This window comes from Ixodes scapularis, unplaced genomic scaffold, assembly GCF_016920785.2.
Source record: "Ixodes scapularis isolate PalLabHiFi unplaced genomic scaffold, ASM1692078v2 PGA_scaffold1__304_contigs__length_218370807, whole genome shotgun sequence".
NCBI lineage: Eukaryota > Metazoa > Arthropoda > Arachnida > Ixodida > Ixodidae > Ixodes > Ixodes scapularis.
The window spans coordinates 122,940,354-123,012,132 of record NW_024609846.1 but is presented as its reverse complement, the minus strand read 5'-3'; the positions used below and the strand labels follow the sequence as shown (position 1 = coordinate 123,012,132).

Here is a 71,779-nt window from a genome sequence, read left to right as displayed (position 1 = left end):
GAAACATTCTACAAGCTGAGGTCCTTCTGTATAAGGACGTTAGTCGGGACCGGCGGCCGAGACGACCTTCTATACATGAATGGGGAACACACAGGTCTCACTCCACAGTAAATAAACCTCATCATCAAAATGCTTCGATTCCCGAATGAAACGAATTCACTAACTTGAAAAAATTGTCATACGGCATTTTGTACACTGCCTGCTTTTATTCGTGATCTATAAATTGTATTTCATTCTGCTTCGGTATTCTTTGCACCTTCTATTTCAGGGCCTTCCCAAGGAACTTGTAGAACTTCAGACAACATATTAGGTACCATCGGGCCCACTATTCATTTTTTAAACCAACTTTATGCGAAAAAGAAAACCACTCAGTATTTTTTTGAGCAGTGCCGTTTGATCGGTGCCACCATTAGAATACTGATAATAAGTTACTATAAAACCTGTAATCTACTGGCCGACAGGTCAAAACGATGTAGGCTGCCTTGACAGTGATAAATAAGTTTAAGGCTGTACATTCGGCCGCAAAAAAATATTAGCACAAGGGATTGGTGGCCAGTGCGGTGAAACCGCCACATGCAGCGTTGTATTTTGCGACTACACGGGGAGCGAGAGTGACCGGGACGTTCCCACCTTTGAATCGCGGGGGTGCTTGGAGAGATATCGTTCGTAGCAATATTTTTATCTTGCGGTCGATCTTTTTTCGAGGGTGACGGGTCACGTGTGAGACGACGTTTTTTTTTCCTAGTTTTTTTTTTTTTTGTTGTTGTAATATTGTTACATTATAAGCACACCGCGTTTCATATATGAGCTGTGCGTAGAGCGTGCAAAACCAGAGTACATGTGCGCAGTCACGCTGTGTCGTTTCGAAAGCGCGCTTGGGGAACGGCTCTGGTGTGCCGACGTCCCCGGTTCATCCAAGAGTGGACTAATCCAGCAATCGCGGCCCCAGCGTGCTTACGCTACCAAAGCGCCACGTGTCGCCTTAACGCCGGACGGGCAATCACTCTCTTGTGCCATTTTTTTTACGGCCGATTATACGTAAGCACTACTTGTTTAATGTATCTTTTATAAAGAGTGGAGCGTCAATATTGCATTAATGTTTCTAAACTAAAACTGTTCCAGGAGCTTTAGATTAAAAATATGCGACTATTGAGTATAAACTTCGGTAAAAAGAAAAATAGAATTAGTCGAGTATATTTGTCGGCTGCGTACACTTTTTTCTTGAGAAAAATAAAATAAACGTAATATAGTAATAAATAAGAAAGTATTGTAATTCAAATGCACCAAAGGAGGTCAACTAAACTGGTTTATTATTATTACTATTCAAGCTAATTCGAGAGAGCATTTTGATATACGTAATTCACTTCAAACAGTTTTAACGAGCAAAAGCAAATGTGAAACAAAAGTTCTCGGGGATGTTTGGACGATGAAAGTTAAGTTCTTCGTACCCCCTCCTTTCCTGTCTTATATTGTCACGAATGACAAATGACGAGGCGAAGAATAACTGAAGAAACTAAACGTTTAATGGGGCGAACTTCTGCCCAAAACAAAACATTCTGCCTAGAACGTTCGGCGCGTCGAATAATAGGTCAAACAGGGTTCTCGAATTGACTAGAAATTTAAATTGAAAGAATAATTAAAAGACGAGTCGCTCCCAAGAATCGAACCCTGAGCTTCCGCACGACAGTCAAGCGCGGTAACAACTCGACCGCGCACGGCTCGCTCGCCGAGGTGCGTGGCAATACATATGTGTTTTGAAAACTCCGACAACCCTCTCTAGTGCGTTCTCTGCATATATATATATATATATGTATGTATATATATATATATATATATATATATATATATATATATATATATTTTTTACAGATGGTGTTTCCGGTGTCACCGAATGATGGTGTTTCCAGTGTCACCCATGTGCCATATGTCCTGCTAAAATTTATTCTTCATTGGCGTATGAACGCATTTTAATACCCAGGTCTCTGGAAACTGCTTAATAAATTGCTGCAATACGGTCTGCTTACATATCGTTCGTATATTCAGTAAAACTATGTTGTCAAGTTTTCTACAGAATGTGGACAGCACACTTAGGACACAGCATGCTGTTGCAGAAAACGACATGGCTATTTTTCAATTAAACAAAAGGAGTCTTTTTTTAAACTAATTATCTTTATACATTAATTTCTTAATTGTAAACCCTTCAAGTATTCTGTATACAGAGCTGTGGTGTTTTGCAAATAATATAAAAGGCGTTAAAAGTTATTTGGAACAGATTTTTTTTAAGGGGCTTAGGTTAGACTTGCTTTCTTTCCCATTGATTTATGAGGCTCGGCGGATACTAGACGAGGAAGTAATCGTCATGGAAAGATAGTTAACTAGCTAAAACCCGTTCCTTAACCTTTTTAGTTATTAATTTTAGGGGTCATGTTGCCATTGCAGTATTGACAACAATTACAACAAGAGGACAGACAATAAAAACCTTTTGCGAAAATGTAATCGTTTTCTAGATATTAATTGATAAATTCTATATTTCCTTGCTCGGTCTTAAGAATTGCACGCAAAAAGAGCGCAGCAAGTATTGTCCACAATGACGCTTGGAAGAGTGGCGTAGTCGTTTCAAGCATGCCGTCCCTATCTTGGCAGCGTGTCCATGGTAGGTGTGCCGATGACACAAGTGACGATGTGACTGAAACAACTACTTCACTCTTGTAAGCGAGATCGGGAGCAAGGCCTGTAGCGCAGCGCCATGTTTCCGCGCAACTTTTAAACTGGGCTAAGAACGTAAATATTTATCAATTTATATCTGAATAACTATTAAATTTTCGCAAAATATTTTATGTGAACTGCGAACTAGGCGACTCCCGAGAACTTCGAAATAGGCGACTCCCGAGAAACTGTGAACTAGGCGACTTCCGAGAACAATATAGAAATCGTATGTATGATTACAATTCACTGGCTCATTTAGAAGCAAAGTTCGGAGCCTGTTGTTGTAAGTTGTCATTCATCATTATTATCTGGGGGGGGGGGGGGGGGGGGGGGGGGAGTTGAAAGCTGTCAAAAAAACAGGACTGTAATCTTGACTTAATCTGACGTAATAGTATCGAGGACTTTATTATAAACGCAATAAGCTTTGGACTGTTCCTAAGGTTACTAAGCAAGGGGCTATGACACGCCAAAAATAAAATATGAGATAACAATACTCCTAGGACCCATTGTATGATCCTATAATCCTGCTAGATTTGTTTTGAAAATGGCGCGATAGTTTCGTGCCATTTCGCACCAAAATGGTGCGATAGTTTCGAATCCGCCCCAATCAAAAACGCCACGGCTGGTGTCGTAGACTGGTGACGTAGCCAGCCTCCCGCGCGGCGTCCCCTTGCACGCACTCACGGACTTGGCTCTCATGGCGTCTCGAGCTTCAGTTTCCTCGTTTACCTTCCATGTTTCGAGCATACGGTCCGTGATGATTACGTCTACGGCATCACTCGTTTTATCAAAGTGTCCGACATTGATCGCAGCAGCGATGAAGGTAGTTGCTATCAAGATATGTTGGAAGCTGTTGATTTTGACTGCGACACGCTGGCGACCAGCTCTAGTGACAGCGAGTTACGGACGAACTCGCCATGGTCACCGTCGTCCGGGAATATCTCGCAGGCGCATGCAGGGTGGAAGGTCAACGGGCCGGGGGCGAGAGCGAGAATAGGGTTCGGGTTACCGAGTTGCGAAAGCGGTTCTGATCGTACCGCGGCGAGGAGAGCTTGGGCGATAACGGGGGCGCCTAGAATGAGAGAGCGTTAGTCACACCATTGTGTCCGTAAACCACGTCATCATACGTACCTTATGGACACCATTGTGTGACTAACTTGGGCAGTGTTGCCTGGTCGCCAGACGAAAATGATGAAAATTCGTAAATTGATTATTGCAATTACCAGAGCTCTAAAAATCGCGTAACTTGGTGTATATACTAAGTAGCCTATAAAAATTTCATTTCAAGAATATTATATTCGTTTCATTTTCGTGTCAATCCCTTTAAAACAACACTTAAGTCACTGTAACGCTCCTAGACAAGCCTTTCTTGTTTATCGAAAGATTGTCTAATACACTTTGTCTTTATGTTCAAAACTTTTCTCTTCATTTATGTCCTTCTTGGTAAAGCATATTTATCCGTACATTTAGTCAACATAGTATTGTAGCGGTTTCAGGAGGAGGAAGGGCGAGCAGCATCGAATCTCCGACAGAACTGCACAAAATGCTCAATCATCTACTCCTGTGTGGACTACTTAGTATATATATTTCGGAGTGAGTCATGCTTTCAGAAATAGTGTCAGTTGTAAGCGAAATACTTTTTAAAAAGCAGGAAATACATGTGACCAGAAGACATTCCCATGTGTGTGTCTGATTCAACATGATTCTAACTCTTGCATTTCTGAGTCAGTTCCTTAGTATGCTCCTCGTATACGTCATCGCTCACGCATTGCCCTTATTTTGTTCCTCACAAGTGCCAATAATTCAGTAGTGTCGTCTGTACAAAATCGCGATTACCTAACTACGCCCAATGGCTTCGTGTATGCAGCGAAACATCTTAACTTTACATATCATGGATCACAAACTCTTTTTACTTTAAGGTATAAAACAATTTGCTTACCCTTGGGCAAAGAGAGGATAAGAAGACCTGAGGCGTTTATTAAAAGATCATATTTGACATCTTCGTCATCTTTAAACTTTGGTAGCGTAGCCTGCAAATTCTCGAAATTCACTTTGCAGGTTACTCTTGATTCGATGCTCTTATATCGAACAGAGCAAGGCGCGGAGCGATGAAATGAAGTTCCAAGGCCAGAGAAAGTTCCAAGAGAAAAACTGCTGAAAGTGGTGGGCGTCATAGAATTGCTGAGAAATAGTTGCACGTTCGAAACGGTTACGGGGTCAGTATCTGGAATCATCTCCTGAACTGCAGAGTATAAGCTGTAGGTTACATTATCGATATATTGGTCGAGATTACTTGTTGCGGGTCCGCTGTCTGGAAAATAAGGTTACAGTAGGTCGTCAATACATGGCGTAATCTGCTGTAATGTACAAAAAACGAAGACATCACAAATAAAACCATGAATGTATCAACAGTGTTGCTATGCTTTGTGACAACTATATTTTGAAATGTTCTTACGGCGGTGGCGTTTTTCAATTTTATTTGAGACAATTATACGCAGTGCATAAAAGCGCCCTTTTTTTTTAAATATGTAGTGAATAATATAAAAATTAATTACGGCGCATATACCTTCTACTCGAGACGAGTGATAAAACATTATTCCTATCAATTACGTACTCGGTTTTGACATATTACAAAGACGGAAAAGGCCGAGCACGAATGTTTCTCGCACTTTCTACCCCTTACCTTAGAACAATATTGTTCAGAATATACTGGGTGTTTGATTTTAATTAAGCAAAACGTGAATGCTACATTTATACATTTTGTACGTGTGAGCTGTTCGGCCGGGGGGAGAGAATATAGGAGGCTAACCGTTACGATAAGTCGTATAATTACCTAAAATTGGTCATTAACTTTTAATTAGTAAAAATTAAACATCGCTCAAATTTAGAACTATCTGAGCGTAATCTAAATCAGTACGTTTTAGACATGCTTGCAGCCCATAAAAAGCGCGGGTTTCGTTAAGCAAGGCATGTAGTTGGGCTAGTTGGTGGTACATACTGTTTGGAGGGAACAGCGCAAAAAGAACGAAGGACGAGGTCGAAGAAACACACAGACAGGGCGCTGGGTTTCGTTAAATTTACCACCTGTGCAACATGCGGAAGGCTGGGAGTGCGAAATGCAGAGGATAAAATCATCTTCCACGTTCGCAGATTATAACGCTCCTGAATCAGGTAATACATAATTTCGTATATTTTTTTCCGTAAGACTAGTATAATAAAGTTAGCAGACAACAGCTGCTCGCTATTTATAAGACCATATATGCGTCTGAAGCTTGCATCACTCGATTCATAACTTTGAGGAGGGTCAGGATGGTATGAATTTGGGCGAGTTGGTGATTCATTGTAGAAAATTAAAAGAGCTAAAAACGCAAAGGGCTAGTAGAACAGCATACACCACAGAGCGCTTTGAAGGCTTTGTTGGCAAAATCTGATAATGAGGGCCAATTTGACTAAATAAAGTATCGAAAACTGCCTGATGATTAAACATGACAGACTTACACTCATCGCTCGTCACGAAAAAGACTTGAAATGAAATCCACAAAATCCTTTTGGCATCCATGTGGTTTGAGATTTCAATCTATCAGGGGACAATGCAGTTCAATAAAAAAACAATATTCTAAAGGAAAACGATGCTTAAAGCATTAACAACGGCGTTTAAATCGGTTACTCTCTTTTTAGCAGAAAATACACAAAATATTATTTCTTACCTATCACCCGCACACAGTGGAATGTATTACGGCTGAGTACGTCTATACCCTTCTGGAATGTATCATGAGCAGGAGCAAAAGCGAAAGCGTTGTGGATATTAATACGTAATATATGAACTTCAATCCCCCTAACCTTTCCTTACAAAACATTTGGTGGAGTTTAACAATCATGACGTGACGAGATCGGTTCAGCCCATTTGGAGCAGGAAACAAACGAACAGGAAGCTTGTACAATCTGAATATGTATACATTTCTTTATGCTTTAACGTCATTTCACAGTTACGGCAGTAAACACGGAAGAAGGAAGTATAATCTCTAGCTAGAAACAATTTTTCAAAAGCAAAATGTGTGAAGTTAGAAAGTACCTATAGCTCAAACGCTAAGATGACCTTTTGAAGAAAAAAGCAACATGTCCACTGAGTAAATGTATACATGCTTTACTATTAATACTAATAATAAACTTTGTTTCCCATTCGAGATTTACGAATTAAGGCAACAAGGAGAAAAGGCTGTAGAACAGCGCAACGAGGCTCCTGCTTTCCGATCCTTTTTATTTTTTACACCACCAGATTTGTTGGAGTTTTTGCGACCGCCAGTTTACATTTATTTATGAAAGGGACATATTAGAAAAACTTTTACATGAGCGATGCAAACATTTTTCTACTACTAATAATTACAACTTAGCATTTTTTCCTTGAAATTTATGATCTATGAAACACACAAGGCTTTTTTTTTTTTCTCTACGTAATGGCAGTCGCAGAAACAAAATCGGGGGAAAACGAACACAGTTTACCATCTCAACTCGAACCCTCTCAAATTGGCGCGCCCTAAATTCCACGCATTATTAAAGGGACCATGAAATGATTTTAAAATCGAGTTTCATTCACCGCACGTCGTAAAAGGTGTGAAAAGAAACACAAAAACACAAAAATAGGGAGCCAAAAAAATTTATTTGCTATAGAACTTTTAAAAGAAAACTGGACTCTTTTGCGCCTTCCTTCCTTCGCCTGTTCACTACGATGCAACCGCGGAAATGGAGCACGTCAGCCAAATCCAGGTCGCCTATTGGGTAAGAGCCTACCTCACCAGCTCCGCGATCGTAAACAATAAATAGCCGGCGAATGTTTCCTAAAAGTTTTGTTAAATAATATTCAGATCCACACTTTGTAGCATAATTAGAGATATGTGGCGAAAATTGCCAAATTTGATAATGCTGAGAGCCAAGCGCCATCTATCGTGTGGTAAACGAAGCAACTACTGCGCGTGCGCAGTAGGGCAGGGCCGACAGTTACTTGGGTGGCGGCGGCCGACGAACGTTTATTTTCTTTGTTTTCCTTCCTCTCAAAACTCTGACTGACTGAACGTTTATTTTTCTACGTGTTCTTCCCGCGCGTGCCGACTTCAAGCAGCAAGAAAACAGTACTTAAAACAGACCACGACGAACAAGAACGCTGGATCCACCGACTCCGACGAAGCGAGCTGCTCAGAATATAGGCCTAGCAGGCATTCCGACTCGGCGCTGCGTTGCTTCGTCGCAAGACCGTCTGCCTACGACCGGCTGGCGTGCTAAATGGAATATGCCCGCGCGACCCTTGTGGACCCTTCCGGTATTATAGTTTGATCACTGACCTCAATTCTAGATTAAGAGGTGAGGTCAATCTCTTCCCCTTGTTTTCCGAGGCAGTGTTGACGAACACTCGTCGAAAAGGGACTCTCGTCGATTCTATCTTCTTGTTTTGTGTGATATAGAGCTGTAATAAACGCCGTATGGATTACCTTGGTAACACGGTATGTACACTTTGTTATTGGTATGCCATTTTTATTCTGACAGACTGCACGTCACTGTCGAGCTATAACAGTTCGTGGGAGGTATACGTACAACCCCGGTCCAACCTTTCTTTGCCGAGTGTCGCGTCAGTATCGAGTTGCAATTGAAAAGAACGGTCCCGAAGCGCTTACAAACAGCGCGAATACAGCACTTCCATCGAACGCGCGCGTCCGCTTCGAGTGTAAACAGGTATTTACGTGGCTCTTGCTGACACTCGTAGTTCAAACGTATCTTTTTTACCGTCGGCTCGCTCCTGCATCTCCGAGGCCGCGAAAAACGCCATCTACGTCGCTTTGCAAACGACTGACACGGGCCGGCCCTTCTGCCAACAATGACAGGGTGGTTGACTTCTGGAGTCTTCACCGGAAGACTCGCTGCACTTCCCAAAAGGCATACCGGCGTATGGGACTAGTCCCATGCTGTCGCTGTAGCGCAACATATCTCATTGAATTTCGCTCAGCTGCGATGTGGCGATGAGAGGCGCCGATTCAGGGAATACGTCGGTGGCATCAGCGCAGTAAAACCTACCGGCGCACCCCAACTCGTTGCCGCTAACACTCCCATTCTCCTATTGCCGAGATAACTTCCGGTTCCGGAAACGGTTTACGTCACGGCTTGTTTTGCGGTCAGTTAGAGAAAAAGAAAAAGTCGATATTTCAATAATTTTTTGTGTAGAAGTTAATAAACCGAGACGAAAACGGATGCCTGTTCGGCATTCAGTGAACATTGACGGTTTAATGTAAAAGTTATCTGGAAAAAGTAAAAAGGTCATTTCATGGTCCCTTTAATGTACCGCTTATTCCCGTAAACCCAGCGATTGGGCACGAGCCACGATCCGAATGCATTTCGAAGTACCTGGATTGTCACGAGCCAAAATCGAATGCCTACGCAGTCGTCGTGTCCACTCTATGAGCGGCATTTAACGCAGCTGGGATCGCAAAACTTCATGACGCACTCCTCTGGATCGCATTGTTCGCATCGTCCCCACATGTTCCGATACCATGTTTTGAGCAGAGAATAAAAGAAAAGGTCAGATTTTATCCTTAGAATTCCACCACGACGAAGACGCGTCTTGGTCAGTGGCGTTGCGTTGGAGTATACTTGTGTCCCACCGGTGCCAGTAAGCTGGTGTATATATATATATATATGTATATAGGTGGTTTCATCTCAAATCGTGCAGGCAAAAAGGGTCGAAATTTTAATTTCGATGAAAAAAATATATGTTATGGCGCCGTTTCTAAAACCGCAGTCGACACAAACCGCAAATTCGTCGGATTTTTTTGTTCTCGACTTATGAATTTTTAAAGAGGCCGCGGCGAAAAGCAGTGTTTTTCACACTCGCCGTGGGTCGGATGTCTCGCTTGATCTCCCGCCATAGATTTTCAGTCCACATTATATTATGTTTTTTTCAAGCACTCTGTGGACACATTTAAAAGGCTCCAATACCATGAAATAATTTTAGGCGTTTTGCTTTTTTTCTGTAAAAATGTCAAAAACGCCTCCTCGGTCAATTGTTGACGAACTTTGACAATTAATTACTGGCGATCTACTTGGGTTACACCGATTTTTTTATATCCACGGAGAGCCCAAAACACGCTCTTAATATTTATTATAAAATGACTCGGCTGTATAAAATATCCTTTGCGGTACGTTTACGTTAATATTAAGCAAAAACCACAAGGTACCATTTTTGAAATCGATTTTCTCAAAAGTACCATTTTTTATTTTTTTTATTTTTTGTTCAAATGTAGATATTATAGTTCTCTACACGAAAATCAATCCTAGAAAGTGTATATTTTGTTTGTATGTTTTATATTTAGGCCTCAATATCGGAAACAAAACGTCTTTGTTTTGCAAGACATAAGTCAGACATTGCGACCCATGCGTCTCTATGAATTGTGAAAAAGTTTTCTTGAACTTTCTTCTGCATTTGGTAATAAATTATAAACGAATTTTGTGGTATTGAATATTCATGTATGTTTTGATAAGAGCGGGAACCACGAGATACATATCTAACCAAATCAGCAGGCCTAGTAGACTTTCAATAACTAAAAGGCACAGACGTTGTATTGTTTCGATTTATAAACCTTTCACAGTAAACTAGCACGACTAGTTATTAGCTGTCATATTACTAAGACAAAGAAAGTCACCACATCCGTCGATATGTTATATACAATTCTTTCCGAAACCAAACACTGGGGGTTTGTTCACCGCACATCGCACAAGTCACCAGGGAATGTCCTTTCACTTCCGTAATACACAAAAGTGGTGACACAGAAACGGTCCGAAACACACAGAGAGTGTGTCATAGAGAGGGGTAAGAAATAAAAATAAATAAATAGGAATTAAATTGCCCCACTCCGATCTTAAAGGAGTGATGCAACAATTTTTGTACTTTGCGCAAATACCGCTTAAAACGGATCCCTAACGTTAATGACCTATGAAACACGCGTTCATTTTTCACCCCACGTAATAGAAGTCCCAGAAAAAAAATTAAAGAAAAATGAGCAGCGTTCACCCCCTCAACTCGCAGCCATAACAAGCGGCCACGTGATCTGGAGCCGATTATATGCCGCCAGGGTTGATCATAGCCACGCGCTGGGGTTGGCAAAGCTCAGGACACGCGCTGAGTTCCAGACATTGTTATGGCTCGGCTGTTGTCGTCGCTGCAGCGATTGGACACGGGTTACTACCCGGATGCTTCTCGAGCTAGCAATTATCACGAGCCCAAGTCGAGTGCCCACGCAATGCTCGGGTCTAATCTATGAACCGCATTCAAATATCGTCACTTGGGTGTACTGCGATCCCCGAGTTACGTCATCAAATTTTGCAAAGGAGAGATTGAATGAAAATCATCGCTTTTGTCCTTGAAATTACACCGCAACAAAGGAGTTTCTTGGCCAGTGGCGCTGCGTGTGAGTATCCTTAAGTCCCAGGTGTGCCAGTAAGCTCGTAAAGAGTGAAAAACATTCCAATTAAATATAGTTGCACCGCTCCTTTAACGAAAATTGCGTTAAAAAAATATAAAGTATTTAGGTTCGAGTGGTGGCAAGGCGATAGGTCCACGCCTGGTGAAGAGTCAGACAAAGAAGTCGACGGCACGTAAAGGTAAAACAAAAAAATATCAATAATTTAATAAAGACGGGAAAACTCAGCCGCACATGGCAAGAACAAAAACCAACTCCTCCGGGCATTCCCTAAACGGGACGCAAACAAATGCGTGCAAACACGCTCTCTACATCACCGCCTAGGCCGCTACGCCATGACAAAATAAACCCAACAACTGAATAGTGCTAACAAACAATTAGTAAAAAAACATTAAAAAAAAAAACGTTCAAAAACGCATTCGAGAAACTAAGTTCAGCGGGGCGAAAAAACACACACGAGTCGGTCCCACGACATTGAAGTCTGGCAGGATGACGGCGTCCAGATGATGCTCGAATCTGTTCCTCCCTCTATTACGCACATCCACGACGGCTGTGCGGAACAGTGGCTTTACGAAAGAAAGTGAAGAATAGATTCGAGCAGGCGATGCGCGAGAAGGTAACCGAGACTATGCTTCAAGCTTCATATCGGGAGAGGAGCTTTCGAGGTAGTTTCTGCAGTTACTCAAACTTTCTCTTTCCCCTTCCCTTTTTCAAAAGAACACGTCAGCCGGCGCTGACTTTTCATCTCGGAAGAAGCCCACTCTTCACAAACGGTTATAGTTGACAAGGAGGCTGACTTCAACCCAACTAGTCTCCGGGCAAAATACAAACACAAGTATATTTACCAACACGCTCGTTTTAATGTCAGTCTCCGGGCTTTGCTGTTTCCAAAAGAGATAACACTTTATAAGGACAGAATGAGCGGGTTGGTGGGGATAATTAAACTTAAACAGCCCCTTCTCGTTTTCTTCCTCAAGTTTAATAGATAACCCTTCGGTGCTATCGGATCTCCCCGGAGAGAGAGAGAGAGAGAGAGCACGGCCGTTTCAAGGTAAGGATAGGGCGCTCGAAGCTGGGGCAAACAGGCGGTATCGTTTCACGCATGCACGGATGGCTGGTTTCAAATTTCCCCACATCCCTAACGAAACCGGCCCATCTTCGTGTGTGCGTCTGTGGGGTTTCTGTCCCGCGCCGCCGGTTTTAGCGCGCACGCGGCGTTGTTTTGGCTGGCAGAACAGTTGTTGACCGTCGATATTGTAAGGCCGTGGTGTCCTCATCCTTTCAGGCAACGATTCCTTTGCTTTCCCTTGTGCAATACTCTGACTGACTCCTCCTGGGTGGCTGTCACTGTTCGCCGCGTAAACGACACAATCGTACCATTTCACTCCTCGTGACACAGGGTGCGCTGCTCGCTTTACTGTCACGCGCCGTCCTATCTAACACAACGAGCGCGAAAGGTCGTGGTCATCTGCTGGCTCCGAAAGGGCGGGACGTTCATGCAGGCCAACGAGGGCCCCGAATCAATACGACGTCTGCCGACTCCTACACGTTAAAACTTTACGACACCTGCTGGTCTGTTAAGAAGTGTTGCTTGCTCTTTTTGAAACTCCTCCGATGTAGCATGCCGCCTATAATAAAATTTAAATAATCAATAAATATAACAGGGTGGAAATACTGTATTCCATTTTTATGTGGGAACGTTGAAAAAAACAAAAAAAAAAAACATTTCCAACCTTGTGAAGACGCGCAATTCGTAAGTCCATTTCGTGTCGTAAAAACACGTTTTTGTACGATATTGATCCGTAAATATAAAACATGCAAACAAAATATACACTTTCTAGACTTGATTTTCGCGTAGAAAACTGTCACATCTACATTTTAACAAAAAATAGAAAAAAATAAAAGATGGTTTTTGAGAAAATCAATTTCAAAAATGGTACTTTTTGGTTTTCACATAACATTAACCTAAACGTACCGTAAAGAATATTTTATACAGCCAAGTCATTTTATAATTCATATAAAGAACGTGGTTTGGGCTCTCCGTGGACATAAAAAGTAGTGATGTTACCCAAGTAGATCGCCAGTAATTAATTGTCAAAGTTCGTCAACAATTGACCGAGGAGGCGTTTTTGACATTTTTACAGAAAAAAAGAAAAACGCCTAAAATTATTTTATGGTATTGGAGCCTTTTAAATGTGTCCACAGAGTGCTTTAAAAAATATAATATAATGTGGACTGAAAATCCACGGCGGGAGATCAAGCGAAACATCCAACCCACGACGGGTGTGAAAAACACTGCTTTTCGCCGCGGCCTCTTTAATAATTCATAAGTCGCGAACAAAAAATCCGACGAACTTGCGGTCTGCGGCGACTGCGTTTTTAGAAACGGCGCCATAACATATATTTTTTTCATTGAAATTAAAAGTTCGACCCTTTTTGCCTGCACGATTTGAGATGAAACCAACCATATATATATATATATATATATATATATATATATATATATATATATATATATATATATATATATATATATATATATATATATATATATATATATATATATATATATACCGATTCATATTTAATTTTGAGGTTTCTAACATTTCAATTAAAGCAGACGTGGCAGCGCAGGTCTCAGCCGCTAACCGCGCAGTTAGTTCAAATGTTCCCGGCGCCCCCAAGCTCCGACAACTCGAGTTCGTTGCAAATTCACATGCCGTAATTCGTGCCATCCTGGTTTCGTTCAATCCTCAATTACACTAGCGATCCTCAATTTCACTAGCGATCCCCAATTTCCCTAGCGATCAAAACGCCGAGTTCGGTTTGGGAGCGACGACTGCCCTAGAACCGCGCTAAACATTTACCAACAAAAAGATGCCAGGAAAGCAGGATGCACTTTTCCCCACGCCTGACATACCAATTAGGATAGTGGTTTCCTCCATGGACGAAGACGATGAGCCGAGGGCGCCGAATACGGCAGCCGCGCAGGCGGAAGCAGCTGCGATCGGTGTGACTCGGTGAGCAGGGTAACAGTCCAGTAATGACGGTCGGTCATTCGGTTGTTGTTGTTTACGGTTTTAATGGCGCAAGACCAACAGTGGCCATACTGCGCCAAAGAAGGTAATAACAAGGGCGAGTTGAATTAAACTATGGGGGGATAGTTCTATAATTTGTTTAAAAATCCAATATTTTCAAGAAAATCAAAAAGACATTTGAATGAAATCACTGGTCGCTCACCAAGTAGCAAGGCAGGGTGAAATGGAATGTGATATTTGAAAAGATCAGAAAAAAAAAATTGTGCTGCTGCCGAAGACCAAGACAAAGAAATAAAATACGAAGAACAGTCAAAGGTTCACCACAGCGCTCACAGGATGGAGGTTCTCCACCAGTAAGTAGGTAGCTATGTGTAAGGTAGGTGTGGCAAATTCTCAGGCGGCATAAGAGGACCTCGTGGAATCTATTTTTGTCAAAAGATGTTTCCCAAATACCAAGATCTGGCTGAATGGTGTGAAGCTTATTGCTAACCTCTGCATCTCACTCGGACTGCCACGATCGCAAGACTGCAAGTGATGAAGGCATTTTTAAGTCTTGGTAAGGGATACGTACATGTGACACCGGAAGATTTTGCGAAGAGACGGCCAGTTTATCTGCAGCCTCGTTGCCAGCAATGCCCACGTGGCTAGCAATCCAGCAAAACCTAATATTATGCCCATCCTGTAGGCCCTGCTGCACCTTGTGGGTCGCTACCTAATCGACGCCCGATCGGGACGTGCCTCGCTCGCTCCCCAAGAAGTCACTCACGCAGTGTGCGTTTTGAGAACGCTTTACTAAACTCACGCGTCGGTGGTCAGCGTCCTTTCCTCGTCCTCCTCGTCGTCGTCCTCGTCGTGGTCGTCACGCACACACTCGCACCGTACGGTCCGCAGGTTCCGAAGAGGACCCCCCTTGTCCCGCTTCCCTTTTTGTATCCTCGCCCCCACCGATCACGTGCCCCCCCACGACCCGTCCACGTGAACACCCACGCACCTGCCACGGGCCGCGCACGATCCCCGAGTGGAGATTACACGCCGTACGGTGACGCGCCCCCGTCCAGGGATCCAGGTGAACAGGGAGCGGGCGGCTCGGCCTTGGCAGGGCGCGGGAAGAACGGGCGAAGGGGCAGGGAGATGCGGGACAGACGGGACTCCAGGGTGGCGCGGCCAGACGGATTCCCACACCTCCCCTCCCTCAAGGCTCGGACCCCGGGGGGACCGAGTCGGCGGAGGGCGGGCGGTCCCCGGCCAAAAACTCCTCCAACTCCGCCATAACAGTGTCCTCGGCGGGCGGAGGTGGCAACGGGGCGGCGAGGGGCTCGGCCAAGCAGGGCCGTGGCACCAGCGGGGGCGGCAGCGTGTCCGAGCAATACCTCCTAGACAGCTTTCAAGCCTGCGCCCATAATTTTGACGTCACATCCGCCCGGCCGACACCGGAGCCCGGAGGAGGACGCCGCAGTGACAGCGACCCAACGTCAGCTAGCCCTAATCGCTCCTGGGAAACGGCGTGGTCGCGTCATCGCGTATCGTTTGCCGTCGTTGTTTTTGCGGCAATTTCGTTCTTGTGCGTGATGCAGAGCTGAAATTACGATGCCAAACAAGTGTTGTGTGCCAAGGTGCACCAGTAACTACAAAACAGGGAAGAAGGAGCAAGTGTTCTCTTTTCCGAAAGACGACGACACTTTGAAGAAATGGATTCGTGCTATTCCCAGGAAGGACTTCTTACCAACTTCATACACCAAGGTAATGCTTCCTCTATGCTGATATTCTTATGCTGCTAGTTATTATATTTGTGCCGCGCCTTTCTTTTTATGCTTCCGAAGCGTAGCAGTGTTTATCGTATACGAACGCGTATGGTAACTATGGCTGTACAAAAGGGAGTGCATTGCATTTTTCCAGCGAACTAGGTGCTCAGCCGTTTACGAACGTTTTCCACATTTGTGCAGGTGTGCGCGGTTCACTTCGACCCGTCGTGCATCGAGCGGACCACATCGTACACGGATCCGAGGACAGGAAAAGTACTTGAGGCGGCATTGCCAGTGCCTCGCTTGCGTCCTGGATCTGTACCGAAAATATTTCCCGCCTGTCCTTCGTATCTTTCGAAGCCCGTAACCAACACGAGAGATGCGCCCGATACCAAAAAGAGCCGACAAGAAGCATCCCAACTCGCTCGTGCTCTTGAAGAATCAGCGGCGTCCTTTGAAGTGGAACAGGAGAGACACCGCTTTTCGACGCTCGAAGAACTAAAGGCGTGCCTGCAAGTAGCATCGGTGTCGGTGAAGTGGACTGTTATACATCAAGAAAAGTGCACAATGTTTTTGAACATAGTCGACGAGTGTGAACCTTGGCTGAAGGCATCTTTGACAGTGTTTGAGAACCTTGAAGTCTCTGCCTGCTATCAAGGAGCACCGGTCAAGAGGTTTGCAAGCAGTGTTGTACCAGACTCAGTGCGTGACGTAAGTTCCTTGCTGAATATTTTGGACAACCAGTGTATGCTTTCGGATGAAGGTTGCAGCTTTCGTCACTTGCTGGGTGCGGTAACTGCCCTTCTAGACAAACTGGAAGGAAGCGTTAGTGAAGGCAAGAAAGAGGCCGTGAAATTTTTGAAGGAGCAGCTGCTGCTGCTTTGCAAAGGATGCATTCGTTACAGCACTCAGGTGATGGTATTTGCATGTATTCTGTACACAATATCACCACACGCCTATAAGTTTTTGAGGAAGACAAGTACGCTCACTTTGCCTCATCCAAGCACGATCAGAAGTGTATGTTCGTCTTTTCAAATGTGCCCAGAAATCCAGTCCTCAGATTTCACTTTCCTGCAGTATATTGCACAGAGGTTCAAGCATCTAGAACCTCATGAACACACTGTGACATTGATGCTGGATGAAATTCATATCAAGCCTTGTCTTGATTATAAAGGTGGAAACATATGTGGCACTGCAGTCAATTCCAACGAGGCAGCAACGTCGGTACACGTTTTCATGATACAAAGTCTATTAAGCTCGTTCAAGGAAGTGGCGCACATTCTTCCAGTAAAAACCCTACATGGCGATGAGCTTCACACCATCCTGAAGAAGGTTATCTTGCGCTTAGAGGAAATCGGGTACAGAGTTGTGGCAATCGTCTGTGACAATAATGCACTCAACAGGAAAGCAATGAAAGCGTTTTTGCAAAAGCCGAAACTCAGCCCTGTTTATCCACACCCAGCAGACCCATCTCGACCACTGTATTACGTGGTAGATGCTGTGCATCTCCTTAAGTGCATTAGAAACAACTGGATTAACCAGAAAAACTCAGGGACGTGCTTTTTCTACCCATGCTTTGAGCTTTCAGACAACAACGTTCGTCCTGAGTGCAAGATGACTGCATCATTTAAGCACTTGAGAGATTTGCATAAAGAGGAGTCGGGTCAACTGCTGAAGTCTGGTTATGGTTTGACATCAAAAGCGCTTAATCCTAGCAGCTTGGAGCGCCAGAATGTTAAACTGGTACTGCAGGTTTTTAATCCACATGTAGCCGAAGCCCTGGCAACCCGTAGTGGTGAAGTTGATTTTCAGCATGCTAAAGCAACAGCAGACTTCATCAAAATCATTCTACGTTGGTGGAGTATTGTCAACGTGAAGACACCAAAGAAAGGCTTCCACCATCGTAATGTTTATGAAGAGCCGATGGCATGCCTTACTGATGACCCAAAACTAGCCTTTCTTAGTTCATTGATCACATGGCTCGACGTTTGGGAATTATACGGGCATGACACTGGTGTGCTCACCCCGGAAACGTTGAGCGCCCTGAGGCTGTCTGCTCAGTCTCTTTTGGCGCTGGCAAAGTATTGCATAGATGAGCTTCACTTCAACTACATTCTGTTAGGAAAAGTCCAGACGGATCCTCTAGAGAGTCGTTTTGGACAGTACAGACAAATGGCTGGTGGACAGTACCATATATCTGTTCGGCAGCTGTGTGAAACAGAGGGCAGGATTCGCCTTCAAAGTGCTCTACCAATGATGAGTGCCAATGACCTCAAGGGCATTGAAGACACAAACACTGTCAAAGGTGTGGGCAGCTCCCTTTGCATTCCTGTTAATGATGTTGACCTTGATGAACTGAGAGCACGAATGCCAGTCATTGCCTATGTCGGTGGGTATTGTGCCCATGCTGCTTTAAAAGTTCTGAAGTGCGAAAGCTGCCGAGAGCACCTAGTTTTTAATGGACATGACGCCGACCCCGAAGAAGACACTCATTCGCTAATCAAGCAGTTAGACCGAGGTGGTCTTAAGTTTCCCTCAGCCCTAGTAATTTCAGTGGTCATGCACACGGAGGTTGTGGTAAAAAAGCTTGTCGCACAAAACAGCTGCACACAGTTTTTCCATGGGTCCAACCAAAGGAATGTTGTTAGAGAACTGACACTACGCTCTCTGTCAAGGCTTGAAGACATTTCGACGTGTGAGAACGGGCACAACTATGAGCTGCTTGTCGGGCTGGTTGCGAACTGTGCAGCAAACATAGTCCTGAATAATTTGTGCAAACAAAGAAATGATCTTCTGCGTGCAGAAAAAGATACAAATGCAAAGAAGAGGAAGGCTGAAATCTTTCTCAAAAAATGATTTCTTGTATTCTTGGGTGGTAGTGGTGGTGGTACATTGTACTCTAATAATTGCGTTTTGTGCAATTTTCGCACAGATATTGTATGATATGATGTGTCTGTTCGTTATGATTTTCTAACATGTTTCTGTCTGGGGCAGTGTAATACATGTAATATCTGTCTGTGTTACCTTTTATGGTCTATTGTGTACAAGTTATTTGGTGATCTGTTTTGTCTGTTGTGATTATTTTGCATACTTTGCCTTTACAGTGCTCTGTTTTGTGCCATTCAATTGATGCCCGGTGTCTAATATGATAAATAAATATGTATTATCTGCTTCACAATTAGTGTGCAATATGTATTATTTGCTCCATAATTATGATACAAAAAATTGGGGGCCATTCCACTCTGTGATGGTGGATGACTCAGCGAAGCTGTTTAACACAGGACACAGACGTGACACAGAATTTTGAACAAAGGTGTGACGAAATGGTACGCACACATACGTGCCGCCCGCTGCCTTCAAGGAGAACACAGGGTATGGTGTTCCACGCGTCGCACGCGCACGCCTTCCCCGTATAAAAGATTCGAAGTAAATAACCAAAATAAAGCGTTGACGAACGTGCATGCAAGGTGCCATTTGTTTCAGGCTTTTGCTTTAGAGCAGTTACTGCTGCAGACGCCGGCTAGTGCGGCGCGCGGGTACGGTGCGAGCGTACAGTTTTTGGTCGCGCACACAGCAAATCCACCGGAACCCTAGCCATAAACATCTTCGCTGAAATATGTATTTTTGGTTTCATAACGAGTATACTTTTCATAACTGTGGTAATTCATGCAGCCATGGTGATCGATCAAGTTTAATTTACGGCACACGTTACCGCCATACGCGAACGAAATGCTCGAGCGACGAGAGCTACAGCGCGCACTCGAGCCGGCCGGCCGCGCCAAGGTCGGCCGGCGCGCTGTGACGTTGCTGACGTCAAATCACGTGACAAGCAGGCTTGAAAGCTGTCTAGGAGGTATTGGTCCGAGACCGCGGTGGCGGCGGTCGCGGCGGTGGAGGCGGCGGCGGTGGAGGCAGCAGCAGCGGCTGCAGGGGTGGCCCCCTCTTCAGGTAGCTCCCGGGCCGCCGGGGCCAGGAGGTCGGGCCGGTCCCTCTGGAGGAGCCGCAGCGCCGCCTCGACGCACGTAGGGGGTCCCACCGCTCTCAGCAGCTCCTGGTGGCGTGGGCTGGCCTCGTGAGTCTCGCGGTGAACCACCGGCACCCGGCAGAGCCAGCAGGGGTCCTGCAGGTCCGGGGCCAACTCGAAGGCGGGCAGCGTGTGCCCCAGGAAAGGCGGCGGGTCCTCGACACCGAGCGTGTCGTGGACCGGTCTCGGCTGGTCCCGCCAACGCTGGCGGGACACGAAATGGAGGTCCCGCTGCCCGTCCCATGCCGTCCAGGTCGCCAGCGTGTGGCATGGCCGCCGGCTCCAGGCCCGCACCCCCTGCGGTGACGGTCCCTCTCTGCGCCTGGAAGGAAATCGTGCAGGGCGAAGAGGCCTGCTCGAGCCTGGTCCTCCCCGCGCAGGCGGGCCCGACCCACTCTGCGCCGTGGCAGCGCTGTGGCTCGCGGAATCCGCGGAGCCCATCTGGCGCTGTCCGGACCCAGCGTCCGGCACCTGATCGTGGGGCCACCTCCGTGGTCGCCGACCTCGGGGGTCAGGCCGCCTTGACCCGGGGCGGCCACCCCGGATACTTGGGGGAGCATTAGCGCCCCCGTTCTGGCCTGGCGGGCCTCCTGGGAGGGGTCGTCCCCGTCCTGCGCCGGCACGTGCTCGGCGTCCGGCGTCGTTCTAGAAAGGCATTCTGTGGGAAGGAAATGCAGTTAAAAACACAGAAATGGACTAAACCCTGCGCCGCAGATTGTAGTGACGGCAGGAACTCCTATTAGAAGAGAGCTCGCCGACAGTGTCATGCACCGTCCGGCCACCGCGCTTCATCCGTGCTCCGGACTGCGCCTGCCGTCCGGCCGAGACGGGGCTTTCCCCGTCCTTATCAGCCGCTTCTCGTCCATAGCCGACCTGATCGCGAAGGTAGTACACCTTTAAATCGGTCACGTGAACAGGGCCAGACTCCTCGGTTGCGTTCGGCCGAGTGAGTCTGTACGTAAGCCGCTGATGATGATGATGATGATTGGGGTTTTTTGGCGCAAGAGCAACTTAGGCCATATTGCGCCAAACAAAAGTTTTTCCAAGAGGCTTAAAAGTATAATCTATAGGAACTGGAAGCTACAGCTGGTGTAAAAAGCCAGTTTTATGAAGGAAATTTAAAACTCGATTGAATGGTACCAATGGTTGATCGCCGAGCAGAAAATATGGGTGAAAAAAAAGGTGACCTCGAAAAAGTTCTGGAAAACATGATCGCCGCTCTTGGTTTAAAGATTTGCAATGCCACAGGATGTGAAAAACAGTCATAGCTTTCCCACAGTTGTCGCAGAGTTTAACGTCCTCACCACAGAGCAGGTGCAAATGAGTCAAACGGGTATGACCTATTCGTAAGCGGCAAAAGAGAACTTCAACCTGACGGTCTTTATGGTAGGAACTCTCCCACACTCCCAGTTGGGGCTTGATAACATGAAACTTGTTCTCTTTTTCCATATCGCAATCCAACTGCCATGACTTCATAATTGATTTCTGGATGATTGGTTTCAGGTCTTGGTGTGGCAAGCCAAGGGGCAGTTTTGGGGACTCTTTTGCAGAGCCAGCAAGCAAGTCTGCTTTCTCATTGAATGAAATACCTACGTGGCTAGGAACCCAACAGAATTTGATCAAGTGTCCTAGCTGAAGTGCTCGGTTTAACCGTACCCGAAGATATTGTACGAGAAGGTTTTTACTGTCTGTTAAGGACGAAATGGCTAGAAGAACGCTCTGGGAGTCGACAAACAGAATTGCTTTCATGATATTGTTCTCCAGTAAGTACTCAACAGCCATTGAAATGGCGTACAATTCAGCAGTAAAAATATTTGCAAGAGTATGGAGTTGTCTAACTTTTTTGAAGGGAATGGAGTAAACCACACACCCCACGAAAGTTGATGTTTTTGATCCATCAGTGTAAAAGTGTGAGTAGTCCTTGTATGTCTGTTCCAGTTCCGAAAACTTCTGCTGAAGAACGAGTGAAGAAATAGCTCTCTTTCTGTACTTGGACAGTGACCAGTCACAATACATTGGCAGAAGGTTCCAAGGTGCAATTCTTTCATTGCTCTTCAGCAAAGCAGCTTCACTAACGGGAAGCTGGAGTGATGTTGCCATGCTTTGAACTCTGAAACTCAGAGGCCGAACAATACTTGGCTTGTTTTCAAAGAGTCGGACGGATGTAGCAGATTGGAGGGCATCAAAAGAGGGATGTTGAGGAAAACTGTATATTTTGTAAGCAGAACAAAGAGTCAAATATTGCCTTCGTCTTTCTAGAGACATGTGATGTGTATCAGCATACAAGCTAGGCACAGGTGATGTTCGAAATGCCCCCGTGGCAAGTCGGAGCCCCAGATGATGGACGGGGTCCAACATCTTTAGGGCAGACGGACGCGCCGACCCATAAACAATCGCGCCATAGTCCAAGCAGGACCGTACCAAGGAGTTGTAAAGTCGCAAGAGGTACCGTCTGTCAGACCCCGAGGTTGTATGCGACAGTACTTTGAGAATGTTTGAAGAACGTAGGCATTTATGTTTCAACTCTTTTAAGTTTTAAGTGGGGTATAAAAGTGAGCTTTTTATCAAATATTATTCCTAAAAACTTGTGGGCCTCCTTTACAGATATAGCAACATCATTCAAGTGCAACACTGGATCTGGAAACAGGCCACGGCGGAGTGAAAAGGGAACACAGATTGTCTTTTCGGGGGAGAACCTAAAGCATTTTGATCAGCCCACTTGCTCATCTTATTGATTGTGAGCAGCAGTTGCCGTTCACAGCTGGACAAGTTACAAGAGGAAAACAATATCTGCACATCGTCCACATACATTGAATAGGATACAGATGGTGGTATAACCTTTCCCAGGCTATTAATCTTCACGGCAAAAAGTGTAACGCTTAATACTCCACCCTGAGGGACGCCATTCTCCTGGATAAAAACATCCGACAGAATGGAGCCCAAACGCACTTGGAAGGTCCAACCCGTCAAGAAGCTTTGAATACAGCGAAGCATGCGACCTCGGACACCATACGAGTACAAGTCTCGAAGGATCCCATATCTCCAAGTCGTGTCGTAAGCCTTTTGTAGGTCAAAAAAGACAGAGACACAGTGCTGGCGATGGACAAATGCTTCCCGATAGAGGTTTCCAGGCGGACAAGGTGGTCTACTGTGGAGCGGCCTGCTCGGAAGCCACACTGATTTCTATCAGAAACACCCTCTGCCTCTAAAAAGTGTACAAGACGGTAATTAACGAGTCTCTCATAGGTTTTGCCCAGGCAGCTTGTCAGAGCAATTGGGCGGTAACTTGTCGGTAAAAAGGGGTCTTTGCTGGGTTGCAGTAGAGGGATTATGTGTGCCATTTTCCAACAGTCCGGAAAACAAGCAGCATCCCACAATAAGTTAAAAAAAGTGAGCAAACTGCTTAGGGATTCAGGCGACAGTCTTCTTAGCATCTCGTACTGAATCCTATCCGGCCCAACCGCGGATTTCTTTTTGACGCCGAGAGCCAACTCAAGCTCAAACCGTGTAAATGGCTTGTTATACGGAGCACCCTGACCACCAGACAAAGAAATAGTTTGTTTTTCTGCTGCTGATCTAAACCTCTTAAAGGATTCACTATGGTTGGCTGAATTAGAGATTTCCTGGAAGTGTTCACCAAGAATATTTGCTTGTTCCCTCAGGGATGTTGCTGATGGAAAGAGGGGTATCCTGAAAGACCGATAGTCTCCACTAATCTTCCTGAGACGATCCCACACTTCCTTTGAAGAAACAAAGCTGCTCAAAGAGGTGACATACTTTTTCCAACACCTGCCTTTCGCTTGCCTTCGCGTCCCTCGAGCTTTGGTTCTTCTTTTCTTAAATTCAAGTAAATTCCTAGAAGTGGGATAACGTCTGAAGATGCACCATGCCTTGTTTTGCGACTTGCGTGTAGTGGTGCAGTCATCGTTCCACCAGGGCTTGCACCTCTTGGGGAGTCGTCCAGACGTCTGGGGGATACAGCGTGATGCGGCATTTATAATCACTTCAGTAACATAGAGCGTAGCATCCTCAGGGCTCATGTTTACAAGAACAGATGAATCAATAAATGCTTCCAAACAAAAAAGAGACCAATCAGCCTTTTCCAATTTCCACCTTGGAAGTTGTGTCGGAATAGAAGGTATTGGCATTGTGCTTTCAAGACCAATAGGGAAATGATCGCTCCCAAAAGGGTTGTTTAAAACAGTCCATGAAAAGCATGGAAGTAAAATTGGTGATGCAATAGAAAGGTCAATAGATGTGAATGATTGATGTGCTGCACTAAAAAATGTAGGTTCTCTCCCATTAAAAAGACACAACCCAGATGATAATAAAAACCGCTCTACGACACCTCCACGTGAATCTTGGCGAGCACTACCCCACAAAGGGTGGTGGGCATTAAAATCGCCTAAAATTAAAAAAGAAGGTTGAGGTAATTGTTTTACAAGTGACTCAAGTTCACTGAAATGCAGCGGAGAGTTACGAGGCAGATAAAGAGAAACTACCGTAATCAAACGGTCAACAAAAAGGCGCACCGCTACAGCCTCTAAGGGCGTAGAAAGGGGGACCTCAGAGCAAGCAACACCATTGTGCACCACTAGTGCCACTCCTCCAGACGAGTTTGAGGAAATTCTGTCTTTTCTAAAAACCTGGTACTGACGTAAAATCTGCGTATTAGTGTGATTTAAATGTGTTTCTTGGAGGCTGAGTGCAATGGGTCTCAGCTCGTCCATAAAATAATTTACGTCATCAATATTTCTGATTAAGCCACGGCAGTTCCACTGCATAAAGTGGAAATTGGTCACTGTTTTAAAATTGAGTTAAAATATGAATAAAGAGAAAACAAAACTGGGAGAATAAATAAAAGTTCTAAAGCTGCCGCATGTGGCAAAAATTAATTCGTAATGTCATGTTGGTGGGATCACCGGTTTTTTGCTTTTGTTATTACTCTTAGTAGTCTGCCACTCCATGTCGTCTTGGTCAGACGCAGGAGTGGAGACTTCACACTCATCCATGGCCTCAGTTTCCTGAGGCGAGGCTTTTCCTGCAGGGTTCTTTAGGTTTGGGGAACGGGGCACCATGCGCCGTCCACGACCAGACCCAGCCGAAGGGGCAGACGAGGTGCTGGACGAAGCGTCGCCCAAGTCCACCCGTTCCTGTCCCTTAGGCGCTGCAGGTGCGGCACGAGAGCTATGCCGCTCCTTCGATGATGCTCTCTCCAGGGAGCGTGGGCGAGAGTGTCGACCCTTCTCGATGGAAGGAGATCGTGGAGGAGGGACGGTTGCGGCGGGCACCGGCCCCTCCTGGGCTTGGGGAACAGTCTGAGAAGACCCAGGCTGTTGCCCTGTTGCAGCGCGAGGGTTCGCACTCTGGCTTGGAGGGTCCGTAGACCGCCCAGCCGAGATTGCACGCCCCGGAAGCTGAATCTTCAGCTGGAGCGTGGGGGACTGCCGTGGCTTCCCATAGTCCAGAAAGGACGTCTAAGTTGCCGCTGCAACCTTCAGTGGTGCAGGTCCCCGCTGCACCACTAGGGCGTAGCCGCCCTTCTGCACGAATGCGAAGCGACGGCGTGCCTCAGGGAAAGAAAGGTTTTCCTTAACTTTCAAGGTGAGGATCTCTTTCTCGTCTTTCCATTTCTTGCATGATCTGGAATTTGCTGGGTGAGGTTCTGAGCAGTTTACACAGAGTGGGTCGTTAGAACATGCATCAGCTTCGTGGTCGGTTTTGCTACACTTCGCACAAGTGGCCTTTCCACGGCAGCTCTGAGAGCCATGGCCAAATCTCTGGCACTTAAAACATCTACGGGGGTTGGGCACGTAAGGTCGAACCCTGCAGCGTAGATACCCAGCCTTCACAGCCTCAGGAAGGATGGTCGATTGGAAGGTGAGTGCAACATGTTTGGTCTTGAGTTCGTTCCCGTCACGACGTATGGTGATCCGCCTTGCAGCTGTGACACCTTGGTCAGAGAAGCCTTCAACAATTTCACTCTCAGGGCTGTCAAGAAGGTCATCTTCGGAGATAACTCCTTGAATGCTGTTTAACGTTCGGTGGGGAGAGACAGAGACGTCATAACCGGAAATAGATGTTAAACCTAGTAGTGCAGTACTTTGCTGATTCGTTTCAACCTCAACAAGTAAATCGCCGGAGCTCATTTTCTTTGCCTTGTAGTTTTTCCCAATTGCACCTTCAAGTACTTTTGCAACTAAGAATGGGGACATCTGTGAGAGCTGTTTATCGCCTCCAGAATGAATGACTAAAAACTTGGAGAATCTTGGAGGAAGGTCAGGTATCTTTGCAGTGATGGCTTCGGTGCGGACCCTTTTCAGGGCCCGATCAGAGGTTTTTTGACTGGAACCCATAAAGGTGAAAGAGAAGTTCAGTGCCCGGGTGCACCACCCACCACGGAGCCCAACGAGGGGGTAGGTAATGTGCCATAACAAGAAAGGCTTGGCTGACACAATTACTCTACCAGTGCTGCCCGGGCACTATAACCGAGTGTGGATGCAGGGACAGGACCTGTTTCCACTCAAGGTTAGGCCTTGGCGCCTAAGAAGGTGAAAAAGGAAGGAAGAGAGTGCAGAAGAAAAGAGAAAGAGGTGGGAGGAAAAGTGAAAGGAGGAAGAAGAGGGTAGAAGCGGCGACTGACTGAATCATCCTGGTCGGGCCAAGCCAGGACACCCGTCTACGAGAAGCAGGGGTCGAAGCGGTGTATTGCCTCGCCCGGGGGGCCCCCGAAGGGTCCAAACATACCCCGGGCTCAGCTCAACCACCAGGGTCCCCTTTTCCCCGGACACGGGTACGCCAGGCACAGCCAGACGTGGGTAGGCGAACCCACATGGCTCGGGGTTCGTAGAGACGCCACTCACCAAGCACCTACAAAAGTAGGTGCCCCCTGCGGGCGGGTATGGTGGCCCACGCGGCTGGGGTCCGTGGTGACGCTACTCACCAAGCACCTAGCACCTAAGGCGCAGGCGCCCCCTGCGGGGCTCGGGGTCCGTGGAGGCGCCACTGTCCAAACACCTGCTTTCACAGGTGCCCCCTGCGGGGTGTACGTAAGCCGCGACACTCGCGTACTTACCTCGTAGGGCCCATCCCACTTCGGAGCCAGCGATGCTGCGAAACCGCAAGCTGCATTACTCAGTGGGTGCACTCTCCTCAGAACAAGGTCTCCGACGCTGTACTCCAGGTGGCGAAAGCTCTTGTCGTACTGCGCCGCCTGCTCGATCATTGCGGCATCAAGGTTTTCTCTAGCGTCGTACAACGCGCCCGTCAAGCGGCTTTTGGGCCCGGCCGCGTACGTAGAGAGGGGGCGACCCGATCCCCCGTCGCTGTGTCTTAACCCGTTCTCTAGTGGAGACGGGAGCTCCTTACCCAAGTTCAGGAACGCTGGTGTAAAGCCGGTTGATCGGTTCACTGTCGTCCGAATGGCGAACCCCATCTCGACGATGTGTTCGTCCCAGTCCCGGTGTCTCTCCGTCAGCGCGATCAGCATGCTCTTCAGGTTGCGATTCACTCTCTCAGTGATATTGGCCTGAGGATGGTACGGTGTCGTCCTCTTGTGCTTAATATTGAGGGCCAAGCAGGAGTCGACGAAGACTTTACTAGTGAAATAACTAGCATTATCGCTGACGAGGCACTTGGGCGTTCCGAAACGCAGGAAAGTGTTTAACAACTTTTCCCAGATTCGCTCCGAGACCAGTTTTCTCAAGGGGTACAGCTCCACCCACTTCGAGAAATGGTCAGTGATCACCAAAAGGTACTGATTTCCCCGAGGACTCCTCGGCAATGGGCCAACGATGTCGCACGCGACTATCTGCCATGGGTAGTGGCTCATCACCGGCTGCATCAACCCCGGAGGTTTCCCGCCTCTCGGTTTCGCCTTCTGGCAAGCTGGACAGCTACGACAGTACCGAAATACGTCCTGCCTCATTCCTGGCCAGGTCGCGACGCGACATAACTTTTGGAAAGTCTTGCTGCCGCTGCCATGACCGGCCAGAGCCGAGTCGTGGAAGTATCTGATAAACTTCCTGCGTAGCTTCCTAGGAATCACCACCCTGAAGGGAGGGTCATTCCTCTCCTCTTTGTCGATCGCGGGGATATAGCGGAGCAATAACCCATCTTCGCCCAGCAGATACGAATCGAACGGCGCGCCGATTTGACCGTCAGTGTTCCCGATGTCAACCGCAATTTCCGCAAGTTTTCCCAACACCCGCTGACAAAATCCATCTGCTCCCTGGGCCTCGACAAGCTCTTCCTTGCTAACCACTTCCCCCCAAGCCACGATCCTTTGCTCCCTCGTAGAGTGACCCACCGCTGCTACGAACTCCGGCTGCTTCCCCTCCTCCCAGCCATTCTCTCGCTTTCCCGCGATCACGGGGGGCTTCACCCCCGCGCACGGCGGTATTCTCCCTCCTCTCCCGCGCTCTTCGCCCCCCACCGGTCGCGTCTCCTCCTCCCTAGGGAGCCTTCATGTGCGCTTTGCTAGGGTGGTGCCAGCCTTTGTAATACCACTCGCCGACAAACTAGCAGCCATTTCGGTCTCGGTGATAATCGGTGGGGCTTATAACCCTCCCGGAAACAAGCACCTTATCTCACAAGTTCGGAGCAGCGTTGTGGAACCCACGGAGGGAGGATTAGCATTTCCCCCCTCGGAGGGGGGGACCGATGGACACAAAGGCCACTTTCCGGCGCACGGGAAACACACGGGGAAACAATGAGGAACAAAATGGCGGTGGGAGAAAGGGAAACAGGCAGTTGGCATCACTCTATGCAAAGCGCACATGAAGGCACCCTACTCCTCCCGACCACTATCCTGGGGCGCCCGAGAGAGCGCGTCCGCAACTTCGTTGCTCGAGCCCTTTCGGTACTCAACAGTGTAGGAGTAGCACTGCAGGGTCAGGGCCCAGCGAGCCAGCCTTCCCGCTGGCTCCTTCAACCTCTGGATCCATGTTAGCGCGGCGTGATCCGTCTGTATGACAAAAGTCGTACCGTCTAGATAGAGATCGGACTTTTTCAAAGCGAACATGACGGCCAGGCTCTCCTTCTCCGTTACGCTGTAGTTACGCTCGGGCGGTGTAAGCGTTCGGCTCGCGAAAGCCACGAGACGCAGCTGTCCACCGGGTTCCTGTAACAACACCGCTTTGACACCGTAGTCGCTCGCGTCCGTCTGTACGACGAAATGCCGGTTTAGATCTGGTAAACGCAAGCTCGCTGTATCAGCTATTGCCTTCGCGAGAGACGCGAAAGCCGCGTGGTGCTCCCACCCCCAGATCCACCTTGAATTTCTCCGCAGCAATTGGTTCAATGGCTGTGCTAGCTCCGCGCATCCCGGAATGAACTGCCTATAAAAACCGACCATCCCTAGAAACCTCTGAAGGCTCTTTACGTCACGCGGCGCTGGATAATTGAGGATGGCCCCCAACGTATCGTCGCTCGGCTTCAACGTACCGTTGTCAACGATAAAGCCTAAGGAGATTAAACCTCGAGGCTGCGAGCTGTACCTTATCTGGGTTGATCGTCAACCCAGCCTCCCACATTCTACTCAGAACGATCTCGAGATGAGTTAGGTGCTCTTCGAACGAGTTCGAGAATACTACGACAATTCCATGTAAGCCATGGCAAAGTTAAACTTCGCGTCCCCCAGCACGATGTCCATCAGCCACTGAAAACAAGACGGCGAATTCGATAATCCGAACGGCAGGCGGGTAAACTCAAACAACCCCCTGTGACAAGTGAACGCTGTCTTTTGGACGTCGTCTGGTGCTACCTGGATCTGCAGGAAGCCTCTGCTGCAGTCCAGCGTGGTAAAGACCTTCGCGCTACCCAGCGAGTACATGATGGACTCAATAGATGGAAAAGGATACGCGTCCCTTTTGGTCATCTCATTGAGTCGGCGGTAGTCTACGCAAAGACGAGCTGTCCCGTCCTTCGTCGGCGCTAACACTACTGGAAATGCCCACGGGCTTTGCGATGGCCGTACGGCCCCCGTGTCCAACATTTCATCGAGAGCCTTATCTAGGAGAGCTCGCTTGTGCACACTCAGCGGTCTGGGGTTACAACCCCATGGCCTAGCGTCTCCCGTGTCTATCTCATATTGTAAAACATGCGTGACTCCCGGCCTCTCAGTGAACATAGCTGCGTGTCTAGACAAAGCGTCCGCTAACGATCGTCTTTGTTCGGCCGGCCCGTCGAAAGAAGCCACGATCTCTTCGAAGTTACGTGATACGGCCCGCGCAGCTAACACCAGCTCCTCGCGCAGCCTAGCGAGCGAACATTCCGATCCCTTCGCCAAGCTAGGTGGGGCTACAAAGGGGATGAGAGGGGTCAGCGGGTTGTAGACTGTGGTACTCGGTATTCTTTATGTCTAGAATGATCCCCTCTAGGCAAACAATGTCCTGTCCCAAAATAACTGGGATTGACATGCCCGGCAGGTAAACAAAGCGCTGCCTCCTTCGTTTGCCGACGAGGCCGAGGTGGAGGCGAAGTGCGCATTGCGCCTCGGCCGATCCCGCCGCTAAACGCAACGGAGTTGCAACTTCGCGCATGCACAGGTTTCTTTTGCGACAGTCCGTGTACACAGAGTCTCCGATGAGAGAGAGGGTTGAGCCGGTGTCGACTAATGCTAGATAATCTTTACCACCGATCTCTACCCGCCCGTACGGACCCCTTTCAGGTGTCGAGTCCTGAGCCCGACATGCCGACGGCGCGAACGCTACCCGATCGCTCCCCGCGACTTCCGAACCCGTCGGCGAACTGACCAGGGGCCTCGGCAGCGGCCGGCAACCTCGATTCGGGCAACCCGATTACTGGCGCCGGCCTCGCGCGTTTTCCGAGTATCCGGATTCGGCCGCTGCCCACGTGCATTGCCGCCTGATGTGCCCAGGCTGGTGGCACCACAAGCACCTGACTTGGCCGCGGTCGTCGCGTGCTACAGTTGATCTGTTGCTAACGGCACGCGGCGCGCCGCCTCGCCGTGCGCTGTTGTCGCTGCCGCGAGCGTCATAACGCGTCGCGTCTCCGCGGTATTCGACCGCGCCGCCCCCTCTACGGGGTTGCGCCCCGGCTGAGTTTGCGCTGGCTACCCTGCGCCTTTGTTCGAAGCCGAATGGGTCGAGGGCCGGAGGTGGAATGGCTCCGCCATTCCCGCGATCCGCGACGGCCACGTACGCCGTCTGCGACTCGACGTAACCGTCCGCGGCGCGTCCCGTCCACGCGCAACCCGGCTCCAAGGACTCCTCGGCCCTTGGAGGGGGACGATACTGCAGCTCAGCGAGCAACCCCGCTTGAATCGTGCGCGCCTCTCTCGCCAGTGCTTCGAGGTCTGCGAAATCGCGACCTCGAAGATACGCCTTAAATCTGGGGTGGCACTGGCGGATCGCCCTCGCTACTTTCTCCGCGTTAGGCGCGGAGGGCTCGGCCCGCGAGTAGAGCTCCTGAAGTGCACGGACGTACTCACGAGGCTCTCATCCGGGTGCTGAGTGCGGCTCGCCAGCTCGTCGCGAATCCGCATCTCGTAGTCGGTAGGAAGGAATTCCTCCCGAAACCGCGCCCGGAAGTCCGCCATTGATTGGAACGGCGTTTGCAGCCGTCTCCAACGCGCGGCGTCGCCCGTCAGTGCAATCGGCACGATCTGCAGCAGGGCTGTTACGTCCGATGCCCCCAAAGCGGTGACGTACGCGTCTAAATCCTGCAGGAAATCGTGCACCGATTTCCCGTCGGAGTACCCCCGAGTACGTTGGCGTAGGCACGTTCAACCGCGGGCGGGGTATCGGCAAAGGCGTGGCACTCGCGACGCTTGGGGCTGTCCCCATCTGCCGCGACATCGCGTCCATCATCCGCGTCATTGCGCGCATCATTTCACCGGCGTCTAGCGCGCCTTCCGTCGCTGGTGAAACTGGGGGCGAAGTCCCAGCCTCCGGGGGCGCGCGTGAGCCCGAGTCTCCGCTAATCGGAGCGGCCCCCGCGCTATCTTGCCCAGGCTCGTCCTCCGACGAACCGTCCTTACTCGCGCCGGTGGTCGACCTGGTGTCGACCACCGGCGCCGGTGGTCGACCATTGTCACTCTCAATACACTCGAACATAATTCGCCAATTTAGAGCAGGCTACCCTCCAATATCCGCGAAACGCAGAGTGCGCGACCCCTAAGGGAGGAGCGACAGCAACGGCCAACCGATCGGGGCCCCACCTTGGGCGCCAGATTATGTGGGTCGCTACCTAATCGACGCCCGATCGGGACGTGCCTCGCTCGCTCCCCAAGAAGTCACTCACGCAGTGTGCGTTTTGAGAACGCTTTACTAAACTCACGCGTCGGTGGTCAGCGCCCTGTCCTCGTCCTCCTCGTCGTCGTCCTCGTCGTCGTCGTCACGCACACACTCACACCATACGGTCCGCAGGTTCCGAAGAGGACCCCCCTTGTCCCGCTTCCCTTTTTGTATCCTCGACCCCACCGATCACGTGCCCCCCCACGACCCGTCCACGTGAACACCCACGCACTTGCCACGGGCCGCGCACGATCCCCGAGTGGGGATTACACGCCGTACGGTGACGCGCCCCCGTCCAGGGATCCGGGTCAGAGCTGGCCAAATTACTCATATTTTGTAATTAAATTACATTACTAATTCCTTTTCTGAAAATTGCTGAAATGTAATTAAATTACATTACAAATTACCACAGCCAGAAAATAATTATTTACCATTACAAATTACTTTTAAAAGTAATGACATTACTTTCGCATTACTTTTGTATACGTTTACAGGCTGTGCCTACACAGGCGCGGCCTGAGTAGGCGCAGTTTCAAACACTGCTGGCGGCTAAATTCTCGTGTTTTCCCGCTGCATTTTGTGTTTCATGGTGCATATATTTTCCCGAGGACATTAGGAAGCATTGTACCACATTTGAAAAAAAAAAAAGCAGTAAACTATTTTTGTTGGCCACGCGCGCGACAGAACAAATGCGACTGGAATAATAGTTTTTTTTTTTTTTTTTTTACGGTAAGTTTTGACGGCGCTTTTCGATTAGCCGCGTGTCAAACGACAAAGCATTTAGCTGTCGAAAATAATTTACGACAGAAGATAGCCGAAGGCATGCATTTTTCACGCTCACAAATAACATGTTTACTGATGGACAGAGGAACGCACGGGACTGATCCGTTTCGCACCCCAACCCGGACAACTATTTTTGGAGATGATTGAGGACCCTACGAGGATTATCTCTGGGAGGAGGGAGAACAATTGCCATTGTTCGCAAAATCGCGTCGAGGGCCGTTCCACCAGGGGCCTTAGTTCGACCTACTTTCCCTCCTTCGTTTCCCGAGAATGTCGAGCAGAAAAGCTCGAATGGCAGGCACTTACCAGCCCTATTTCTCACAGTGGAAGATAACACAGAGAGGGTACGCAGCATGCATCAGAAAAATTAAGCGGAAACTTTCAAGAGGGGCCAGAAAACGTCGAATGCAAAACCGCAAAACATAGGAACAGAATCGCGCTGAGCGGATTTTCACAGTTCAAGAGAGTGGCAGAAAATGTCTATCTGATAGCAGGCGCGAGAGTCGCACCAGCCGCATTAGCATCAGCAACATAGCGGTGGCCAAAGAGCGTTTTTCGGAAAGGTGTAGAGGAAAAAAAAAAGTAAAATAAAAAGAAAAGCGCTCTTCTGTATTGTGGACACAAAAAATATGCCTGGTGCGAAAAAGTAATTAGGTAATTTAATTACAATTACCGTCGCTGGAGTAATTCATTACATTACTAAATTACCTGCTACAAAAAGTAATGAATTACATTACTAATTACTAGAACAAGTAATTAAATTACTGTAATTTCATTACAGTAATTACATTACTGCCAGCTCTGATCCGGGTGAACAGGGAGCGGGCGGCTCGGCCTCGGCTGGGCGCGGGAAGAACGGGCGAAGGGGCAGGGTGATGCGGGAAAGACGGGACTCCAGGGTGGCGCGGCCAGACGGATTCCCACAACCTTAACACGCACAGTTAGGGTCAGCCGATTCTTTGTTGATAAAAAAGAACACACAGCCCTAACGACACTCTGGGAACCTACGAAGATGATGGCTTTCTTTGTTTTACTCTGAACTATACAGTCAAGCGCCATCATGACCCCGTATAGCTCGGCAGTAAAAATACTGGCAAGAGTGTTTACACGAGTGACTTTGGAAAAACGAGAAGAGTATACAGCTGCACCAACAAACATTGACCACTTTGCGCCATCGGTATAAAAATGATTATAATCTTTGAATTTTTCCTCCAATGCAAAGAATTCCTGCTGTAAAATTAAAGGTGAGACTCTTTGCTTTCTGAATTTTGTGAAGCACCAGTCACAAAAAATGGGTTTGACATTCCATGTTGCAGTACTGTATGAACTATCCAAGAGGTTAAAATCATGAGTCAGATTGAGCGAGGAGCGAAGACTCTCGACACGAAGACTCAAAGGTCGCACAACAGTTGGCTTATGGCTAAAGAGGCGAGAAAACCTAGAGTTTCGAAGACAATTATAAGTGGGGGAGCTGGGGTCCGACAAAATTTTGTAAGCATAGGTGAGGCTAAGCAGCTGTCGCCTTTTTCAAAGCGACATTTCATGACAGTCAACATGCAAGCTAAGTACAGGGGAGGTGCGAAAAGCACCAGATGCCAAACGTAGCCCAAGGTGATGTACTGGGTCGAGCATTTTTAAAGCAGACGGTCTTGCAGAGGCGTAGACAATTGAGCAATAATCAAGGCGGTATAGAATGAGAGAAGAATATAGAAGAAGGAGACATTTCTTATCTGAGCCCCACGACTTGTGCGAAAGAACTTTGAGTATGTTCGATGCCTGCAGAGTTTTTTGCTTGAGCTGTTTGAGATGCGAAACAAAGGTAAGTTTACGGTCGAAAGTAATACCTAGAAATTTGTGCTCCATTTTGACAGCAATATTGTTTCCATTTAAAAGAAGTGTAGGATCTAAACAGAGGAAAGAAAAAGGAAGACAAACAGTTTTCTCTGGAGAGAACCTAAAACCATTCTCTTCAGCCCATGTAGTCATTTTATTTATGGCCAGTTGTAGCTGCCGCTCACAGCTAGCCATATTACATGACGCTACAGATATCTGAATGTCATCGACATATAACGAGTAAGATACTGAAGGAGGAATGACTTTACTCATAGAGTTAATTTTTATTGCAAAGAGTGTGACATTTAGGACTCCACCCTGAGGAACACCATTCTCTTGAATGAACCAGTCTGATAAAGTTGTTCCCAACCGAACTCGAAAAGTGCGTTGACACAAAAAGCTCTTTATACACTAAAGCATTCTACCGCGTGTTCCGTACATAGAAAAGTCGTGCAAGATGCCATACTTCCAAGTGGTGTCATAGGCCTTGTCCTGATCAAAGAAAACAGATACACAATGCTGCCTGTTGACGAACGCCTCGCGCACAAAGGTCTCCAGCCGCACTAACTGGTCTGTTGTAGAGCGTTCAGGCCGACACCCACACTGATTGATATCCAAGATATCATGCTGCTCGAGAAAATAAATAAGACGCGTGTTAATTAATGTTTCAAAGGTTTTCCCCAGACAACTTGACAATAGTATTGGTCTGTAACCTGCAGGGAGGGAAGGGTCCTTGCCAGGTTTCAACAGTGGTATAACTTCAGCCAGTTTCCACTCAACAGGGAAGTAGGCATCACACCACAAGCCATTGAAGTACGCGAGAAAAGCGCAGAGTGACTCTCTTGATAAGTGTCGGATCATGTCGTAGCGAATTCCATCAGGACCGGAGGCAGAATTCTTTCGGGAGTTCAAAGCCACTTCAAGCTCAACCATTGTAAATGGCTGATTGTAAGGTGCAGACGCTCCCCCTGTGAAGCAGAGCCTCGTCTTTTCCATGCTTGCCTTACGCTTCAGGAATGCTGGAGAGTAATGTGCGGAGCTTGAAACAGCAGCGAAGTGAGAGCCCAACACGTTAGCCTGGTCCGACAATGTGGCTCCAGAAGGAAGAAAAAGGGGGATCGTAAAACAACGGTATTTCCCCTCGACCTTGTGAAGTCGGTCTCACACTTCCTTTGCTGGAACATAGCTGCTGATGGAGGACAAGTAACCTCTCCAAAACTCTGGTCCCTCCCCTCAGGCAACGGAGCGAGACGCTGGCTCCGTTGCCTGAGGGGAGAGACCAGGAGCCAGAGACGAAGGCGTGACCTCCGTTCCTGCTGCGGCACCTATGTCCTTGGTGCGACTAGCTGGCTCTGCTGCTTTCGCAGCTGAGATAGAATGCCCAGGAAGCGCAAGCTTCAGCCTGGGCGTAGAGGACTGCAGTGGCTTCCCGTGGTCTGAAAAAGACACCTGGGTCGCCACCGATACCTTAGACGGTGCAGGTCCTCTGCTGGACACCGTCTCGGCAAAAGAGCCTCTCTGGAAAGCAGAGAGGCGGCGCTTTGCATCCTGGTAGGAAATGTTTTCTTTCACCTTGAGAGCAAGTATTTCTTTTTCCTTTTTAAAGTGGTTACATGATCGAGAGTAGGCAGGATGGTCGGCGTTGCAGTTTGCACATTTATAGTTAAGGTTGCAGTCATCAGCGGTATGGTCAATTCCGCTGCACCTGGCAGAGGTCTCACGACCACGGCACGGTTGTGAACCGTGACCGTACCGCTGGCAGCGAAAGCAGCGTAGCGGGTTCGGGACATACGGCCGCACTTTGCAGTTGATGTAACCCACCTTTACAGTAGGGGGCAGCGAGTTTTTCTCGAATGTTAGTATCACATGTTTGGTCGGTCGTTCCTCACCACCCTTATAGCGGCGTCCCACTAGAGCGACAAAGACAAACTTTTGCACGACGACACGGCAAAGTGTCTTGTCGCTCATCCCGTCCCACTGTGGCGACGGACACCATCGACAAATGTCCGACGACGGACAAGACTTTGTTTGTCGTCTGACTTGTAGCGCCGCGGACGCCGTGTGGCAGTCCCACTAAAAGACTACACTCGACGACAAGCGTTCTCCTCGCGCATCGACGCGCGTCCTTCCGGTCTTGCCTCGTTTGGACGATCGCGCGCTCGCTGCTTTGGCGGTTTTGGTTCGCGAAGTCGCGGGTTGATTTTGTCATGGCGTGTCGCGAGAGGCAGCTCGCTGTCGCTGGGCTAGTTCTGCTAGAAGCCCTAAGCTCGAGTGAAGACGACGACCTCATCCAGCCTCCAAAAAAGCGGAGGATGTGGATGCGACCCCACCTGAGGAAGCACAGGGAGCAGGGGTGCTACGAGAATTTGATGCGCGAGCTGGCACTAGAAGACGCAGAGTCCTACCGCTCCTGGATAAGAATGGATACGGCCACTTTTGAGGAGCTGCTGGGGAAAGTGAGGCCACTAATAGTAAAGCAAGACACCCCGTTTCGACAAGCCATTCCGGCAGGCGAAAGACTCGGCATCACGCTCCGCTACCTCGCTACAGGTGAGTTATGTCGCTGTGAGAAGTCGCAGAAATCGGTGTACTAACATACTAGACAGCTTATCTCGGAAACGGTATGTTTGCTCGCACTCGCACATCACCGGTCCAGGTGGCAGCAACCAACTTCATACCCCTGTCAGACTGGCAATTAAAGGGGTATTCACACGAGGGAGAAATCCCGGGGATTTCTCCCCGGCACGCGCATTCAACGACGAAAACGTCAGGCTTTGCGATGTGCAAAAGCCTCGCGTTTTTATCTCGTGATGCGCGCGTGCCGGGGAGAAATCCCCGGGATTTCTCCCTCGTGTGAATACCCCTTAAAGGTCAGTTCCATCGAACGGCATTTGTGTGATGGGCGAATCAGCTGAGCGCGTGCAATGTGACAAATGCGTCCTGTGCACGAACACAGTTGACTCTCACTTTCCCCCCTAATGTCTCATACAACGCCTACACATGCCGGAGCGTCGCGCGCACTGATTGGCCGATCGCTCAATTGTCATTCGATAGAACTGACATGTACTTGCCAGTCTGACAGGGGTATTACATAACTTGCAAAATTTAGTTTCGCTTTCACAGGCTATAACAGTGTGATTTATCGCTAAAGTACGTCTAAGTAGCGCATTTTATTTCTCAAACTATCAAAGAAAAGGTTTGCCCTAGTCAAACAAATACAGTCAAGAAAAGTTGTATGAGTGACCCATTGGGAAGTTCGATTAAGCAACAAAGCTGACCGTGAGAAAAGTGGCAAAATGCTTTTCCTTGCCTATTTTTTTTTAATCATACATTTTAGCGCTTTACGACGGGGTTGTCTTTTTTTTTGTATATTTAATAGGCGTCTCTCCAATGCAATGTTAGTTTTCGTAACTTTTCACCTTCTTTGATAATTTCTTATATTAAATACACAGCCTACCCACTCATATGTGTAAATTATAGCGCTATAGCTTGCGAAACTAATGTTTGCAATTATTTTAGAGTAGGTTGCTGCCATCTGGGCCGCCGGTAGACCATCAATTATGGTAAATCTGGAAGTTGTCATAAATTGTAAATAAAGAATAGCCCTGCAACCTCACACCACTGGCCGGGTTCAGTATATTGATATAACAATCCTTATCATACTGATGTTGCAGGCTATCGTTCGCTGTATTCCTAAAATTTCAGCGGTCTACCCACCCGAGTTTCGGTCAGTTTCCCAGTTTTGACAGGAGTCGCATCAATAATCACCATTATCGGTGCGTAAATATGATCAAGTGAAAGTCACCTTTGAAATTGCTCCCTGAAAACCCTGCATTTTGTATACCATAGTGGCATACTTGATTGTTTAGAATGCATATAGAGTGCTTTCACAAATTTCAATGCAATGAACCTTCATTCCAGGGGAGACCTTCGCCTCTACTGGTTTCCAGTTCAGGAGGGCCCACAACACGGTCTCCAAGATAGTGCACGAAGTGTGCATAGCTATATATGAAGTTTTGGCACCTGACTTCATCAAGGTAGGTTTATCTCGTAAACATACCATCACAATTAAAGCCACACAGTGGTGTCAGAACAGAAGCAGAGGGACAAGCTTTTGACACACAGATATGGTGACCTAACCCCTTGTGTCGGGCAATCACAGTTTTAAAAAAACTGTGATCTAGCCAAAAGGAAAGAGGAGTATCAAAAAAGGAAAGAGAAGTGTCAAAAACCTAAGTTTGACTGCCCTGGACCCCCCTCCTCACAGTTTTCCCCCACCCGTCTTACCATCTTTACTTTGTAATCTTAACCGTTCGAGGGCGCAGGCATCGTCCTGCTGGCCACCATGGTCTCGACCTACATCTCGACTAATGCACGTCATCTGCTCCTATCTGGTCAGTGGTGTTGGTCTCAACCCGCTCAGCCCCAGTGCAACACCATAGCCCTCCACATCTTGTGGCATTGGCGGCCTAAGCTCTCAGTCACTCCATAACGACATGTTCGGCTGTCTCGTCCTGCAGGCCAAGTGTCCTGAACAAACCGTGTCAACACTCGTGTTTTGCATGCCCTGAACACTCCAATTCGCACCTCGCACAGCATTACATTGCCTCTCGAGTTGTTGGTGACCTCGGTTTACTGTTGACTTGCCTCAAGTGCCACCTCCGGGGCTTGAACGACCATTCTGTAATAACCCATAGACCATCTCATGGCTCTCGTATATAGTATTCATGATATAATGACGGTCATTAGATGCGGCACTTTGGGCCTGTATGGTGAGGGCTGTTGCTTTTTTTTGCGAAACCGTGGATCTCCTGGTCAAATAAAGATTGCTATCACTATCACTGATACTAGCACCATCACGGGAGTGACGCTGCAGCATTGATTTTTCTGTTATGTTGTACTTGCAATTTTGTGCATCCCATTAATGTGTAAGGGTCACCAGAATGTCTACCCAGGCTGCACAGTGCACTGCCTGTAAATTTGGCGAGTCCACTTACTGGGCGCACATGACTTTTTAGTGTTCCATTCAGTAAGTAGACAAAGTTCCGTTTAGTAGATCAGGTGTTGCCTTTCTATGAGGGTTTCACAGTTGGCTGACACGTCTTCCTCTTTCTTCCAAGCTACCATCAACGCCGGGCGAGTGGAGACAAGTTTCCCGGGGGTTTGAAGAGCTCTGGCAGTTCCCGCATTGCCTGGGTGCCTTAGATGGCAAACATGTGACCATCTGCCCACCTCTGGGTACAGGAGCCATGTACCGGAACTACAAGGGCACATTCAGCATTGTGCTGATGGCTCTTGTAGATGCCGACCTCAAGTTCCTGTACGCAGATGTGGGCAGGAATGGACGGATGAACGATAGCGGTGTCTGGGCTGCCACAAGCTTACGGGCACATATCGACCGTGGCTCTGCTGGTTTCCCGGAGCCAGCACAGCTGCCAAACTCGTCGGAGGTGGCACCGTTCGTTATTATTGGTGACGAAGGGTTTGGACTCAAGCCGTACCTGCTGAGGCCCTTTCCAGCAGCTGAGCTAAAGGATCCAGAGACGATGTTCAACTATCGGTGAGTACAGACTGTTCTACCGTCGCTGTGCCACTATCAGTAGGCCTTGCCTTGCATTTGCCCTGTAGTGAGAATGACAATACATAGCTTTCATGTCGCATCACATTAGTTGCTATGCCCAGGTACTAGATGTGCCATTAATACAGTGGAAGGTATGTTGTCACGCGCATCCCCGAGCATTTCACCTCGTGCTACTAATGCTCTTGAAGATTCGCCGCATGTGCAAAGGCCCCATTTCTGGGTACCGTGCTCCATCATGAAAACTGCCGTGCGAATATTGATTTCTCAATCAAATTGAATCGCACATCCCCCTATAAAGCTACCTATAGCACAACTATCTACCAACCAAGAGTTTTTGGCATTGCACATATTATGACTGCCTATGGTGGTGTCCACCACCGTTGTCTCACATAGCTGTCATAGGCAATGCCTGGGAATAATACAATGCCCGACATATTCTTGTCCCTTGGAGATTGGACTTGCCGGGGATACAGATCTAGAGATGCCTACTTTGTCATCCACTTGTCTGAAGTTCAGATGTTGACATGAGCTTTTGAACCTGTACTCCGTGTCACTAGTTGCGTGCAAGACAGGCGAAGGCAACACCAGACGAGGGGAGAAAGGGAAAGCACTAGAAAGGATGAGGAGGAGGAGAGAAACCTCCTCCTTCCTAATGTTCTTATAGCGAGTTCGTTTGACACGCACTGGCACCGTTCGAGTTCTCCCCCAAAATGCATCGCACTCGCAGAGTGTTGCACGGAGAACTGGACTCAATCGATCCTGCCAAATGCACCGAGTGCAGAAGACTGAGGCTGCCGCCATCTATGTTGTAGAAATGGTACCGACCTCAAACCGAAACTAGCGCCTTTTTGTTCGGAGTGATAGGTGGGAATGAGAGAGTGCAGTCGCTACCAACGTTTATCTACAAACGTTGGTCGCTGCAACCTGTAGTTTATAGTTGAAATGAGTTCAAGCAACTCGGCTGTTGTAGAGATAGTTACAGGCGTCGTAAATTTCCGCAACCAGCTGTTTACAAAGCAGATGGTTGCAATCTTTCAATTCTTATAACCGTTTACACTGAAGAAAACTGATGATGCTGTCCAAGAAGACGCTTGATTTGTTTGACCATGATATTATGCGTGAGCCACTGAAAGGGTAAGGCTTAAAACTAGTCCGTTGGAATATCCAGCAAAACTTTTCGTGGGACCTTCGATTTCGATGGTCATTACAGGTGAATCAGATATTAATTAGCCCTGGTGAGGGCGTCGAGAACGAGAGCTTTCTCGAAAAAAATACGACAGGGCAAGTTAGCTGACGTAGGTAAATGTTAAACATGATGATGCTGCCCAAGTCTCGGGTAAAGTCACTGTGTTTAGCATTCTCTGATGCTTATTGAGCAGTCAGAGGTTTCTGCTGGGGGAGTTTTGTCGACAAATGTTAAATTTTTCACCCCCACACGGAAGGTGATAAACATCTCGGGGGCCACTGATACGTTTGTTCTGAGAGATTCTAACACACTGGTAAATTTCAGCATTTGTACGGCAACAGAGCGACTTAACGAGCACTTGGCCGGTGCTTTGTGCGTGAAAACCGTGGGAGGAAAATCTGGGTGGACTCGATCAGACGATGGCTTCCATGCACATAAGAACCTCGGGACAGAGATTAAAATGGAAGCCACGCTTGCCTTCAAGAAAGTGCTTGCCGCACAAACGGTCGTCCTCATGAGGCGACCATTCTTTTCAATCAACGGATATTCTTCAAATTTTGCGCTTTTTAAAGTCTGCCTGGAACTTGTGGCAACTCAGCTCACTACTTTTGCTGTAACTTTCGGTGAAATTAACGGCTGCACAGCTTTGCGGCATGCTGAAATGCTATGACGCCCATGGAAAATGTGCGCCCTTCTACCCACGCCACCAGCTCCGGCGCGATCGCAGCCGCACCGCAGCTCTATAATGTCAAGCCCACGTGTCAGTCTATATGCTACACTGGGAATCAAGTTGAAGACAGCTAGCAGTTCTGCCATGGCAATAGGAAATCAGTACTCATTGAAGGTTTTTAAAAGAGCATGCTTGCACTTTTAAAAGTACAGTATGAAGGGTCATTAGTGATGCAAGATTATTGTTTCTTTTTCCAGACTCTCCCGGGGACGTCGCATTGTGGAAAACAGCTTCGGAATCCTCCGCAACCGGTTCCAAGTCTACGGGCACCCTCTTCGGCAAAAGCCTCACAGGGCTGTCAAAGTTGTGAAAGCAACAATTGCATTGCACAACTTCCTCCGGACAAAGAACAGTTCAAGGGGGAGGTACACGCCTCCAGAAAGTCTCGACGTTGAGGACGTCCTCACAGGTAAATGCAAAATGGGCTATTTGACGTTGGTGCTTTCCAGACACTCTGTCCTAGGGCTAACGTTGGGCATAAGAATGGTGATGTGCAATTCAAATGAACTCCTGCGCCCACCATTGGTTTTTCAGGTAATTGATGTATTTGATTTGTTATAAAAGCCATTACTGTGTTTTCTGAGGTGGGTGGGCATGGGTGGGCACATATTTTTGAAAACGAAACTAAACCAGGAAACACCAAGTGGAACTGCTAAAGACTAGAAGGCACATTTAAGCATGCGCCTTCCAGTCTTGCCCGACATAAGCAGGTCAGCCTTTGTCAGGCAACAGTGACAAGCACTTCAGTTTCGTCCTTTGCTGGCTGTCGCAGCATATACAGGTTTCACCAAACTGTTGCCTCCTGTCCTTACACAGCATTGTAGAGCTTGTTTCTGGGTCGACGATCACAATCCTTTTTTATAGGCCTTTTCTTAAAACATAAATAACCAACTGTGAACCACAATTTGCATCATTCACCTTTCAGTTCAGTTTCTCGGGTAACTGTCCTTAGGCTTTACATTTTATTTGATTATCCTTTAAAGGGATACTACAACGAAATTTCGGCGCTCATTTTTTGGTCTATATGTGTTCAAAAAAGCACCATCAAATCGAACATACCAATATCTTGTTAAAAAAGTCACGAAAAGGAGTTTTAAAACGAATTAAACGATTAGCAAAGAGCACCTGGTGGATGTCGCTAACGCCTCGCTTGTAATGCCCGTCTAGCAACCTTGGCAGCTAGTGACGGAGGTTGTCTCGTCTCCGGCCACGACGAGAGAAGAGGGGCAGGAGGAACTCCCCTCTTCCCGAGAATGCCTTTTGTGTGTCGCAGAAGTCGCTATTGTCCCCGTACAAGATTATAGAAGATTAACCCGTCACTCAAAATTTGTACAAAAGCAGCCGCTTCGGTGGCTGGAACGACTAGGCCATCCTCTCGACGTCAGCCTCGCCGTAGCTTTGCTCGTCTTGAGACGACCTACGTCACGATTGCGTTGGATCTCACGTGGTCTCCGCTGGGCCTTCTCCGAGCGCTTGCCAGAGTGGGCCGTTTATAACGAAAAATACAGCCACCAGGCTCAAAATACAAACGTGCGATTGTCATTTACGGATATTGTGGATCATATTCAACCTATTTTTGAACACGACGGGAATATTTCAAATATCGTTGAAGCATCCCTTTAAATGTTTACCCTAATTGCAAAAGAATCGGCAGGATATCACCAATTATCACCAATTCGAACAGTAGCTCAGCAGTGCGGCAGTTTCCTTGACAGACGCAGAGAGTGCCGGCATTCGTACAGAGCCCAGTTGCTACAGGGGTACGAAAGTTTCTGCCACTGATGTTGCTGCAGTGGAGGAGCCGATATTTGTTTCGCCACAAGCGCAAAAACAAAAATTTGAAACTAGATATATGCAAAACTATAAACACTACCGAAAGCAAATTATATTTCGTAACTCAGGGTTGCTGACTTAATAAAAAATAGTCGTAACACGGAAATCAAAAGAATTTAGTGCAGTTTCCCTTTAAAGGGTCGCTTAAACGGTTTTGGGTTTGATTTTTACAGACTGTGCACAAGAAAACAAACAGAAGAGCGACCCAAGTACACTCATATGTAACGCTACTGGGACGCACATCTCGCCACTGGTACACAATCGGCAGCTGTAGTCCTTGCAAGAAGCTTGGTCGTATTACCTTTCATGTTGATCACAATACTACATAGCCAAACACCCCTTCTGGAGCTACCGCAACGAAATCAAGCCATTCCTGCTATTGTGATCCTCCTGTTGCCTTGCAATAGTTGTCCGCTTGAGTCGTCCCATTCAATGCTATGTCACCCTTGTGCCATTTACGTCTCGCCTTCCTATATTTTGTGCCCCTTTCCCGAGCAGCAGTTCTAGCTTGTAGAAATGTAGCATAAGATAAATGAGAAAATAATCAGAGTACAGGCAACCTGGTGTAAGTTTAATATGATGGCTAACATGACATTGAGGTGGGAAAAGAAATGGAGCGAAAAAGACAGAAAAAGGGGACACATCTCAAATAACATAGCCCCTTTAGAGTTTGATAGTTCTTTTTACGGTTGATAATGGACATGTGAGGTCCGTGCTCTGGAGCTTGAGAGTTTGGCACTCCGTTCAGTAAACGGAAAGGAGCGCCGTCGGAGACTGACACTCGAGTGCACTCTTTAAGCACCGAGCATTTCTCAAAGTGTGAGTGACTTCTTCACGCTCCATGATGTCACATTTACAAATAAAATGGCTGCACTGACCGAAACGCCGAGACGTAGGGTGCCCCCCGAACTGCTGGCCCTTTTTATTTGAATAGTGCTTAATCCAGTAGGTAAAAACAATTTGATTTGAAAGCCAAGACAGCAACTAGCGTTCCAGAAAAGGTTTGTTTGCGCATCTCGCCTGAAAACGAATACATCTATCAAACGGTAGCTTGCCAATAGAACAACGACAGAAAAGTTGTGGAGAGAAAAAGACATTCGAACCGTGGCCCTTTTTAGAATGCTTAGCCCAGCGAATAAAGATACTTCAATTAAAGAGCCGGAACCAGTTAACGTTGCGGAAAAGGTTTGTTCATACATCTCGCCTGAAAACGAATTGGCATGGCATCTATTGAACGGCTGTGTGCCGGTATCGACATAGTAGATCGATGGATTTAGTCTTGTGTAGCAAGATGGAACCACGGGACATCTGATAAGTTTGACAGTTTTTGCGTCGACAAGCGGGTTCAGGAATGTTCTTTAATTTAAGTCTGAACAATATGCATGGTCAATGAATAGCTCAATCGAGGAACTTTCCGCATACATGCTCGAAAGAAGTCTTCAGACTTTTCACAAATATTAAAACAATCATATATAAACTTCCTAACGTCAGTCCTTTTTTTTTTTAACTCCTGCGTTACAGAGGCCTTCATTAATTTATGTTCAAAATAATTTTGGCTTCTGCCACTCGTATCCATGAGATGATGGGTTCATCAGAACCGTGCTTTTGGAAGTGGCTCATGCGGCTCGTCTATAGTTTCGGTGTGTTGCACTGCCGTATCTATGCTCCATTTAGCTGCTGCGCTTGGAGTTTGAAAATTGGAGTGTCGGAGTAGGAGTAAACGAGTGCAAACTTAGCGCGCCCAATGAGGATTTAATTTCATATACTGTTAGCATATGCCTATTCCATTTTACAAAATGCTTTTTATTCTTGCTCTACTTCAGGAGCAGTACGCGGTGGCACATGGAGGAAAGACGTGAACGACAAGGTAGTCTTCCCTGTGCACAACGCATTGGCGGCAAGCCATCAACCGACGCCAAAGCCGTTCGGGCGGTCTTCAAGGAGTACTTCTGGGATGAAGGCCAAGTCTCTTGGCAGTGGAAGTTACTGAAGTAATGGTATGTGTCATTTGTTAAGACAGTCTCTTCCAAGCTTTGCTACTTCACAATCCACGAAAAGGATGGCCCCCACATTTCTCTAATGCCATAAGATTTCCTTATTTTCCAATGTATAGGAATCTGACACATATTACAAGTAATACCGAGCATTTTTTTGATAGCTAATGGAATACACTAACAGTAAATTAACAGAGCTTGGGTGGTTATGGATTCTGAGCTGAGATCTGTTCATTGTTTTTATCCATACTTATCCAAACAAATTTTGGATAAGTATGTTGTGGTGTGGATTAATAAATAGGTGATGTTCTGCTGGAAATCTACATCCACTGCTCTGTACCTTTTCCCTGCACTGAATGTAACTTACGAGAAAGTGTCTGGCAGTGGTTTCCCCAGGAATTAAAATTAGGGTGTGTGTCTGGGGGGAGAGAGAGGGAGGGAAAGCGGGGAAGGAGGGAGTTCAGCACACGGAGGCAATTATTTTTCTGTTTTCATGGGTGCCATCAGACAAACTAATATCCAATTCGTCTGGGCCCGCACCGCGGTAACCGGACAAAAGCTCACCTGACAAAAGCTCACCGGACAGAAGGGGGATCGGTGGCCGAGTGGTCTAGCGCACACCAGCTCGGAGCACGTGGAGCGAAAGCTCGCGCTGCAGAACCCAGGGATCCTGGGTTCGAGCCCCACCCCTGCCCGTTTCGATCTGGATGAGCATCGTACCGGCGTGCGGTCGTGTATCACTACTACGTGATGCACGTTAAAGACCCCAGGCTAGCGGCTGTACCGCACTGGCTAAATTTCTCATCTACAGCTGGGAGACTCGTCGCCCCTGTGAGGCAGACCAAATTCTAGGCTGTATAAACACACACACAACCCAATTAGTTTTCACCGGACAGAAGCTCACCGGACAAAAGCTCACCCGTTTTTTTCACAGACCCGGACAAAAGCTCACCTCTTTTTTTTTTTCGCTACCCGGGCAAAACACGGGCTGAAATAAAATGCGGACGCAATGGACATTGCACCATATTTAGGTGAACTTGTGCCCCATCCCACGCAAGGGTTTACTACGGTTGATCGAATGCCATTCCGTCGAAACATGTTTTAGAGAACGGGCACGTTTTATTGAAGCACGGTTTAGAGAAAGCAGAGCCTCAGTTTAGAGATATGCCGTTTATCGAAATGGGGACGCTATTTAAAAAAGGCTTTTCTACTTCGCGCGTGTATTACTGGTGCGCGTGTTAATCCTAACCCCCTGCTGCGCTTCTGCCGCTTCGCCGGCGGCAGTCTGCGGCGGCTCATTACAAAAATGTTAAATCACCTGACTTATCCATACACGCCGCTTTGCGGTGGCCGAATTCGCTAAAAGGAGGTTTATCGCCTTTTTCTCTAAACTTGGTTTCTCTATAAAACCAACACGAAATTTTTTCCTGGTGAGCTTTATACCGGGTCTTTTAAAAAATGGGTGAGCTTTTGTCCGGGATTCCGCACCGCACCCGTCCAGTGCACTAAACTCTTTCCACTTTATACACGAAAGGCTGGCGGGGAGAGAAGGACGCTTCCCTCTCGCCCATAGCCTTCCGTGCACGACGAACCGCACTGCATCGTGCGATACGGGCCCAGACGAATTGGCCATAAGGGGGGGTGTACACCCCCCCCCCCCCCACCCCCCTAGGGGGTCGGTAGGGAAATCACGGGTGTCTGGTACTACCCAACAAGTAAACATGAAGAGAGCTCATATGGAGACTTCCTTTAATCTGGCGCAGCCACCACAACGACCTGTGAAGATATGGCTGCTTCCACGAGGGCCTTATGCGCGGCAAGCATGCCCAGCTGCCTGCTCGTACCCCTTGGTATCGTCCGAGCAAGCCTCTCCATCATCAGGCCAAAGCCCCGACACTCATCAGGCTCCACCTCCCTGGCAGACTTGAGGCTGTTTACAGCTGCCTGCAGCAGTGCCGCCTTGTTTGTCGCCAGTTCCTCCGTGCTTTGACGGCGGCTCCTTTTGGCCGGTGCCTCAGGTGGTGGGCTCTCGTCTTCGGACCTGTAGTCATCAGGCACATGGCAGGAATCCTGCAGACAATTTGTGTTGCACCTTATCTTTTTCTTTCATTTGCAAGTGTTGAACTAAAGAGAACTTTCAGTGGATGTCATGTGCAGATTTTCACACAAGTGTTAATCAAAATATTGGATTTTTAGTGTATGTGACATGCAGTTTTTCACAAAAATAGTTTAACATGTGTAGTTAACAAGGCCATCATGATTCCACAAGGTACTAATTGCCGAAGTAAAACCTAAGGCATAGGGAGGGGCTCGTACACTCAGTGAGACAAGATATCTCTGCAGTTGTTATGGAACACTGCTGCAATCCTCCCATATTTGGAGGTGCTGACATCAACAGTGATGGGTATTATAATAATCTTTTAAGTGCTTTTTTAAATATAATTTTCTCAATTTTTGTGTGAGGGTTATAGCATGCAGATCTGCAGCACCTTTTGGCAAATATATGGCCATATGTAATGAGTACTCCTCTCCGTCGTGGAGCTAAATATTTGGGCACCGTAGGCGTCATACCGTTTGGTCATGAACTCGATTTTTTAGCGATCCTGGGCCCCCGAAATATATGCTGCAAGCACCAACTTTTCTCGGTCAAGGGGGAAAAGTCCCCTCGGTTAAGGCACTCACCATATCCTCTTGGGAAACATGTACTGCTTCAGGCGCCTCGGCAGTCGACTCACTTGGAGCTTCCGGTGCACCACCGGACAAAAACTTCATCTTCTTAAAGTGCACCCATTTTGGGACATGGACATCGTCGGCCCCAGCACCAGAGCGTTGCGTGTCTTTTACCTTCCGGTTCTCTCTCTGGTACTGGGACCGGAGGTTCGTCCACTTGTTCTTTACTTTGTCAACTGCAATGTATTAAAACAAAACTATGACACCTTGACAAACAGCAGCACAATTTTGAGGTGTTGAATGCTCCAAAGTGTGTTGATGTCAAATCTCCGAAATTTATGCTAATGTGTTTACTCAGTCATTCTCGAATAAAACTGGTGTGTCTGCTGATCTAAAGAGATGTTTACTTCTGTGCAGTGGCGTCGTCGAGAATTATTTTCGGGGACGGGTTGGGATTGTTATGACTAAGGGGGGGGGGGGGGGGGGGGAAGGGAGGGAGGGAGGGGGGGGGGCTTTGTTTCATCTTTGCTTGTAGTAGTCGATGTACTGTACAATTCACCGGTACGAACACGGCCGTCCCCGACCCCCCGGCTAGGTAGAGCAATTCGGTAGTCATCCAATATTTGTGTTCCTTTACTAAAAAAGATTTTAAAGAAATATTTTCAGAAAAAGAAGGGGGGGGGGGGGGGGGGGATTCCCTAAACCATCTCCCTGCCTTCGCCACTGCTTCCGCGAGCACCAAAAATGCGGCCGTCGTGCGGTATGGATAGATCTATTGCTAAATTACCCAAGCATCAAGGAGAATACAGAAATTAGTGTTCCACGCGCGCGCCTTCCCCGTATAAAGCATTTGAAGTAATAACCAAAATAAAGAGTTGACGAACGCGCGTGCAAGATGCAATTTGTTTTAGGCATTTGCATTAGAAAAGTTACTACCGCCGAGTCCAGCACATGCGGCGCGTGGAACACCAATCCCTGCGTTCGGCTCGATGCTTGGATAATTTAGCAATAGGTCTATTGCGGCTCTGGATCTTTTTGATAATTTCTGACATCGGGAGCAAAAAGATAAACGAGTACTCACTCCTGTCGCCGAACCCCAAGGCGCCCGTGATGTCGGCGAAGGCCCGCTCCTTTAAGTTTTTTTTTATGGTAATCTGGATGTCGGATATCCCACAGGAACCGGCGATCCTGATCATTTGTATTAAGATACCTTCTAATTCAGAATCGAATTCGACACCATTCGCGGCCATCGTTCGTGCGGTGTGCGAGTAGGCTTTTCGCACAAAAAACGATTCTGGCCGTTGAAAACTTGAAATCCCACTGATCAGTGGTAACAGTGTCGATGGTCATTCCGTCGCGCCCGTGATCGATTATTTAATAAATTATTCGAAGAGAAAAATAGCCGTCTCCACTTCAACCATGTTTGTCGAAGCGTTTTCGCCCAAAGAGCGAAACACGAAAACCGTGTCGTCCGACTCTGTTTGTCTGTGTATTTTGAAGTGTTTTGTTGACAACTCCAGTCCCACTAGGAAACAAATTTCCTTGTCCCCGTGTTCTTCGTCGTGTCCGCCAGGTGGGACCGCGGACTCCTGCGGACTACGACAAACAGGTTGTCTGTCGATGTCTTTTGTCGCTCGGTGTCGTGTGTCGCTGTCGTTTGTCGTTGTCTGTCGTTCTAGTGGGACGCAGCTATTACGAATTTTAATTCGTTTTCCGGCCACGACACCTTGAGTGCTTTGACCCTCCAAGATTTCCTCTTCAGAACTGGTTACAAGATTAACCTCTGATATCACACCGCGAATGGTGTTCAACGTACGGTGTGCAGATGCAGTCACTTTGAGGTCATGTATCATTTTTAGATAAAGCAAAGCAGTTGCCTGATGTCTTTCATAAATCTCGACAAGAAGGTCACCGGAAAAAAGCTTTTTTTGCTTCATATTTTGCCCCGAGCGCGTTTTGGAGAGTTTTGGCAAAACAAGGAATGGAGATAGTTTTGACAGCGGCTTAGAAGTGTCGTCGGAGTGTAAGACGAAAAATTTTGTAAAGTGGTCGTCTGAGTTGTCTAGTTTTAGAAATGTTGAAAGTGCTTCGGTCCGGCCTCTTTTCGGAGGCCGATCAGGTTGTTTCAGCTTGGAACCCATAAGAGGGGAATGGTGTTCGGAAACTGTGGTGCACCGCCCACCACCGAGCCCAACAAAGGAATAGGTAACGCTTCATAACAAGGTGGGCTTGGCTGAAGACATTACTCTATTAGTGCTGCCCAGTCTCTATAACCAAGTCTGGTTTTGGACAAGAGGTCTTTCGCCACTCAAGGTTAGCCCTTGCCGCCAAACGAGTTGAAAAAGGAAAGAAGATAAATCAGAAGAGCGAAAAGGAGGAGCAGACAAAAGTGAAAGTAGAGAGGGGATAGTAGAAGTGGCGACTAGACCGAATCATCCTGGCCGGGCCTTACCAGGACTCCCGTCGATGAGAAGCGGGGACCGAAGTGTTGCATTGCCTCGCCCGGGGGGCCCCGAAGGGTCCAAACCTACCCCGGGCTTGGCTCAACCACCAGGATGCCCTTTTCCCCAGACACGAAAAAGCCACGCACAGCCAGACGTGGGCGGGCGAACCCGCATAGCTCGGGGTCCGTGGAGACGCCACTCTCCAAACACCTGCTTTCGCAGGTGCCCCCTGCGGGGCGTTTACATTTGTCGGTTAGAGCTTTTGATAAAGCAGTTGTTCCTTTTCGCCTCTTTTTTTTTTCTCTTTCATTTTGCAATTGTGATGTGATCAACAGTGATGTGATTGCTGTGCCAATTGCGCCAAACTGCGCCAAGGGGCTGCTACATTTTGCCAAAATATGGGTGATCTGCGCCAAGCCTGTGCCAAAGAACCAATTTTGCTCGCCTTTCGAAAATGAATCTAAACTAAGTACCGTAATGAGCACACGTGAGCTAGGTGGCGCAAGCAGCCACCCGACACAAAGTACTCTGCATTAATCGTTCATCCGGTCTTGCATGGTTTTTCCCGCCGTCTCTCGTTTCTTGCTCTCGTCCTCTCGTTTTCTCGCGTCTTTTCAAAACTTTTTCAGCGATAGACGCGGGTGTCTGCGGACGCTCCGACACTAGCGTCAGCCGAATGCAGCTAACGGAGTTCCCGGTTGGGCCGATAGGGGCGCCGCGTCGCTGGCTCCTCTCTCGTACGTCCATCCAAAGAGCAGATTTGTAGGTCTACCCAGCCGAGTCCGACCAGTCTGTTATGCTCACATTCGCCGCTATGATTTTGAGCGCTGGCGACGTGTATATAATCTTCGCTACCGAAAGCGAAGCACTCTGGGCTCTGGGCTGTCACATTGAGGCAACAGTTGGACAACTCCATCCGACAACACGGGGAAGTCGTGTTGCCGGTGACCGTCACATCGCGGCAACAACAACGGTCGGGCAACATGTTGATGCCGCCCGGCAACCGTGTTGCCCAATTTGTTGTCCGACAACCCTGTCACACCGCGCTGGCGGCGACGACAACACGGGGAACACTCCGCCATCTTGATTGTTTACCTTCGTTCGTGTGCGGCGCGGAGTCCCTGGAAATGTGACTACAAAGTGCTAGTGGGTTCGAAGGGCCGGGAATTACCACGGTAGAGCTGTCCAACTGTAGCCTCAGTGTGACAGGGCCTTAACCGAGGAAAGTGACATCGCTGGTATATTTTCGGGATTTACGCCACCTGAAGTGTTTCTGTCCGGTTCTTTCACGCAATTCCTATGTCTACTGTAAAATTGAGTTCGCACCGGCAGTACCCCAAAGCATCTTTTGTAGCGTGGTGTTGAGCTGAACTGACAGTGCTTTGAAAACTGCGACACCGACTCGATCGGCCTTCAAACAATCGGTGGAATAAAAACTTTTCAACGCTGTCTCCTTGCCTGCCGCCTACTATGTGATTGCTTCATTTTCCCAAAATGCCCTGTTATTTTGAAAACAAATCGGGTGTCTGGTAGCGGGTGTCTCCAAGTTCCAGGCATCAACAATTATGGTCAAAATGGTCGTTTTAATGCTTCGATTTTTTAATCTTTGGTTTTCTGGATTATTTTTATTACTTCATCAGCGGGTGAGTAGGCGGGACATTTTATTTTACTATCAGTAATGTGAGCTGGTTTCTCGGCAGTTCTAATTTCAAAAACCAGTCTGAACGTTCACGACCGTAGCTGTGACCATTTCGAAAATCGCTTTCCGTAACTACGCAGCAAAAACATTAATCGAAAATATTTTAGCTGGACGCCAGCCCTAATTCGACAGGTGAACCTCTATATCATATTTTTTTTTTGTCTGCGTTCGAAACTCGATCTTTCCAATAAAGCATCGAAATGGATTGCGTATGCAAATCGCCAGGACTTTGGAAGCCTGCCCGGCTTGCCGACGAGCAAGCTGCGCCAGCGTCGTTTGTGCAGCGAGCACTTCGGCGCTACGGCATTTGCAAGCTGAAGGAAGATTTGTTTGTGGAAAAACGCGTGCCCCACCGTTCTTGTTTTACGAATCCGTTGCTGCAAGGACTCGTTCCTCTGGGTGAGTTGCTTTCAGAGCAATCTTCAGTTAATTTGACAGCTTCTTGTTTATATATTAGGATAGAGTACCGATAAAGCACCTACAGTCAGAGATGTAGTCACTCCAAAACAGTAGTTGTTTCCTTTCTTTCTTAATTGCATTGCCTATTAGCGAGTTTGTTTATGGTCTTTTTATCGTTTATTCTTATGCAGCTCACCTGCAAGCCTTTTCCTTTATTTCGGTGTTGATTTGTTTGTTTGGGTATTCAGAAATCTTGTTTGTGGGAGTTGTATATAGAGCCATTTAGATAATTCAATGATAAGTGCTTTTTCTCTAAGTTTGTACATTAAAGTAATTAATTTCGCTTTACATATTTGACAACTTTACAGCGCTTACTGCCTACTACAGTTCTTGGTTCGCCTTGGAGGGCGGTGGACTGCCAACGGAGTTTGTAGATACGTGTTTGAAATACCGCAACACATTTAAATGGGGTTCAATAAAAAAATTAATTTCAATGAACGTGCTGTTTCTGTTTAATTGCACTGGTAATATCACGCGAAACGCAGTTGTTGTGAAGTATATTGCGCGCGGCTCGTCTGCTAGACCGGTGCCGTGCTGGCCGCTCACAGCGGCCGGCGCGGCACCAGTCTAGCAAACAAACCCCCCCCCCTCCCCCCCAAAAAAAAAATAATTCGGGGGGGGGGGGGGGGGAAGAGGGGGAGGAGGAGGAGACCAGGTGGGCGCACGGCGCACGCCAACGGCAGGGGTGGCGCCATCTGGCAGTCTTTCGAGACCAATTTTCGTCTCCGACCGTACGTATGTTCGCCTTTCCTTTCCAAAACACGCTCCTAGGCCGCCGCCATGTTGCAGATGCTGATGCGGCTGGTGCGACTCTCGCGCCCTCTATCAGCTAGAAATTTTCTGCCACTCTCTGGGACTGTGAAGACCCGCTCAGCGCGGTTCTCTACCTACGTTTTTGCGGTTTTGTATTCGACGTTTTCTCGCCCGTCTTGAAAGTTTCCCCTTAATTTTTTTTTTACGCGTGCTGCGTACCCTTACTGTGTTATCTTCCATTGTGAGGAATAAGGCTGGTAAGTGCCTGCCATTCAAGCTTTTCTGCTCGACATTCACGGGAAACGAAGGAGGTGAAAGACGTCGAACGACCCTCGACGCGATTTTGCGAACATTGTTCTCCCCCCCTCCCCGAGATAATCCGCGTAGAATCCTCAGTCATCTCCAAAAATAGTTGTCCGGGTTGGGGTGGCAAACGGGTCAGTCGCGTTCATTCCTTTGCCTTGGTGCTGTTGTGAAAAAAGGAAGCTCTCCCCGAAACGTGCCTCAAAACGAAGTCATCTCGGATTCCGTCCGATCGTCAAGATGTGACTGTCGTCGATTGTGACAGTGTTATTTGAGATCTTTCTCAAACAAATTCTTTTCGGATAACGCTGCACCGTGTGGTACGTACAATGTATTGTTCGAATGTTAACACTTCCTCATTTGTATGTCCGTGTCCAGTCCATCGGTAAACACGTTATTTGTGAGCGTGAAAAATGCATGCCTTTCGACCCTCTTCTGTTGCAATTTATTTGTGTCAGTAAAGCGCTTTGTCGTTTCACATGCGGCGAATCCCGCGGCGCCGTCAAAACGTCGCATTCGTTCTGTCGCGCACGTACCCAACAAAAACAGTTTACAGTCTTTTTTGTTTCTTCAAATGTGGCACAATGCTTTCTTAATGTCCTCGGGAAAATACATGTACCATGAAACACAAAATATAGCTGGAAAAGACGAGAATTTAGCCGCCAGCAGCTTTTGAAACTGCACCTACGCAGGCTGCGCCTATTGAAATCACAGTCCACTCAGTTAGGGTTAGGAGGGACGCCGGTGAGAGTCTAGCCTCAAACTCAGTGTCTGGGCTCGAAAACGGTTTGTTGCCCCTGGGGTCGAGTGTTTTTTTGGAAAGGTGTATAGCGCCCCGTGGCGCTAGTTTCTCCTTACAACGGTGGAGGCTACAGCTGCACTCGGCTGCTAGCGTGCTGGGTACCAGCCATGTCATCATGCTGTGAAACGAAACCACGTTTTTGCGCGGCGGGAGTTACTTTGTGAGCTGAACCGCTTGCTCCTGAAAGCAATGGCAGTGGGAAAACTAATTGGTCCCTGCCTGCCAGTCGCCGTGGTCGCGCGACGTCGAGTGTTGCCGTCGCCACATCGCTGCAGATATGGCGCTTTCTAAACTGAAACGTAAGGACCGCCCTAATGTTCATCAACATTCCTGTTCTTGTTTAATACGCTGCTACAAAAATCCCTCTAGATCAAAGACTGCTGTGTCGAAGTACTAATTTCCTGGGTTTCTCTTGGTAAGCTTTCTTTCGAGGGGGACCTCGGTACGTGAAAAATCAGCCGCGAAAGAGAGTTGGTGAAGAGAAGTGAGCTAAAGCAAAGAAGGCAATGTCTGTTACGTTGAACTCGCACAGCGCGCATGTTTGTCTCGAGTTCAGTCGCTGCACAAAGCGCTCCAAGAACTTTTTGACCCTGGCTCGTGATGTCTTGCATCGATGTGCTCAGGTTCTTTTTTTTTTTTTTTCTATGTGTTTAGCTTATACCTCGCCAGCCGCTCTGGCAAGCACGTGCGGCTGGGCTGTTTTTTGTCGTATGCAATTTTGGCAACCAGTTGGCGACGGAGCGGGGTGGCATGGTTCCGATCGAACAGCTATCTCCTCCCGCGTGACAATTTCGCATTGCACTGCAGTGGTCACGTGTATCAACAGTTAGAGACTGCTTCTATTTCTTAGATTACTAGTCAACCTAATGCTGTGATATTTAATACTAAGCTGGTCACTTTAAAAGAAATTTTAATAGATGCAGTTTGGTTCTTATTTACCTATAGCAGGTACACATAGCGACACTGTTAGCGCGAACACGACATCGGCGCATTTTCGCATTTTACTTCTGAATAGTATTAGCGAGCACGAAATTTTATCGCCTACAATATAAAACTAAGCGTGCTCTTTCCGTAGAAATAATAACTTGGATGACATCCCTTGGTTTCAAAGAGAAAAACTGAAAAAATCCGTGATCTCTTGTTCGCGCTAATAGTGTCGCGCTCTGTACATATATATGTATCATTTTACTGAAGCATTGCAATATATCTCACGTCAATGGCATTTCAGTTACATTTTGAAAGACTCCCAGGTGGTCTAACTTGACTATAATATGTTTACTGCGGCGAGCAAAGTGTCCTTCGTTTGTCCAGCACTTGAAACAAATATTTTTATTTTCCTAAGAATATCTGCTCCAATGTCCACTTTTGCTGCCCCAAAACACTGTTTTGGCTGCTTCGAAAGGTGCTCCGAAACGGCTTAGGCCAATCACATCACTGGATCAAGCCGAGGGCCGCAGTTATTTCCAAATGAAGCAGCAGCAGTGTGTTCCCAGCTTGCATCACTTCGATTCATTTCAAGGCATGCCACGAAATAACTTGCCCCTGTTCATACACCGTTGGAGTTGGGACTGACTTAAAAATGCAGTTCAACACAGTGTTTAAGCGGTATGAAACGTGTGTTGAATGACCTATGCGGTTGTCACAGGTTCGTGGTTGGTGAACCCGAAACGCTCCAAGTCCCACTTCCTGCTTCTTGTCTTCCTCTACCCATTGGTTTGAAGCTCGGCCGGCAATATAGTCTGTTTCATACTTAGCGTGCAACGCTGTCAAAGCTACTGGCGCGAGTGCGTGGCTTCATCTACGGTTTTGCTTGCGCGAGAAGGCGTGCAAATGATCAACGAGATCAAGCCCCACGCTCGCGCCAGTAGCTTTGACAGCGTTGCACCCTAAGCATGAAAGGGAGTATAGTCTCATCCGAGCTCATGCCTTTGGCGCTCAGGTAAACATGTGCGAGGGTTGCAATTGACCCCCCCCCCCCCCCCCCCCCCGCCTCTCCCCTTAAACCACCCTTAAACAGAACAAAATGACAAAAAAGATAAAATTTGTGACAGCGGTGTTCGAGGGGAACTGCAGACTTTTAATTACCCTGCCTGAAACTTTGCAAACATTTCAGTGTGGTTGCAGCTGTGAGGGTGAGGTGGATTTAACATGAAAACTGGACCGTGAAGCGACGCCTTCAGGATGCCGAAAATAATTATTGTAAGTTAGAAATTAACCCTCTCGAGTCTAGTATACTTCCTATATATTTGGGCCGGGTGTCGATTAAAAAATTTTAACCCAGTTAATTTGTCACAAATTTTCAGGCATAATAACTTGAAAAGAATGAAACTGCAGATGTTCCAAACTGGCTGAGGTAAAGCAGCCTTGCAGTGCACCAAGGTTTACACTGAACATAATTTTGTGTATTGTTCGCAAGCTGTAGCTCTTGCATTGAAGTTTTATGAGTTAGTTTCTTTAATGTTTGAACTTTCAGCGTGCTAGCTGGGTAGTGTGTAATTTTTTTTTTTTTTTTTTTATATATAGCACAAGCATTATCTTAACCCTGGCGGCAGGAAGTTTTGGCTAGCAGGTGACAAGGTGGGACAACGGTGTGCATGCTTGCTTTCTTTGAAGCGGGCAATGAAGCGAAATAACAGCATGTGCGGATTGTCCATGCATTTAATTTTTTGTTTGTTGTTCGTTTCAGGCTACATGTGCTCCCAGTACAAGGGGGTGGCCTTCCAGGCGCTGACGACCAGCATGTCGTCTCTGCTGTGCTGTCGAGGGAAATTTAAAGGGTAAATATTGCAGCTGCAGTTTTTTCTATTCTGTCCCTGCTACACTTAATTCCTGCGGATTTCTCTGCATGCTTGGTCTTTTTGTTTTCATGGTACTGTAAACTTTTGTTATAGTCCGTTGCAACTATAAAATAGCACAAGCCTCTCCCACAATTCCCTTTGCTCGCCATGATTGGCGGTGTCCTCTCGGCTCTCCTCCTTTCTCGTGTTTGTCATTAAGAAGAGTGAAGGGCTTTGTGGGAGGGGTTTCTGATATTCTAAAGTGGCAACAGAGCATAGCACGACCTCAGTTAATTTAGTCATTTCGAAGAGTCCTAGCGGGCACCCATGCATTTTTATGGGAAGGACTCTGCATAATATTTTGAACCGAGAAAATGACCCCACAAACGGGGAAGCACGGGCTTTCTGCTACAAAATTAACTGACCCAAACTTTGTTTTCAAGATCAGACCGGAAAAAAGTCGACTCCTGTCTTGTAAACGGCGAGTAACAGAAATCCTGTGCTAGTCTCGCCACGTTGGGAAGCTAATGCTATGACTCCCATCTTGATTTCTTTAATGCTTGTTATGGCTGTTTTCACATCTGGTATTTTCACTGTTCTTTGGCCAAAAGTGAGTGGCAGGTCACCATAGGTTTCCAGAAGAAAGCGGTCGTATATGCAGAAATCTCTGTCAAGTTCGTAGCGCAGTGGCGCTGCGTCGCAACCGAGAAAAAACTCTACGGTATTGATGGTGGAAAACATTAAGCCTCACGACTAGCAGCAACTTAATCGTGGATATACTGCACCGTACGGCGTTCATTTGAGCTCTACTCCACACAAAATATTACAGGGGCACTTAGGTATCCCTTTGTGGATTGAATGCGAAAGCATTGCCATTCCTAACGACACTTTCTTCTTTTTCTCCTCTATTGTTAGGAATGCCAATGCTTTCGCATTCAATCCACGTAGGGATACCTTAGTGCCCTTCTAATATTTTTTTATGTTACGGCGTCACACATCATGGTACATCATGTCGTCACCATGAAGTGTGACGTCATCGAACCGAGGATATATTTTTATGACTATCTTTCGGGCACATCAACGCCGATGCCGTCTTTTGCCGTAATGGGACAAGCTTCTTTTTGAGCGGAGAGTAATGCCGCATTCCGAAGCGGCTGAGATAGCACAGCAGCTAGCATGCCCAGCTCTCACACAGCAGCACCGGGTTCAAATCTCAGCCGTGGAAGCACATTTTATTCTTTCTTTTATTCCTCTGTTAACATTTGGCGCCACTCGGTTAACGCGGCCGGACGCCGGATTTTTTGCCTCCATGGACCCCCCCATATAATGCTTTCGCATTAAAAAGGCACATTAAGTCAGGAATGTGCCTTTCGTGTGGTAGAGTCGCACAGCTGCCCACCACTTTGAAAATCACTACTGAAGTACGAGGGGGCGCTAGTGATCACCAAATCAGGTTCACACCATTCATGGGTGAAGGATCCTTCCCAAGCAGCACATAAACGTGAAGAAAACGTCGAAAGAACGTCGAAGACGTCTGTAACGTGACGTCGTAAAACGTCGAAGGTCCGGACGTTACCTTCCTTCGACGTCGATGAAACCTTTAAATGTCCGCGAGAAAAGGTGCACAGAAGGTCGAGGGGACGTTCCATATAACGTTTGTTGCACGTCACATGCACGTCTCAGTGGGCCGTTGCGTCCTCCCTCGACGTTTATGATACGTGTGTTTACGACATCCGGACTACCAACGACGTTCACAGAACGTCCAGAAACCTTTCCAAATTACGTTCCCTAGCCGTCGTGGGAAAACGTTGCGTCCCCCCCCCCCCCCCCCCCAAAAAAAAAAAAAAAGGTATTTTATTTGTATTATTGCGAAGGCAAGTTGCTATCATGCAAGTGCGGAGGAAGTAACTAAAACACAGGTTTGGTACGAACTGTTTATTTGAGCATGTTCAGACACGAGATACAATACGGAGCGCCTCCAAAAACGTCCCTGGATGTGCCAGCCTCAGATATAAAAGAACAAACAAATTCACGTAAATATATGAACAAGAGACGATGTCACGAAGCGCGGAATGTTCCACCGCTTACCTCGTTCTGCTTCTGATTAATGCGCTGACGCGCGTGCTTTAGCCACCCCATTGCGCGTAGCTGGTACTCTCGCTGCGTGCACGGGAATGGTTTCAGAAGGGGGATCCCGTTCGCTGGGCGTTCTTGATTGGGATCGTCGGAGGCGTCTGAAGGGTCTTGATCGGAGACTGGACTTGACGCGCCGTTATGTGCACTGCCATTTGTTTTCTGGGGGGCGTCATTCACATCCTCACAGGCACCTTGATCCGAGCAGTAGAACGATTCAACGTGTGAAGCGTTATGACCTTGAAAAAGGTCCTCGAGCCGTGACTGAACACGACGGCGTTTTTGGCGATCACCGACTTGTTCATAGGGGCGACTTGAACGATTCCTCCAATCGCAGCACTTAGACTGTATGCAGACTCGAAATAAAAAAAAATCACGGAGACATAGCAGCCTGCCTCGTAGACCCGTAGACGTGACGGCCGGTGCTAGTGACTGGCTTTCGGAAAAAGCTGAACCGATTCAGTGAAATATTTTGGGAACGACTGAGAAAATACGTGCACCCGGAACTTAGGCTTGTCAATGGACCTTTTTCCAGTAAGGAGTGCCTCATGACGGTTTCGCCGCCAACTACAAATGGAGGGCAACCGGACTCGCCTTCCCCCATAGGAACAGATTAGTGTCGCAAGAAAACAGTGCCCCCCAAGAATGGCGAAAGGGCGGTCAAGGTCAAGGGAAAAGGGTGTGCGCGTGCGCAGACGCTTACTGGAAAAAGGTCCATCTGTCTTCCTCCACTTTTCTCTCTCGCCCTCTGCTTGCCGAGTTTCCAGACGCATCGCATGGGGCTCTATGGAGATGCCACTGGCATCTCCTCTCTTTCGCGCCGTGCCGGCTGGTGTTTTTTTCTTTTTCATTTTTCTTTCTTTTTTTGTGTTTTTTTTTTCGGCGCGTAAGTGCGGACTGGGCTTGAACGATTTTTGGACCGTCATCTGGGTCATTCAGGGGTTGGCATCATGAATGTCAATTTCCACAAACCGTTGACAGTATCTACCGGATTTCGTCATATCCGGGCATTTTATTATTATTATTTTTTTTTTTGAGTCAACTCCAAAAATGCGCAAGTGTGCAGTGAAGTTGTGCTCTGATATAGTGTGTGCTGGCATGCGATTTTCGTTTGGGTACGTCACCAGTGGCAACGAAAGCCAGATCTGTACCGACAGTCACGTGACAAGACTTTGCGCCCCGGTCTACCGAAAGCGCTAAGGCGCTGGAAGTTGGTGTTATGGATGAACTGGGATGTTGATGCGAATTTTTTGGTTGTGCGCAGGTGAGCATGGGTTACAAAATACGAAGAGAAATTGACGAACCTTAAAACAATCTCGGGTGTTCGCGGAGCAGTATGGATGCTCCTAGGAAAGGATGCAGGCCTGAAATCACCTGGAGAGGGGATAGTGTAGCGGCGCCCCTGAGGCGCGTGCCAAGGCCCAGGACCCATGGAAGACGACAACGCGCGTGCAAAATGCAAGAATGGTACGATTCGATCCGTTCTAGACGCCATGGGCTTCGCAAATTAAACCCGTAACAATATTTTAAACAAACCAAAATTATAACAAGCACATCTAAAAGGAATGATATTCCCAACATGCTTTCTTATTATTTTTTTCCTTCCGTGAACATTGAGTTTTGTAAATGCCTTCTTTAACGTCATCGATGTGCAAATAATAGCATTTTGAAATACGCAAATTAATGTATAAATAATTAAACTTCTCAACCTCTCAAAAATTAAGTTTTGTTTGCGGCTCTTGAGCACTGTCACCTTGACCACAGTGATTCTGCAGGCTGGAGATTGAGCTGGAAAATCTAAAAACGTCGAACAAAACGTGAGTGGTCGACGTTGCCAGCACGTCTTGTATGACGTTTACGGCATTTAGGTGTGAACGCGACGTCGCTGAAACGTCACTGACGGGGCAATAATGTAACGTCACCCTGGGAATTTATTTTAACTGTGAAGGCACGTGAGTGTTCGACGTTGCTCAAACGTCTTGTCTTGACGTCGTGGCGACGATGACGACGTTAAAGTTGAAACGTGACGTCGCCAGCACATCACGGACAGGACGATAATGGGACGTCATTTATGAACTTCAGTTCAACGTCAAAGAAACGTGAGCGTTGGACGTTGTGAGAACGTCGTGCATCGACGTCGTGGGAACGTTGACGACGTTTGAGTTGAAATACAACGTCGTCACGACGTCACTGATTGGACTCTATTGGAACGTTATATAAGGACGTCACCTCAACATCGAAAAAACGTGATCGAAGTCATGCGGGACGTCACGGACGTCCGGGACTTTTTCTCGACGTTTCCACGACGTTTTGTGCTGCCTGGGTTTTGGGTGCACTGAAGATTGTGTGGCAGTTTCTTTTGTTGATTCATTGGCGCATCTCGCCGTTGATCGCAGTCCTGCACCTCGTTAGATCTAAAGAGCAGGATAGACAGTTCGGCAGACTCGATGGCTGAATCTTCCGTGTGTAGTTTAGCGTTGTCCTTATGCTGATTCAAGTAGGGTGCATGTGAACAGTGCGCAAAAGATATGCCTCTTGCCCATGCACGCTTCTATATTCATTGCCGGTCGCGGCGAAATAACCAAGTGAGGTGCGGCCATGTGTGTCCTAATAAGTTTGTAAGACACTTTGGATAATGTCGTAATATTCCATTGTAATTCACACAAAATTTGCGACAATTTTGTTTTGTTAATACGAATTTCTTCTCTGGTTTTGTCATACGCAATTTTTTATCGTAAGTTTGCTTTGTGAATTCGGCCTCTGATGTCTCGATCCTCCCAATAATTCGAACTTAGTTTATCGCATCGATTGTGAAACAGGGGCGGATCCAGACCTCCGTTTTGGGGTGGGCGGAACATTTTTAAGGATACTATTCTCCCATTCTTTCTTGTCAAGTTGCCCACCGTGCCATCTCATTAGGTATATTCCGACTCGTCGGAATATACCTAATGAGATGGCACGTCAAAACCTCAAGTACAACGCGGTAGAAAAAACATTTTATTTTCAACAGAGACTGAAACTCAAACTAGACTTTCAAATAAAATCTATTAGAAATTCTTATGAGGTGCCACGGCAAAACCTTAATCGAAACGCGGTGGCCAATAGTTTTCGTAAACTCCTTAGGGACTCGTTACAAAAAATCAATTGTTTTTCAACACAGACTCGAAACGATGTCAATAGACTTTCAAATTATATTCATATGAAATGCATTAGAAGCTTTATGCTGTAGCACGTCGAAACTTCAATTGGAACGCGGTGGCCAATAGGTTTCGTAAACTCCTTACGGATTAGTTACAAAACTCATTTGCATTTCCATTGAGACTCGAAAAGATACGATGAGTAGACTCGATAAACTTTCAAATGAAATACATCAAAAAATTTTGTAAGGGGTCTTTGGAACTGCTGGACAGTGTGGTGGCGTTTTTGGATTTGGGGTAGCATCATGTCACTATTTATCGCGTTTAACACGTGCCATCACGCTGCTATGAATTGTATCGTGATACGCAGACGGCGGCGTACCGCCAAAGATGAATGGTCGTTTTCATGTGTTTTCCTATTAAAATATTTCAGTTGATAGTCAGCGCTCGTGCCGTGTGTTTCTTCTTCGCCTTCGTCTGTTTTTCGCGCTGTTTCCTACAACGAAACCCGGTTTTTTTACCCGCAATAATTAACTATACGCATCACAGAAAGCTAACACTCAGTGTAAATATGACGCTAGTTGCCGTTATAGACTGCCAAATTGAGATAGCATGACGATACCTGTATTGAAAGATAAAACAGATAACATTTTTGTTTTTTATGAACCGACGCTAGGCATGATATTGGTAAAAACCAAAAAATGACGTTGTGGACGCCTGTGGCATTTGTTTAAGTAAAATAGAACCTGATCATAAAAAAAAAAACTATTCTTTATTTTATTACTGAAATATAAGCAGCAGGCCGCGGCAGTGTCAATTCTTGGTTTGACTATTATTATTCCTATAGGGAGTATTCACTGGCGGCCATATCCCTGTGCGCTGCTGCTGAGCGTGTGCTGACGGCGAGCTTCCGCAGTCCTTTTGGAACGTGCATTTAGCACCATCAAGGTTGCCGGTCTTAGCAGGCTATTATTGTGAGCTCGTTCTGAGCATGCGCTCTAAACATCGCCCTCAAATATGGCGTCCAGTGAATACCTCCTATACTCTGCGACCTCGGCGAAAACAACTTTGTGCATTGCCAAGGCTAGCCTAGCGTCCGAAGTGCTTCAACTCTGTCAAAGCAAGTTGCGTTGGGTGCATGCGAATAAAACGCAAGACGAAGTCACTCGCTCTCGCCGCAGTGCAGGCCTGCAGCAGTGAGGAAGCTACGCTAGCCTTCACAATGTGGTAGAAAATATTTTACGCCCAGTAAAGAAAATATTCCCTGGAGGCCATATCTGTGTGCGCGACTGCTGAGCGCGCGCTGGGAGCCAGCTTCCACAGTTCTTTTGCATTCCGCACCATCAAGATTACCGGTCTAAACAGCCTAGTAATGTGAGCTCGTTCCTAGCCTGCGCTCTAAACATCGCCTTCAAATATGGCGTCCAGTGACTACCCTCTGTAGTCTGTAGTTAGGGTGCCTTCATCCGCGCTTTGCTTGGGGCACAGCTTGGGGTGATGACATCTAGCCATTTTGTTTTGAACGCTTATTTTTATTTTTTGCTCAAGCGCGTGAAAAAGCGTGTCCCTGCACGCGCTCGTGGCGCTGACTGTGCTACAGCGACATTTTGTTTCCTGCGATTGCTTTGTATTTTACCTGTGAGCGCGTGCTGTCGGCGTCGGACACTACAAACGATAGCATCACCCTAAACAGAAAGATATTGAGGCACTCTAGTCCACGTTGCCTCACGGAGACATTTTGGTTTCTCTTTTATCTTTTGACCAGGAAGTCATGTTCCGAAACTTTCACGCCCTATCACCGCCACTGGCGTCAAATTCACATAGAGTTTCAGCTTTCCGCTGCGCATAGTTCCTTTATGAGGGTCGACAGGTTGCGTTTCATTCTCTCTCTTGAACTGTGAAAAACCCGACTGTGGCTCCGAACGTTTGGCATAGCGCTGCGTTCAGGAAAGCCGATACTGATGACGAACCGAGGTGGACGGCTACAATCAATGTATTCGCAAAATTATTCTGCTAGGAGCCGCACCGTGGTGCTTTTCTTTTTTGGCACGTTTCCAATCGGAGCGCTTCTTTGCTCCAGAGGACCTGCTCGCCGTGGGCAAAACGCGTAACTAACGTGCGTCCGCACGCCTTTATATAATCACTGAAGTGGACCCAAAAATAAAGTTAATTGTTGCAATATATTCGAGCAGGACAGCGTTTCGTTTTACTCGCTCGAGTCACACTTCTAACAAGTAAACGAGGCGGTAGCTGCGCGGTTTAACAACGTAAAGCGGGATCGCTGCTGCAGAGATGTGCTCTGATAGGAAACCAAACTATAAAAACGCGTCCAAATTGAGTATTTTGTTCGGAACGCCGTGAAGTGCTGCAGGTGTCGAATATTTTTAGAGCGCAGCTTTTAGGCGCCCGTTTCCGGTTTGAGTGGCGTCACCCTTCGGCGCAACCGCGTGGTGCATTATGAGAAACGTTTTATATTGTCGTCACACGTGACGTTACGAGTGACATCACGAGGGACACGAGGGACGTCACGAGGTCCCGCGCGTTGCATTATGAGAAATGTCCCATGATGCAACGCGCGGGTAGGAGAGAGGAGGAGGAGGAGGAGGGAGGAGGTGGAGGATGGGAGGAGAATGAGGAGAGGAGGTGAGGGGGAGGAGCCGAGATGCCAGGTACCCGTCGTGCAGGCAAGTGATATTACCCTCATAAATCACAGAGAGGCACGTATGAAAACGTGGTGTACTCGTTATCCAAGTGGCCATTACATGGGTATACGTGTCTGTGCTGTACCCATCGATCTCTGTGGCACGTCAGACGAAGTTGGTAAATTGCGTGCCACCAGGGTCGACAACGGCTTGCTTGTGGTAGCGCTGTGTCTCTCGCCTACGGCCCTCACCAAACATTTCGTGCAAGTCAAAGAACTTCATACCAGTCATGCAGGAAAACATCCCATTGGCCCCGGACGTGCACTCGCTGTTTTGCTGTGCCATCTCGGGCAGCACATCAAGAATCGTGCTGAGGAAGTCAAAAACGCCGAGCAAGTTTCGACAGAGCCAACAGCAAGTAGGATGAAATTGAGAGTATCACGTGCTTCGTCAAAGTGTTGACTCTAAAGGCCAGTTCAGGGACTTGCGTTTGAGTGCGTTTGACTGCGTTGCGTCGAGAACCGAAAGCGAGTCACCGGCATATCTGTGCTTCGTTTGAAGCGTGGAATCTAAGTCAAGGAATCATCTTGGCACGCGATATAAGCAGCAGAAATGTCCTGGTTTCTCGCTGCCGCAACGCAGTCAAACGCAACTGTCTAGTGGTGGTGGTGGAAAACCTCTTTATTGGTCCTGCGAAAACCCCTACCCCTCCGTCACCCCTTCACCAACACACCTACGCACAGTCTGCCGGTGAACCAGGCTTAACGCTGTCTCGTCCTCCCGCCTCGCTCCTGCTGTCCTGTTTCCTGGCACCGGCAGAACTTACCGTTCATTCACACTGGAAGCGGATCCGCGTTTGCAAAGCGGTTGCGAACGCGGTTGTATAAAGATCCAGTGCAATTGCACGCGCACTCGATGTCATCAAGTGCGCGTGCAATTGTACTGGATCTTTATACAACCGCGTTCGCAACCGCTTTGCGAACGTGGATCCGCTTCCAGTGTGAATGAGAGGTTAGAGTGGAGCTTCCAGATGTGAGAACCATATTTCCTTTCTCCGCACTAGCAAAGTTATATTAATGCGGTCTGCGCAGGTGAGTTATACGGCCAGGGGGACCTAGTATAGGGGGCTAATCGTAACGATCAGTCGGCTAATTAATTAAAATTCATTAATTAACGTCTTAATTAATGAAAATAGACATATAGCTCCAATTAGAAACTTGCTCAGCGGCATCGAAAACCACTAAATTAGTAATTCTCAGAAAAACTTTGAGCGCGTGAGAAGCGTAGTAGGAGACTAAACTTACAACTCGTGGAGCAGGTATGAGGCTAGCTGTCGCGGTAAAGCGTCCGCGCAATTGTTTCGTCTCTTAACTAGCCCAAGCCTCGTACCTGCTCCACGAGTGGCAACTTTAGTGCACTACTACGCTTTTTACGCGTTCAAATCCTTCTGAAAATTACTGATTTAGTGGTTTTCGATGACGCTGAGCAAGTGAGTGAATAAACTTTTATTGTAGCGACGTGTGACAAACTCTCGGGTGGAGCCCCTAGTCCGGGGCCCCATATGTGGCGGCGACCGCCTTGGCGCGGTCCACCAGCGATTGCTGGCCAGTGGCCGTGTCATCGGTTAGCCGCTCCTCCCAGGAGGTGGGGGTGGGATTGGAATTGGGTGGGACGGCGGGAATGAGCTGGCACTGCCAGACCATGTGAAAAAGGTTGGGACGGTCGCCGCAGTGCGGGCACTGAGGCGGGCTGAGTGACGGGTGGAGGTAAGAGTAGAAGAGGGGGGTCGGGAAAGTGTTAGTTTGTAGTTGTCGCCATATGACGGCGTCTCTGCGAGTAAGGGAAGGGTGAGGAGGCGGATAATGCTGCCGAGCGAGGCGTAGCTCTGCAAGGTGAGTGCTGTAGGAGTAAGGGGCTGGTTGGATGCTGACAAAGTCTTCCCCTGGCGCCCGGTGTGAGAGGTCTCGGGCGAGCGCATGAGCGCGCTCATTACCGGGGACGGCTGCGTGCCCAGGCACCCATATCAGCCGGAAATTGTGGGAGGTGGAGGATAGGAATGGGTCGAGTAAAGATGCAGTGGAAGGATGTAAGGTGTTATATAGGAAGTGCCGACAGGCCGTCTGCGAATCAGTGAGAATGTGAATGGGCATGGAGGAGGAGAGAAAGGAGGTAGAAAGTATTGCCCTGGCGACCGCTCGTTCTTCCAGGATGGAGACGTCGGTAAGACCACGCTCAGTTGCCGCGTGGACTGTCCTGAGATCAGAGTCCACGACAACTGTAATACCCCCGCGCACACCCTGTGGGCTGGCGTCCGTGAAGAGGGCACGAACGGTATCGCAACCCACCGGATACGCGCGTTGGAGGTAGCGCGAGCGATGGTCGCGCCGAGCCGAGTGGCGGGTAGGATTCATATGACGGGGGACGGGAGACACAGTGAGTCTGGCACGCGCAGCGGGGGAGAGACCCTCAGCTGCGAGGGTAGCGGGACAGGGTGGAAAACCAAGGGTGGCAAGGAGTGCCCGCCCCTGAGCCGTGCAGCGCAAGCGCATCAACTGGGCAGCCCGATGAGCTTCGATGAGCTCCTCCAGAGTGTTGGTCACCCCAAGCCTCTCGAGGCAAACGGTGGCTGTGCGAACAGGGAGGCCGAGAGCAAGTTTCTGCGCCTTCCGCAGCAATACAGACATACGAGTGTGTTCGGTCTGGGTGAGGTTGTGGTAAGGAAGTGGTAGGTTAAGCGAGTGTGTATCAAGGCCTGGACAAGGCGTAAGGCATCCGCCTCTTTAAGGCCATGTCGACGATTTGAGACGCGACAAAGCATGTGCATAATTTGGTTGCACTGGGTGGTGAGTTGATGGAGGGTTTGAGTTGCTTTGGCGTTGGATTGTAACACAAAGCCAAGCACCCGTATGGCCGATTTACGCGGGACGGGTTTGTCGTCTAATGTGATGGTAATGGGGAGGTCGGTCTGTCCGCGAGCGTGTTTGGTCACGATTAGTAATTCTGACTTCGTGGGGGAACAGGTGAGGCCTCCACGCCGGGCGTAGTGCTCGATGGTAGTAGCGGCTTCTTGTAGCTGAGTCTCTATGTGTCCGAGGGAGCCTTTCGTTACCCAGACAGTAATGTCATCTGCATAAATTGCATGTCTGACATCCGAGATCTGATCCAGAAGGGGAGGAAGACCTCGCATGGCAAGGTTAAACAGGAGCGGAGAAAGTACAGAGCCTTGCGGTGTGCCACGGTTTGCCACTGGCGCGGAAGGAGAGCGAAGATGACCAAGGACGAGGCTGGCAGATCGGTCACGGAGGAAATTGCGGACGTAATTGTACACTTTCACTCCGCAGCCTGTGGCTGCCAACTGTTCAAGGACCAGGTCGTGGGAGAGGTTGTCGAAAGCCCCTTTAAGATCTGCGGCAAGGACGGCGCGATATTGGGCAGTGCTCGGCGAGTCTAAAATATCATGTCGGAGACGGAGCAGTACGTCCTGGGTAGAAATGCCACTACGGTAGCCATAGAGGGTGTCAGGAAGAGCTGATGTGTCCGCAAGAAATTTGTGGAGGCGAAGCTGTACAACCTTCTCAAGCAGTTTGCCCAGACACGAGGTAAGTGAAATCGGGCGCAAATTCTTCAAGGAGAGGGGTTTGCCAGGCTTGGGAATCAAAACCACTGTTGCTTCTTTCCACTCCTTGGGAAGGGTACCCGACTCCCACACCTCGTTCAAGTAGGTAGTAAGCTGCGTGGTGTCCGAATCAGAGAGGTTGTAGAGAAGAGAGTAGCGGACCTGGTCAGGACCAGGGGATGTGTTGCGGCGTATGTCGGTCAGTGCAGCGCGAATCTCAATTGCTGCGATCGGTGCGTTAAGATAAGGGAGTGTGTTGGGGGGACCCATGTAGTCCGCGTAACGTGGAGCGTCAGGAGGGGGAAGGTAGCGTTGTCGTAGCTGAGTGAGGCATTGGGCGTCTGTTAGGTTAGTGGCGCGTAGAAGTTTATGAATGCCCTTGGCCCTGTCCGATTTGGCTTGACCGGGCTGTATGAGGTGACGGAGTAGGGACCACGTTCGTGCGGTACCGAGCGTGCCATTGAGATTGTCACATAGCGCGTGCCAGTTTTCACCAGTAAGGTTGGCAGCATAGTCTGCAGCATCAACAGTGAGTTGGGCAATACGTAGTTTTAACTTCTTGTTGCGGCGTTGACGTCGCCACCGTTTGGTTAGGCTACGACGTGCTTCCCACAGATGGAGTAGGTGGGAGTCTATATCCGGTGCATCTGGAGTGGTAGTAAGGGTGCGCGTGTGTCGGTTTAGCCGGGTTTGCAGTGTTTGCACCCAATCGATGAGTGTGTCGGAGGAGGTATAAGAGGAGGACGATGCGCGAAAGGCAGGCCAGTCTGTGATACGAATGTGGCGTGCTTCCCCTGAGAAGTCTTTAGTGTGGATACGGGTTTCAAGAATCGAATGGTCACTGCCGAGCTGTTCCCCAAGGTTCTGCCAGGTGCAGGGTTTAGTGCCACGGTACATGGTAAGGTCTGGGCACGTGTCTCGTGCAACGCTGGTTCCAAGACGTGTGGGTGTCGATGAATCAGTAAGTAAAGTGAGATTCTGTTGGTGAATCAGAGTATGGAGCTTTCGGCCTTTAGGTGTGTCGCGAGGGTAACCCCAAGTTGGATGTGGAGCGTTAAAATCGCCTCCAATGAATGTGGCGCAACCCTTGCAGCGTGCGGCTTCAAACAACTTGTCAAACCGTGCATGACGATCTTGAGGGAGGCTGTAGACATTGAGTAGACGGAGGGATTGGGTGTTATGCGTGTGTGGATTTGCAGGAAGGAGTTCAAGCAATACATGTGGAACGGCCTGGCTGTCGAAGGTTAAGTCGACGGCGGTATGAACGCGCTTGACTAGGGTTGCCACAAGGTGGTCTTTATCAGGATCATTATGTGCCACATATGTGACATATCCAGGAAGATTGGGAAGGGTACGAGGCTCTTGTAGAAAGATGATGTCGGGTGGGGGAGTGTGCGATTGGATATACTGGATGAGACTGCAGCGTTTTTTTCGGAAACTTCGGCAATTCCACTGCCATACCGTGAGGTCTGAAGAAGACCGTGGTGTGGTGGATGCAGGGGTACTACAGGTCGCCATTTACAAGGATCGAATAAGGGGAAGGGCCAGTTGAAGAAGTGTAAGAATGCTACGGGCCCATTCTGCATCAACAGATTCTAAGAACCTGCAGGCGAAGTTTGCTGCTGCTTGAAGGTTCAAGACCCACCCCTTGCTTGGAGCTGTGTCTGTTGAAACGGACAGAGTCCTCCGTTTTGTTGTTCTGCGCTGTCTTGGATCGGTGGGCGCGCTCCCTGTAGTTTTCGGATCCTCGAGTGGATTTGCTCCGTTTGAACTGGGTCCTTCTTTAGTCAGAGGTGCCTTTGGTTTGTCCTTTCTGGGAAGCTTGATTAGTGTAGCATAGGTCCGTCTCTCAGGCCGCTGGTTTTCAGTTTTGCTAGTCAAGGTGTCTTGCGTTGTTGAAGAAGACCCTTCACTTTTTCTGGGCAACTCGGGCCAGTCGGATGCTTGAACTGCAGCTTTGGCACTATAATAATCGACTGCATGTTCCTTGGCATAATTCCTCGTCTTTTTTCTTGCTGCCATTTAGAACAAGATGTTGATGTAGCAGAGTGAGCGGCTCCGCAGTTTACGCACTTCTCTTGAGCAGTGCAGGAGTCCCTGTCCTCGTGCGTGTTACCGCAGCGCTTGCACACGGGACTATGCTTGCAGGAGGCCTCACGGTGTCCGTAGCGGCAG

General features: G+C 48.0%; 2 protein-coding genes and 1 pseudogene across 2 annotated transcripts in view; 2 read left to right on the top strand and 1 right to left on the bottom strand.

Annotated features, from left to right (window-relative positions):
• Positions 1-5,333, bottom strand: part of LOC121835811 — a gene marked incomplete at its 3' end in the record, with an annotated part of 13,611 nt that extends 8,278 nt beyond the window's left edge. The window contains exons 1-2 of the mRNA XM_042290317.1: positions 5,321-5,333; positions 4,646-5,017 (exon numbers count right to left, since the gene is read on the bottom strand). Coding sequence (XP_042146251.1) covers positions 4,646-5,017; positions 5,321-5,333 — 385 coding nt within the window. The remainder of the gene's footprint in view (positions 1-4,645; positions 5,018-5,320) is intronic.
• A 10,460-nt stretch (positions 5,334-15,793) lies between these two features.
• On the top strand, positions 15,794-19,118 carry LOC121835810. Its single transcript, XM_042290316.1, has 2 exons — positions 15,794-15,946; positions 16,111-19,118. The coding sequence occupies exons 1-2, from the start codon at positions 15,794-15,796 to the stop codon at positions 18,802-18,804; spliced, it is 2,847 nt and encodes a 948-aa protein (XP_042146250.1). The 3' UTR covers positions 18,805-19,118.
• Positions 19,119-38,405: 19,287 nt separating this feature from the next.
• Positions 38,406-48,006, top strand: LOC121835809 (annotated as a pseudogene).
• The last annotated feature ends 23,773 nt before the right edge of the window (positions 48,007-71,779 follow it).

Excerpts from the sequence above, each read along its gene's own strand:
- LOC121835810 (XM_042290316.1), top strand. The coding sequence starts at position 15,794 with ATGCCAAACAAGTGTTGTGTGCCAAGGTGCACCAGTAACTACAAAACA. Across the intron at positions 15,947-16,110 it reads TACCAACTTCATACACCAAG|GTGCTCAGCCGTTTACGAAC; the intron begins GTAATGCTTCCT and ends CCAGCGAACTAG.